Genomic DNA, 64,811 nt, shown 5'->3' on the forward strand with positions numbered 1-64,811 from the left:
CACATCTGTAAGTAGATTTGCTCTGCATTGGCTAAATAAATAACATCTGTGTTGCAAGAACCCCTAGATCTGTGTCCCATCCTACACCATTGCTCCAACAGCTAATCTGATATTTGTCTTGGAAGCAATACAAAATCCTCCAAGGAATTAATAGCCAGCAACTGCATGTCACCAGAACAATTTATTTCTCATTCTTTCCCCCAACAGACTGGAGAGATACGTGTCTCATTTCTTTCTGAAAGCTGGGTTTGAACAGCTTTGCCTTGCTGCATCTTCCCACCACGCTGCAGAACGACAACATCAGCACTGATGAGCAAAGCCCAGCAGCATCCCAGGACAAACTGTGGGGCAGATGGAAAGACCACCTGGGTGTAGGTGTCACCAGAAGCAGATAGCAAATGGTGCTTTCTTCTTAATAATTACAATGAGAGAAAGGGGAAATCCATCACTTCAGGGTTTTCTTTTGGTTTTGACATATACATACAATTTATTGCCCTAAGAAATAAGTGATACCAGAATCTATTTCAATAACTCTGAAAATAGAGACTTTGGGTGTTTGGTTTTCTTTCTGCCTAAGCCTCTCTTATCTGAGCTTATCTCAGCACAGAAGCAGCACATCAGTCCGAGAGGGGAAATGATAACGGTGTTAGAGGCTGACAAAAAATGTGGGAACAAGTCAAAGAAGAGTGAGGTGGGGGAATGAAATAAACCAATGTCCTGATTGCTGTGTGCTCAAGTCCAGCTAAGAGCAGGACTTCCTTCCAAAGCTGAGGCTGGTTTCAGCCTCTGACCTCCAAGTGATGGAGCAGCAACAATCAGGTAACAGCAAGGAGTTCTGATTCCAGCCAGCACTGAACCTTGTGTTCATGGCCAAATTACTTTTGGCTTGATTTTTCAGCAACCCATTTTGTTTTGAGTAGGACATGTTTCTGCTGAACTCTACAAAATCTACTCTTAATATCTTGACCTCCTATATGGGAAACACTTATTAGTCCCACAGGATGTGGGCAGGGTTGTTTAGTTATCATAGCATAGTGCCTAGAAGCTGTTTAGTGGTGATAAATTCAAGTCATGCTGCTTTTCACTGCCACGCTGCTCACATACCAACAGAAAATGGGTGTGCTGACTTCACCCAAACTGGGGAGTGAAAGGAAACCAACACTTACCTATGTAGATGAGATGTGTCTTCTGTGAGCTACTTAAACTAAGGCAGGCAGAGACTTTCAGATAGAACTGGCACCAAAACAGAAGCCTGAGATGTGGAGATAGATTATAAAAAGGCCTTCAAATACCACAGATGGCAATAGCTCAACACTTGGGATATCGAGCCAGAGGGTAAGTCAAAGAGTGCAGAGCTCCCAGGTCATGGCTCCCCAGATTTAGGCTGTTGAGGCTCATCGGGATGTGGCTTGGATCTGAAGGTGAGGTTTGAACTGAGGTTTTGAGCTGACTTATTGCTGATCAGAACTGCTTCCTGAGGCAAATGTCTTATGCTGAGTAACCTCTGTCAGTTTTCCAGTGCAACTTTGAGACTGGATTGGTGGCTGGAAGGAAAGTGAAGTATTCAGCAGCATGGATACTGCCTGCTTCCAGCAGGATGAGCTGCTGGCCTCGCTCCACAGGTTCCCTGGGGATGAGATGAGCTTTAACTGAAAGCTGCTGTAAGTTTTGCAGAGTGTTTTACAGCAAGACTGAACACCCTGGGATTACAGAACGTGCACATCAGAGCAGAGTCTTCCACTTCTTCAGGCAGAAAAACCAAACTGTTGACTCTGAAAGTGATGCTAAAGAAGCACCTCTCAGAGCCAGTTCTGGGCTCTCAGGAAGCAGGAAAGCCCCTCACGTTCCTGCCCTAACACAACCTCAGCAGGATTGTCTAGTGGGATGCATTTCAGCAATTTTTTCAAGCATCAATGCTTTTTGATTACCTCCCTACCTCTTGCATTACTACTGCTTTGCTTTCTTTCTAGTGCAACCACTGCTTCAGAGAGTCTGAACTGCTGCTCAGCCTGGATGGAGAACTGGCCACAGAGGAATACAATCTGTGGCAGGTAATTCTGGTTTATGCCATTTGGTGCTATCACATGGGATTTGAAAATGACATGCCCCGGTGCAGCCACACGGATTTTGCTGTCTGCTGTTCTGTGAAGCCTGTAATAGCTTCAGGCTTGGTATGTATCCTCCTCTGCTCAGAGCAGAGAGTATCCTACTATTGCTTAAAGACATTTCAACAACATACATAAAGTATTTGACCTCATTAATGTTTACAGATATGTGACGGGTGTCAGGAGGATGGAGCCAGGCTCTTCTCATTGATGGCCAGTGACAGGGCAAGGGGTAATGGGTATAAACTGGAACAAGAGTATGGGATGAAGTTTTATGGGATGAAGCTGGAACACAAAAAGTTCAATTTAAACATAAGGAAAAACTATTTCACTGTTCAGGTGAGGGAGCCCCGGCACAGGCTGCCCAGAGAGGTTGTGGAGTCTCCTTCCTTGGAGATCTTCAAGACCTGCCTGGACACATTCCTATGTAACCTGATCTAGGTGACCCTGCTTCTGCAGGGGGGTTGGACTAGATGATCTCTAAAGGTCCTTCCAACCCCTACCATTCTATGATTCTATGAAAAGAGGTTCCAAAGAAACACAAAGAAGAATTTCTTCACTGTTCAGGTGAGGGAGCACTGGCACAGGCTGCCCAGATGGGTTGTTGAATCTCCTTCTCTGGAGACACTCAAAACTCACCTGGACAAGTTCCTGTGTGACCTACTCTAGGTGGTCCTGCTCTGGCAGGGGGGTTGGACTAGATGATCTTCTGAGGTCCCTTCCAACCCTTGGGATTATGTAATTCTGTGATTCTGTATTACCCTTCCTGCAGGGGTTCTCAGGAGGGAGATGGTCCAAGTCACTGGCCCAGGCTGAGTAGACATAGCCACAGGCTGTGCTGCAGGAGTTTTAGTTTCCTACCTTTGCTGTTTGTGGTTTACTGGGTGAACTGGGAGCAGAGGTTACCCTTTCAGGTGGTGCCTGGAAGCAGCAACAGATCTGGAAGTGAAGGGTCTTAGGTATCACTTGCTGTTTCCTCAGCTTGAAGAACAGTAACTTGTTGCTTTGGTAAAGACACACAAATAACTCCCAGTTTTTGAATTGGCCTCAAGACTGTACAGCAGGAAACCCAGCAGTGTGATGGATCTGTCACTGCCCCTAGAAATGACCCAAGGATGATCCAAGGGAGTGGACTTTAGGCAGGGAAACCTCTGAAATGCATTTCCCTTGGGAGATTTCGGAATCACCTGAGGAAGTGTTTTGAAGAAAGCCTAGAAGAACAGAGGCAGTGGGAAATCTGCATGGGTGAGGTCCTGGGCTTGGGGCAAAGGGAGAGCAGCCCCAGCTTGGAGTTTCACCATGTTACCTATTTGTCTCTTTTTATGTTTTTATGGGGGTTTTGCACATATTTTTATCATGATGTGCTTTGCTAATGCAGTCACATGTAAAAAGCAGCCAGGATATACTGCATAAAAACAGGAAAGATCTTTAATCTTGAGGTCATGAGAATGACACTTGACTTAGCAAAGCTACTTGTCCAGTTGCTTTACTTGTAATGTACTTCTTTCTTTCTTCAGTATTGACAGTCCTATGGATTTCAGCAGTGTCTCCAGCTATAATGATTTAGACCAGTGACAGGCCAAGATAGGTCTTGAGAGGACAGCAGTGAAATAACAAATGACACCATCCCAGAAGAGCTCAGGTTTTGCTCTCTTTCCATACGTTTCTTCTTTTATTTTGAAATACATTAGAGCCCCTTAAACAAATTGGTGGGGTTTTAATCATTTTGATCCTTTTGATCAGTTTTCTTCAGCTAGTGAGTATTAATTCCCTTGCTGGGTGAAATAATTGGGATGATGCAAGTAGATCCAAATAACAGCTGCAAATTAAGTGACACTTTAAGTATGTACTTTATAATAAACAGAAAAAGGAAGATGCATTCATTTTAACACCTGAATTAATTCTATAAGCAGAATCAAGAGGCTGAACACCAGAAGGAGTGTTAAAAGTTGCTAACTTGGGTCATGCAATTTGAGCCTTGCCATTGGAAAACTATTGCGCATATATGCTGTGCTTTAAGAACGATACTGATGACCCTGCAAGAACACTCAATGGATCATCTTCCCAAAAACACATAGTAAAGTCTGTGACTAGAATATACCACTTGAGACCTTGGATACAAGGCACTGACACCATTTATGGGTTTCCAAACCTAGGCTGCAATAATGCCTAGACTTTATGAATGCATTCACTTATAATTTATGGGATGGGTTCACCTTTGCACAGGGTTGCTCCTCCCACTTTGGCAGTAGATCATTGAATCATAGTGTCATAGAATGATATGGGTTGGAAGGGACCTCTAGGGATCATCCAGACCAACCCCTTGCTAAAGCAGATTCTTCTCAATCAGTGGGCACAGGAACACGTCCAGGTGGGTTTGGAAACCTCCAGAGAAGGAGCCTCTACACCCCCCCTGGACAGCCTGAGCCAGGGCTCCCTCACCCTCACAAGAAAGAAGTTTTCCCTTGTGTTTAAGTGGAACTTTGTGTAGATCAAGCCAGCTTGCACTGGTCATGAGCAGGGAATGGATATGGGAGAGGAATAACATCTACACCCTGCTCTGCCACCTCCTAACTGTCTCACCAAGCCTCACACATACCGCTTTGCAGCATCCAATCACACGGAGCTCTTCTAAAGTTGCATTGCAGGGGAAGAGCAGAAACCCCTTGTTTCAAACGTCTGCCTTATCAGAAAACTTCTAGAATTTCTCAGGCATTCATCACAACCCCACAGTCTGTCTGAGTGAGAATGCCATGCAGTGGAATCAGGCTTTGCCCTGCGCCGGGTTTGCTGATAACCCTCCCTAATCAGCTGCCGATCTCTGCTCCCTGCAAGCACTCCCCATGGTATTCGTACTGAAGCTATTTTTAAATGACAGCGTGATATTTTGTTTTCTTTTGCTCATTTGTCAATGAAAGGACTGGCTGTGCTGCGTGTCTGCTCCAACAAGAAACTTCCAGTTATTTTTCAGCCCATTCCAGCTGGGATGGAGGCAGGGCTGGAGAAAGTGCTGGCTGCGGGCAGGGTGAGCCCTCCAGGGAACGCCGACCCGTGAGCCTCTGTCTGTCATGGTCCCCACGTGTCCGGCTCTGGGAAAAGCCTTCTGTGTATCTTCAGACTCTGGTGTTGATGCTGTTTTGGGCTGGTTTCCATAATTTGGGTTGGTTTATATTTAGCTGAGCTGCTACTTGCATGAATATCAGGTTTTGGGGATTGTTTAGTTTGTTTTTCCTTTCACTTGAATTGCACTAGATTTGCAAGGCTTAGGTTCTGAATGGCCTCAAAGCCTGAGCATCTACAACTGAAAATTAAAACCTAAAATGCAAATAGCAATGGTCACTGAGTGGGCAATTCACATTTCATCTCAACAAACAGCTTTCCCAAACAGACACATAACTGGTTCTACCTCCCCATCCAAGAACCTGGACACTGCTGCACGTTTCACAAGGAGCTTTGCATCTCATTTCTTTCACTAATGCATTACTGAGTGACACCAGCCACTTTCCTTACCCTGGGGGTTTCTGTTGAATGAAGGAAATATAAAATGCCTGCTAGACTTTTGCTGATTCCCAAGCCCTCCACCCTTAAGCACCATTGGAGGACGTTTTCCCACAGTTTAATACCAAGATTTTCTAGCCCATCAAATTCAAACACGAATGGCTCACAGTAGATAAAACCCTACTGAGAAATATGAATTGTCTCGGTGTGTGCAGCTATTGGATATAAACCATGCCTAATTAAATCCTTGAAAATTACATTCCTTGGTTTTAAGTCCTCTGTTTGTCCATGGGCCCAAGATTTCTGGGTTTACACCTTTGAGTAATCCCACGATTCATTCCACCACCTTCTCTTACACACAATATGAACACTACTGCCTCCCAACAGAGCTAATCTATTTAGCAAGATTACTGCTGACGTAGCTCAAATACCTTTCCATTTCAGAAATGGTGCTGGGCCCAGTCTCAGGAGTGGTGCCAGTATCTAGGGTCAGTCTTAGGAGCAGAACTAAACCTTTACTAATATTTTCTGCCCTGATCTAGCAGCTCCAGCAGCTGGAACAAGAGGGAGAATTACATCCCTGCTTAGCCCGAGCTCTGCCAATTCCCACCAGTCATCAGGGCTGGTTTTTTATATTGCAGAATCCAGTAGAACTGGACTGAAACCGACATGCTTATGTTCTCATTGAGAATCTGACTGATATCCTAAAATCTCTTAAATTTTCTAGTTTCTAATCCAAAAGCCATTGGGAAGGCCAGATAGAGTTTGTTAGGCTAGATTTTAAAGATTTGTTGGACCCTAATAATTTCTGCTGCTTTTGATTAAGATTCCCGAGGCAATAATAATGGAAGCTGTAAAAACATGTCCCTTATTCCTCATGGCCTTATGTCAGGAGTTTACTGCTCTAATCATTAACTAGCCCACTGCATTATCTATGAAAATTGCTCCGTAATATTTATGAAATGTGACCTTTGTTAATTCAGTGTTACAAAGTGTTGGGTTCATTCTGTCTGCGAGTGGAACAGATTTCCAACTCGCTCTGCAATTAGTACAGCTTGATCTAACCAACCTATCTCTGCATGGGGTAGCCTTCTCCTGGAACAGCAGGATCGCTGTCAGAAATGGAATGTATTTTCCATACGGCTGAAAGTAAGGCTGTAACACCTGCTTGCACTACCTCATCTTTGGCAAAGGTAATAGCTGGATGAATAATCCCAATAAGGGGAAACAGCAATCAGACCTCAAAAGCTTTTCTTTATGAGAAATACCTCAATTTAAAATAAATAAATACAAAAAATGTACATGGCCAAAAAAGTCAGCTGTGTTTCCTATCATAAGGGGAAACCAAAAGGACAATTTCAGGCTGAAAAGGGCACTATGAGCCATCCCACAACTGACACAGAAAAAGTAATTGCAAGTGACAAGAGGATTCAGGAGCTCAGTGGAGTCAAGATGGTACATGATTCTCCAAATCACTCCCAAGGCCACCATTAGGAGGGTAGGGTAAGGTCTCTCCCCGTCCAAAATGTCCATCTTCCTGAGTGAGCTAATGCTACCATGGATATCTGGTTCTCACAGTCACACAGGGCAACCTGTACCCTTTCAGCAAATGTGGTGTGTTGGAGGAGCAGAGTCTCACCGAAGCGACAAACATGCCAGGCGAGCCTCCCGCAGTGATGCCACGTGGCACCCTTCAGCAGCAGATCACTAGGGGTGTGCAGCATCCCCAGCACTCCCACCAGAGCTGGGACTGCCTCATGAGACATGCAACATTGTGAGCAAACAGAGTGTTTGGCCCTGTGTTTGTCTCCTGAGCTTGTCCTCTAGTGATGGACAAAATCAGAGCTTGGTTTGATGAGCCAGGTCAAGCTCTGATGAAATCTCTATGTAGAATTGTAAATCATACCCATTTGTCCCCTTGTAGATCTGTTTTTTTTGTCTTCTTCTAGTGTGACACCGGACTGTGCTTTCCTTTGCAGGAAACAAACATCCTCTCGGATAAAGCAGGGACTGGAAAGCCACAGAGACACCACCCACACGCTCTGCTCCCTGCGTGGGAACAGCAGGAGGCTGGGGCAGAGCTGGGATGGGACGGGACAGGCAGCAGGGCCCTCACTCAGGACAAGTTGGTGCAGTCTCTGCCAGACTTGGGGCTGCTCCAGCTCACTGGGCTTTCACAAGCCAACTACACTCCTGAGGAGGAGGGTGCTCGGGTCTTCACAAGGGTCCTGTCTTTCAAACTAGGACTTTAGCACAGTTTTCCCACAGATGGAATGGAAACAACATTGACCTGAGTGGATGTGAGTGCTTTGGTGTGAAGGCAGCAGCACAGGCTGCAAAGGGAAAGTCCTGGCTGTGCTCTGCTGCTAGAGTCAATCCCCCATGGTTCTAAACCACGGTCCTAAAATTCAAAGTTGCCTGCAAGCCTAGGCAGCAGTGCCTGATGAACCTCCCCTCTCCCTCTGACCTTGACCACATGCTGGTGAGCAAAGGAGTTGCTAAGGAAGCAAATGCAAGTTGCAGTTGTGAATGATACGAGTTCCTTGGCATCTGGTTAAAAACTGTAGCTCTCGTTCCTAGAACCTGTCAGAATCAGGGAATCCTCTTTCCTCCACATCACTTCAGTATTCCCCAAGGGAAAGGAAAAAAATAGAGACATCTAAGCATAGAGAGAGCAAGGGAGAAGCTAGAGACACGTACAAGCTGCTGGGGTATGGAGGTGGGAATAAAACGGGCTCTGTCAGTACTGTGCTATGAGCAGCAGCACAGCCTGCTAGTGGTAGTGAGGAGGGGGACCCTCCTGCCACCAGCCCACCCCACCCTGCAGGTGCATTTCCTTGGATCCCCTTCCCATCTCCCAGAATTGTTTCTGGACACAGGAACATTTGGAAGGAGTTAAACCACGCGCTGTGAACCAACTGGCAAGAAGATTTGAGAACAAACATGTGAAACCAGGGAGAAGGGGAAGGAGCAGCTGCTCTGAAGGGATGAGCTCAGCCTCTCCAGGTGTCCCAGGAGCAGGTGCCCTGCAGCCGTGGCCAAGGCAGCGGGGTGGCATCAGAACCGGGGCAGCAGCAGCACAGGCAGAGCTGCCCTTCAGCTTCATTCTGGGGCTCCACTGTATGCATTTATTGCAGCACCATAGAACCACAGAATGGTCAGGGTTGGAAGGGACCTTTAGAGATCATCCTGTCCACTCCCCTGCTAAAGCAGGTTCCCCTTGATCAGGTCACACAGGAACGTGTCCAGACAGGTTTGGAAACCTCCAGAGAAGGAGCCTCCACACCCTCCCTGGGCAGCCTGTGCCAGGGCTCCCTCACCTGAAGAAGTTTTTCCTTGTGTTTACATGAAGCTTTTTGTGTTCCTGCGTGTGCCTGTTACCCCTTGTCCTGTCACTGGACGCTATAGAAAAAAGTGTCACCCCATCCCCCTGACAAGGGAGGTTCTGCTCCCCCTCTGCTCTGCCCCGGTGAGGCCTCAGCTGGAGTCCTGTGTCCAGTTCTGGGCTCCTCAGCTCAAGAAAGACAGGGAACTGCTGGAGAGAGTCCAGCACAGGGCCACCAAGATGATCAGGGGACTGGATCATCTCCCTTATGAGGAAAGACTGTGGGAACTGGGGCTGTTTAGTCTGGGGGGTCTGGTTATCCCACAGCTCCGAGGCAGCCACAGATCTCAGGAATGCAGGAGGCTGAGGGAGAAGAAGCGATCTGGGTGGAAATGTGTCTAGAAATCCCCAGGCTTCCACTGGACAGCAGTGCTAGAGCCAGGTTCCTCCCCACCGAGCTGAGCCAGTTCCTCTCTGCAGCAAGTCAAGACAGTGTTTTCTCTTTTCGAGCTCATGCATCACTTTGTCAAACAAACATTTTTTCCTGCTACTGTGTCCTTCCTCAAAGATGGGGCTCTCTCTACCACACACTGCTTTCCTCTTCCAGCAAACACACGGCAGTAAGTGTGGTGTGAGACCACCACGTGTCTTTGGCATGTCTAGGAGATCCCAACGTCTGCAATGAGAAATCCCCATTTGGTTTCAGGTCTTCTCTGGCTTTTTTCCAACCACTTTGAGCTTCTGAGGGTTTAGGAGCTTCTACATTTTTTCATAAATGGCAAATTGAGAGTTGTAGTTTATCTACTTGTTTCCTGTGAAACACAAAGGGCCTGAGAGAGTGGGAGGGTGTGAGCCTTGTGCAAGGTGGCAGGGGAGTAGATAAGGCTGCCTAGAAAGGACAAGGGTGAGCATGCAGGATCCCAAGGAGAGATTTTCCCTGGGTCCCACTGGCATAAAGAAAAGATCACATCCACATTTATCTGTGGCTTCTGGAAAGTACCCCTCACAGCCAAGGTGACAGGCTGCAGCTTGCTGTCACTGGAGCTGTCAGGATGCGGTTCAAGGGCCAGGGCAGTCCTCCTCTCTTGCCAACAGGCACTGCAGAGCTCGCTGAACAACCTCTCTTCCTCACCAACATACTTCAGGCTATTCAAGCCCTTTCTTCCATTGCAGTGTTTGCCATGGAAGGGTTTTGTTGGCCAGGAGGTGTTTCAAACAGCTGTGACAAGGAAGGGGCAGGGTGGGTGTGGGGGTTTGGTCTGTCCATGAAGGTGATGGCAGCACTGCTGGAGAGCCTGGTGCTGCCATCCAAGCTGCCCTTTCCCATCGGCTTTGGCCCTGCCACAGTGCTGGGACTGACGAGTTGGGGAAATGGCAAGCAGGTGGCTGACATGCCAGGATTCAGCAGCACTCATTTTTGCAAGCAGCTTTCCAGCTGCCAGAAGAAAGAGACATTCCTGGATGAAAACGTTTTCAGTTGAACAGATCATAACAGGTAACAATAGATATTTCAAGACAGAAACAGTAGCTATTTTCCTCTGGCAAAACAAAAAAAAAGATCACAATTACAGCCTTTGCCTGTCACACAGCTGTTTACTAACATGTAACATTAACTCTAGGGATCAAAAGTGGGGGAAAGAAACTGGATTAAAGGAAATGTGGGTTTTTTTAACCTAAAGTGTTCTCCATAAAACTATTATGCTGAGAGGATGACTAATGTAACCAGTGTGTGTTTTGAAGCGTGTCATGAACCCTTTTTATGCTTTCTGAACACACAAAGAGAAACCCCAGGAGAGAATTCATTTACAAATCTGATTAAGCATCGTGCCTAAGTAGAAAAAAAAGCATCACGCAATAAAAAGTAGGCTCCACAGGTAAGCAAAGCTTAAAAAAATAAAACAAACATAATCTACAAAGAGCCCAAATGTGTGAATTTGGGGCACTTTAATGTGTCTGATTAGATGTCAAAGGTACAGATCATGAAAGCAGAGGTCACGCTGAGGTACCAATTCAGACCTCTTCATTAAGCCATCATACTGCTTGTCTAGTGTAAAGCAAGTATCTTCATTTGGGAAGCAAAGGCAAGCCTATAAACAGGGAAATGACTTACAAGATAGGGGGTTTCTACCTGATGTCAAGACAGACCTACAGTGTAGTCTTTGGCTAGTCACAGTGGAGTAAGTGGAGGTGAGCCCATCTCTCAGGGATTTTGTTCCCCACCAGGCACAACTTGTTCCCCCACTATTGACCCAAAGCATCCCAGGTCCACACTGCTCTGCACAAGGCCGTGACAATGTCCTGCCCCAGCCTCCTTGGGCATCAGTCTAAGCTACCTGAGGCTCAAGGAAAGCTGCCTTTTGTATGGGTTGTGTCAGCCTTTCCTCATCCGTATTTATAGAGTAGCTTATGACAGCATTTCAGAAGCGAGCAGTGCTATTGCTCAACAGTCAGAGTTTACCTGCCTTCAGGGACTTTCTGAGTTCATGGGACTTTGTATGTTAATTACAATCCCTTATGGCAGTAGATCAGGGGTGCCTTCAAACTCCAGATAGATGTTTATTAGAATGTAAAAGCTTTAAGTCTTAACGGTGCACCCCTGGATATTACAGCTATCATTATATACAGGAATATACTTCTGCTAATCACACCACCTGGGATAATTGCTAATACACACAACACTTGTAAACAGCCCTCATAATTTCATTCAAAAAGAGAGGTGACAGGGTGACCTGGCATGACTTAGACTTTCCTCTGTGAGTGAGTGAGTAGTGAAATGTCCTGTCCTAGTGCTGTAAAGGTATTGTCTGATACAGGTCAACCTTCTGCCACACTTAGCACATCTGAACAGCAGGCAAAAGTGAGAATTCATCACTGTGTTACACTGGTCTCAGTGAAGAGAAGCAAAACTACTTTGTAGTGAGAGCCCTGAACTGGACTCAAGGTATCCAAGTTACTACAGGTATCTTATTACCTCTAGCAATGAGATCCAGGAACTTCTCTGTGTGTTTACTTCCCTCTGACCTGATCTAGGCAGACCTGCTAGATGGCAGGGGGATTGGACTGGACGATCTTTAGATCCAACCCCTACCATTCTGTGATTCTGTGATGTGTTCATAACAACTTTCTCATACCTTTGTCTGTTTTCTTTGAGTTGACTGTAACATCTTCACATTAAAAAAGCTCTCTCACAGTGTGTAGATCATCTGGACTAGTGGAACCTTGGTCTCCTGTAAATACCAAGAGACCAGCAACAACAAAGCAGAAGTGAAGGGCTGCCAGTGTCCTAACAAGTTAGAAAAAGGAGAATTCATTAAGTAATGCTCCGAAAGTTCTTTTCTGTGGGCTGGTAAAACATACACTGGCTTGCACAATGCAGACACTGTCAGCAAAGGAGGAAGTCATGTCCTCGGCACTGAATCTCTGTGCTGCAACTGCAGGGAGTCCCACACCTTGGACGTGGCTCAGGGGGAGAATCTGTGTCACACTAAAGGAGAGGAATGGAAACAGCGTGAAGCCATTGGCAACAAAGGAAGGAGAACAAAAACAGGACAGACGGGATCAGAGACACGGAGCCAAGTACAAAGCAAAACAAAAAAACACAGACCTGTGGAAAGCTGGAAGGAAAAGAAATAAACCAACTAAGATTCTCCATCCTGCCCCCCAGTTTCTTCCACCTCACTTGCACCCAGTTACTGGAATTTTCTCCCAGTGCTAAAACTGGTGCATCAATACACAGGACGTGGCACCTCAAATGACACTTGCATGGTTCACATCTGGCTGAGGGTGGCTGATGCCCTTTGTGATTTTTGCATTTTGCAGACACTACATCTAGCAAAACCAGTGCTGTGTGTGTCCCACAGGCTGGGTCCTAACCACCATGTGCTACAGCATCTTAGGTTCTGGTCCCCAGATAGACAGAGCAGCCTAAGCAGCATGGTTTTTTGCAAGGTTGCTTTCAGCAAATTGTACCTTTTGGAGGGCATCCCTTTCCTCCTCCATGCCATTGCAGGAGTGTTTTGAGGTTGTTGAGCAAAGATCTTCCCTTTGCTGGAATTTAGTGCCTCGAGCAAATCAGCAAAGCCAACACTCATCTGGAAGGTTTAGCTGGGAAGCATTACAGGGGAGCACCACATAACCATCGTTGTTGGACAGATCTACACAGCCTCCCACCCACAACCCCTGAAAAAAGTATTCACTAAATCAATTCCATCCACACAGTGATAGAGTCTGCCAATACTTACATACTCATTAGCATGATTGATTTCCCATTATCTAATTAATTACTGCAGATTTCACACTTTCAGGTTACCTGCTTTACCGTTTGGTCAAGAACAGCAAATGGAATGGGTATGTCTTTGTCCTGCACCTTGCATTTTTTTCCCCAAACTGGTGCAAAACTCCAACAAGGCACCAGCAAGAGCAGCCCAGGAGGTGTCTGGGTGCTCCATCCCCTGCCTCAGGTTGCAGTCAAACCTCTCATAGGCTTCTCGTGCTGGAGGTGCCAAAGTCTCTTCAGGTAACCCAGTGCTTCAGTGTCCTCACCGTCAGAACACCTTGCTGGTATCTGACCTTCTTGTTGCAATTTCAATGCAATGCTTCCTCCTCTCCTGGATGCTTAAAGCCAATGACGTCCTGCTTGTAAGAGCTATTTTTTTTTCCCAAGGAAGGGAGATTGTTACAGTCACTCTGCCTGACTCTTCACTCAGCTCCCATACTCATACCAATAAAAGAGAGTGGGAAATTGTACTTGCTTTATGTGGGATAAAGGAATATGCTAGGCTGTGTGAAATCAAGCCCATAATTTTTTATTCTAAACCATAAGTTTCAGATACAGTTCCTACAGAGTGCTCATTTAACATTCTGTTTCATTTCTCCATAGGAGTAATTAGCCTTCAATGAGGAAAATCATTTAATTAGGCCCACAACTGATTAGAGCCTGGTGCATCGCCTATTGAAATAAAGAAGATACAAATTGATTTCAACATGTTTTAGGTCAGACCCAATCTTCCAAAGCAAATAGAGAGATAAGACAGCATCTGCTGACTATTCACCTGCCAAGAGTCTTTGTGCTGATCTCTAATTTTAGGTCCTGCAGGCAATTGTCCAGGTTATTTACCACCTGGGCTGTTTTGATCTTCTCTCAAACGGTGTGTATTGATGTATGAGCTCTCTTATCTCTACCATGATAATACTGGCCCAACTACACTAACAGTATGAGGTTCGGGATCAATACTGATTCCCCTCTCATTCTGCTGATCAGCATTTTATTTACCTAATTACTACTATCTGTTAAGGGCCTGAGCTGGCAAATCTTGACTAAGTAGTCTGAAATGAGTGAGTTTGATGTGCTACAGAAGTGCAGAGCAGTATCATTACCGTACAATGTGGGATGCACCTACAATCTTCCCATTACAATTCACTCGGATCCACCACAGCTACTACAAGGAAGTGACAGAATCCCATGGCTGGTAGTAAGTACATTTGCATCAGCCATATTAGGCATTATTTTTTCCCTAGTGGGAATAGAACTCAGCAATTTACTTACATACTTGCTGCAAGCCTACAGGCTGTAGAAATCTGTTCCTTGATAATCACAGAATCTTAAGGGTTCGAAGAGACCTTGAAGGATCATTCAGTCCAACCCCTCTGACAGAGCAGGGCCACCTAGGCAGGGTCACACAGGTGGGTTTTGAATGTCCCCAGAGAAGGAGACTCCACAATCCATCTGGGCAGCCTGTTCCAGTGCTCCCTCAAACTTCACAGTGAAGAATTTCTTCCTTGTATTTCTTTGGAACCTCTTATGTTCCAGCTTGTACACATTGCACCTTGTCCTATCACTGAACAATACTGAGAACAGCCTGGCTCCATCCTCCTGACACCCAAGCAGTGACCTCAGGCAGATACCCATGGCCCCCAAAGCATTATAGCACAGAGTGGCTTTGAGTCATAGTTTCTTTGCACCTCTTTGCACTACACTAGTCTACATATTTTGTGGAAGCTTAATGCCATACAAATGTTCACAAGGCCCCTTTTCTGTGCCAAGGGAAGGTAATAAGGCCATGATATAGGTCTGAGATTAAGATCCAGATTCACATAACAAACCCTTCCTCTGTAGTGTATCAATGATGCTGAACGTCAGACACCTCGTTGTCCTCCTAGCTCTTCCTCTGCCTTTGCTGGGTGACACTGGCCAGTTGTTACTCCTGTGCCTCATTTCTTGTTTGTCTTTTAAAATTAAAGCAGTGATACCACTGCCTTTTGTATAGTGCTTTGAGCGTGGCAGCATCAGTGATTTCTAGGATGAAGCTATCCAAAATTGCCAGGCACGGTTAAGGTGAAATAGAGTTGAGGCGCAGCAGGATGATGGAGTAAATCAGTATCTCTCGAGCTTTTCAATCTATGCCTCGCTTCAATCAGTTAAGAATAATTTCATGCCTGATCACAGAAATGGCTGGGGGGCCTGGAGACAGGGTACTGCATGTCTCGCTGCTCAGGGAGTGCTGGCGGAGAGGGGCATTCGAGGTGCCTGCAGCCAAACTCTCAAGGACGCTGAGACACAAATGTTGTCTTTCATAATACAGCAATTAACAAGAACTGAATGTTACAAGGGGCTGGCATTCAGTTTGAAGCACCCTTTTTTTCCAGATTTGACTTTCAAGCATGACTGTCCCATGGCATTTCACAAACCCTCACTCAACTCCAAACAAAATCAGGAGAAATTCAACTGTTTTGGGAAAGCCAGTGATTTAAGCAGTGCAGCAAACAAGTGGTCAAGAGCAGGCAGGAGGCTGGGCTAGTGAGCTTCATGTAGAGAGCCCACTAACCATGGGAGTTGCTGAGGTCCATAGGACCCCACAGTATCTATACTGTTTACTTGTTGCTGTGGTCTTTGGACCAAGCTACTTTCCAATTCTGGGTACAGTTCAAGGGGTATGACAGGTGAGGACCAGTCCGGAAGGCACATGGGATGAGATTGCACAGGCCTGACTCATAGAATCCTAGAATGGTAGGGGTTGGAAGGGACCTTTAGAGATCATCTAGTCCACCCCCACTGCAGAAGCAGCTCTGCCTAGACCAGATTGCACAGGAACATGTCCAGGCGGGTCTTGAAGACCTCCAAGGAAGGAGACTCCACAACCCCTCTGGGCAGCCTGGGCCAGGGCTCCCTCACCTCAACAGTGAAATAGTTTTTTCTTATGTTTAAGTGGAACTTTTTGTGTTCCAGCTTCATCCCATTACCCCTTGTCCTGTCGCTAGATACAACAGAAAAAAGGGATGCTCCAATCTCCTGATACCCACCATTTATATACTTGTTAATATTACTGATATCCCCCCTCAGTCTCCTCTTCTCCAGACTAAAGTCCCAGCCCCAGTTCCCGCAGCCTTTCCTCATAAGGAAGATACTCCTTATGAATTCCTTATGGAGGAAAACTTCTCCACACTACACAGTCCCTCAACATTGCAGCAGGAACTCACTAACCTTTATACCCCACATACCTTTGTGTCACATAACCTCAGCTTTAAGCCCTGAAAGCAGCTCTCTGATGGGCTACCACAGGCAGCAAGGTGCTTTGAACCTAAAAAAACCCACCCCAAACTAAAAGCAAACCACATATCAAATAAAAAGAGGACTAAAAGCCACATGAGCACCAGTTGCAACCCAGAGGAGGTGCAGGGCCAAGTGACTGCAGTGATATCTGTCATGTGAGATCAGGGATTGGAGAATGATCTCTGTCCCTGCTTTATTTGGAGAGGTAGATACAATCAGTGTCTCAAATTGGGCACTGTCAAAATACCTCCAAAACATCTTTCTGTTCAACTTTCAGGTGTTTTGCTTTTTGCACCTGGGAGACAGAGTAAGTGATCTGAATCGCAGGTGAGACAAGAAATGAAATGGGATTTGAGCTGCTGAGACAGGGAGCTGAAACTTGTCAATGCCAGCTCCGAGTGCAGATCCTCTCCTGTGTGGGAAGACAACTAACCCTTTGCTAATTACCTAAGCCTTGCAACACCCAAGGAAACAGGTGGATGGACTCCAAGGCACAGTGAAGGGGGTTATTTCTGGACATAGGGATAAGATGCAGGAAGGGATTTTAAAAGATGGAAGAAAGAAACACGCAGTAGCTGCAGTGAGAGAAATCTTAAAAGCATGGAAGGACTAATTGCTTCTTTAAGGCTGTATGTGGGGAGTAGTGGATGGAGTTGCCTTGGCTTCAGAGCTCGGCCCTCACCACAGCCCAGGGCAGCCAGCAGCTGTGATGTCACCAGTCCCACATGCCATGTCACGCCACGGGACGGATTTTAGAAACGAAAGGCGCTGTACCATTTAAAACCGTAAATACTAGCACTGCGATCACAAAGTGCAGGCAGCGAAGAAACCACAAACAGCTCAGGTTCTGGGGTGTGGCTGCTGATGGCTCTCCCTTCTGCTTCCAACCATGAAGTTTTTCAAACTTCACCATGAAGTGACAGCCCCCCCCTTATCACTGCAGGCCAGCTGTTTCTTCGGCACTCAGCTGTTCCTGCCGCTTGCTCCTAGAAAAGCTATTTAGAGACGCAAATCTGCAAAGCCTTTGAGCACATGTATATCTTAGAGCCTGCCCTTCAGTTCTTAAAGTAATTCGGTTGATCTCCTTTCACACCCATTTCACACCTCTGCACCCAAGCTGACACCATCAAAGCTTGTCCAGGTTCACTGGCACAAATGAAAACAGATCCAGAATGATTCCTTCTAGGTATTTCAAAAGTTTTTATGGTGCCTCCTGAGTAGGACTCGGTTGAATTCACCTGAGGAGGAATAATCCTGGTACTTGGCACTTTCTAACACACTGTTGCACACTGTATAGAAAGCTCCTACAGGTAAATGTATGTCAGTGCTTGCTTGGCATGTGCCAACCCACACACTGTCCTTCCTAAATACACATGGGTTTACTTGGGATTTCATCAGCAGGGGCTGTGTGTGTCTGTGTCACTGGGGGTGTGTGTGGTTACATGCATGCTTACGGTTCAAGCAGAATAACACAGTTTATGACTCCTGAGGCTGAGAGCCACCACGAACAGAAACCAGCTGCCTTTTGTGACTGCACTGGTCTCTGTTTCACAGCCCAGCACTGAACGACACTCACGCATACGGTCCAGCTGGCCTCATTGGACCCTCCCCTCCCAAAGCACCCCTGCCATGCAGGGAAGGGGGGAAGCACACAGCCCTGAAAAGTGCCAACATCAATATGAAATTGTGCTCAGTCACCTTAAAACAACTGTCTTCAAAACACTTCTGCCTTATCTGTACATTCTCTACAACATCGTCTATGCACATGGTCAGGCAACAGGAACTTTCTTTCCTGTGTGCCCAACACAGGCCTATGTATAAAGGGTTTCATGCCATTTCATAACAAAAAGCAATGTCAAATAGCGTCTAAACCTACTTCCAGTGAAGTCATCAAGACTGCCATGAACTGCAATGGGTTTACAATGAAAACTCTACTGCCTTACCCACATGCAGCAGAATTTCAACAGTTCAGGCAGCAAGTGGAAAACGTTACAGCAATTTCTTTTTACTGTCGCAATCCATCCACCCAATTCTCTTCTGCCTTGTAATTCTTGCAGTCAGGCTTCTTCCAAGCAGATGCAAAATTCTCTTAAATGACAATCACAATGCTGCTTTTTTTCACAGCCCTGTATTTTGTCTTATCCCCCATGCCTGGCAGTAGAATGTGACCTGTCTTTCAGCAATGTTCAAGAGCCATATTACACTTGTGTATCTGAGGCAACAAGACACAGGCTGACAAATTATCAGGTCTAATATATATGTAGCTTTACCCCAATCCTGTAAACTGAGTAAAGCATAGTCCTTCTTTTAATCTGAACTGCAATTATCCTCTCAAGAGAAAACTGTAGCTGACACCCAGGAATAAACAGGAGAGGATAATATTCTGCAACTCTCCTATATGCTGAATAGCTCTTACTCAATGGGGCCACTTGTGTGCCCGAGTGCTTTTCTGCAGGAGGACCGGTTACAGGCTTCAGCACTTTTGGCCTGAAGATGTACCAATGTGTGATCACAGCACAGCTTAAAATGCGCCTACTTTAAAACTACTTGCTGAGGTTAAAACCAACCAGTTTTAGGCAACAGCTGTGCAGCAGCTCTCTGAGATAAGGACGCAAAGTGAGAAGCGCAAATAGGATGGTGTGGACAGGAAAGGTGCTGAGCTCCTTCCTGCTCAGCCTGTGCGCCAGGAGCCAGGCTATTCTGGTAGATAGCTTCTGTGTATCCAGATGACGAAAGGCAGCTGAATATGCTGGCAAAGGCTGGGAAGCTGGCAGTAATTCTGACTGCATTTCTGAGAGCTTTCCACTGTTTCTTTTTTCAGCAGGTTGGACTATTGTGTAGAGTTTATTAATTCTTTAAAATCCCTGTGCATGTTTTTACATTACTGACATCATCCTCTCTTGCCTGTGCACTCTAAGGGGTCACAGATGTACGTGCCACACATTTTTACAGCATCCATGGCATCCCATTTGTAAGGTCTTTTTTATTCCAAGTTGTTTCTTGCCATACATTCCACTATGAGAGCAGGAGGCTTCTCCGTTGGTTGTAGTCATACACCAACATTGTTCTGACTTATAGTCCTGGTGGCAAGAAGAAACAGCACTGGAATCTGCTGGAAATGCCAGCTAGCTTTAGGAAACTCCCCATGCAGTGGTGCTGGTGAGAAATCCCACAGTAGGATCACCCAGATCCCCTCTCTTGCTCTAAGACCCACAGGGCCCCAACCCCACAGCCTGGTGATGCCCAGAGGCCCCCCTTTGCTGACACCTGAGGACACCGTGGCGTTTTCACCCTCAGTGCCTGCCAAGCTCTCCGGACACTGTCGTTAACACTGACATAACATGTAACACCTAACACGTGACATTGTCATTTTTTAGCCAGAACCTTTTCACCCAGAGGGTGAGAAGCACTGGCACAGGCTGCCCTGGGAGTCCCCATCCTCGGAGATAATGAAAACTCGTGCAGATGAGGTGCTGAGGGGCATGGTTTAATGGTGTTCAGGCAGTGTACGGTCAGTGGTTAGACTCAATGATCTTTAAAGTCTTTTCCAATTGAAGTGATTCTATGTTATGGAGGCATGGCCTCCTCATTGCCTGCTGCCTTGCTTCCCTCACCTTCGTTGCACGGGTCCCTGGGCTACCAAGGACCCTGCACCCCATCTCTCTCCCCATGGCCTGAGGCGAGCAGCCACGCTCGTTTTCACGGCGAAAGAACAGTCATTTTTGTGTGAAAACCGCCTGCCGCGGAAGGGACGAGAGGCGCCGCGACCCCCACCAGTGAGACGGCGGCGGTACACCGGCCCCGCAACCCCGCGCCCCACTGCCCACTGCTCTCCGCTGATGCGCGGCCGCGTGCCCTCGCCCCCTGCCGGCCCACCGCCCCCGCACGCATGCGCAGCTCGGCCGGGAGCCGGGACCCCATCGGCCCTCAGCGCCGCCGGCCCGAGCGCGGTCGCCCGGGGAGCGCTGGCAGAGGGCCGCGGCGGAGGCGGGCAACGCCGGAGGGAGCCGCTGCGAGCGCCGTGCCCCGAGGGGGTGGAGGCCTGCCCCAGGGGGCGGGCTCGCTAGGCCGGGCAGGGCCCCGGCGCAACCGTGGACGGGCGCCCGCATCCGCGCCGAGCAGCCGCAGTTATGGCGGCAGCGGGTCTCGTGCAGAGCAGCCGGCGCTCCCTAGACAACGGGCGGAGGGGCGCCCGGGCTCCTCCGCGCCCCGCACCCGCCGTTGCTGGGTTCTTTTCCCTTTATTCCCTTTCTGTGCCGTGCCACCGCTCCGGCGCCGGCCCATGCGCCGCGGGGCCCGGCGGCCGTGTGAGGAGCCGCGGCCGCCCCGCCCCTCTGCCCGCCTCCGCCCGCCCATTGGCTGCCGCTTCCCCGCCTCCCCGCCTCCGGCCGCGCGGCACGCGCCTCCCGCCCCATTGGCCCCTTCCTCGCCCTCATTTGCATGGCGCCCCGCGGACCAATCGGCGGCCGCTACCTGCTTAACATGCAAGAAGCCGGCCACTCAGCGAGCGCGGGGGCCGGGCCACCACGTGCTGTTGCTAAGCTTCGGCTTCTAAATTGTTACTATAGTGGCCAGCCAATGGGAGCGGGGGACGGGGATCTGTCAACATTCCCTGCCCCGGCCAGCGGAAAAGGAGGGGGTGCTCCGGCTGCCGATTGGCTGGGCCGCCTCCCTGCGTCCCGCCCCCGCGGCCAGTCGCGGCTGCCCATTGGCGGCGGGGGCTGCCCGTCGCCTGTGTGTCAAATGTAGGTTGAGAGAGGTGCCTTATAACCGGGGGCTTGGAAGTCCCCCGCGCGTGAACTCGGCGCGGTGCGGGACACGGGGCGACGGGGGGCTCGGGGTTCGGCACGGCACAGGCAGCCATGGAATTGAACTCTCTGTTAATTCTCCTGGAAGCGGCCGAGTACTTGGAGAGACGAGACCGAGGTACTGGGCGCAGGCGGGCAGTCCCTCAGTCACCCGCAGGCGCTCTCAGCCGCTCTCGGCCTTTGTTGTGTGGCGGCAGCGGCGGGCGGCCCGGGCCGGGGGAACCAGCCCCGGGCCCTCACCTGCCCGGGCGCCACGGGATTGACCCGGGCTTCGCCAGAGCCACGGCGCTGGGGGAGGAACGCTGCCCTTTCTCCTTGCTTGTTTTGGTTTTGGGGTGTTTTTTTGGTAAAAGCAGTCGGTTATTTTTGTGCCAAGCTCCGGATGGGGATGGTGTGTGTGTTGCAGCGCTCAGGACACCTCACACTTCTCTGTGTGTGGCAGTCGGTAATTGTATGGCAGTGCTCCTCTCCCCTCCCCCCCCAGCGCAGCGTGACAAGGGTTTGCATGATCCGCCTCGTTTTTAATGTGCACTCAAATAATCCTCCTAATTTCGGCACTTTTTTTTCCCCTTGAGGGTTTTTGGGTTGGTTTTTTTTTGGTTTACCCAGTTGTTTTGGGGTGCTTTTTTTTTTTTGTCTTGCTTCTTTAAGAGATGCCAGAATAAAATCCAAACAAATCAACCGGAAAAAATTCTGTTCTTTACCCTAGCGTTCCTGCAAAGGAGGAAAAAAATGCATGGAAAAAATATATTGCCACTAATGCTGACTTTGTCCCTAGAAGCAGAACATGGCTATGCATCAGTGTTACCCTTCGATAGTGACTATTCCAGAAAGAAAACAAAGGCAGGCACCATGGCCAGAAAATCCCAGAATAACAGGTAATAGCCGCACGGCTTTTTCAGAATGAATCGGCAGCTTTTCCAGTGTGTCTAGCTTATTTGCAGTGCATACATTTATGAAAAATAATCACTAATCCAGTGTCTTAGTTTCCCCCATCCCGGTAGTCGCCATTTTTTTCCTTGGATGGGCTTGGCTCTGTTTTGATCTCTCATATAAACACTGCCACGCGTACACCATCTCCTTAGTACTCACTGCACTTCTAAACCATCCGCCCTCATCGCTCCTTCTGCTCCGCGCTCACCGACAGCGAGCTTTTACTGCACATCTTAACACCGTAATCACCACCCAGACCTCTCTTTGCATGGCACTAATTTCCCCACCCCCCCACAGCCCCCCCCAGCATTTATTTATAAACCGCAGGCAGCGCTCGGGCCGCCTGCCCCCCGGCAGCCCGAGCACGGGCAGCCCCAGCACAGGCAACCCGGGGCTGCGGCGCTGCGCCGGCCGCTCGCAGGGGAGCGTGTGCGGGGCGGCGCGGCGCGGCGCGGGGACACCCACCCGCGCGCTTCAACTTCTCCTCTCGCTGTTAAGCAAGAAGGTGCCGGAGCGAACTTGACCTCTCCAGGGCTTCTGCCAGCTCGGCCGCCCGCCCCGCCGCATGCGGATCCGTCCAAGTGCATGCCTCGGTGGTTGTTTATCGCGATTATCGTCCGCCTCGTTGTCGCGGTAGCGGTGGTATCGTTGTTTTCCCCGCAGCCGCTACCTGTGCTGCGATGGCATGAGCGGAGGGGCTGCTGTGCGCAGGCTCTCTGCAGCTTTGTTTGCCGCTCGGGCAGCGGCTGTGTACGTGCAGGAGGCTGTCTTACAGGGACAGTGCCGGCCCCTGCCTGGGAGCTCCTCCAGCCCTCTGCTCTGCCTGCTCCGCTTTGCTCTAACAGGGCTGCTCGGAGAGGACCGAGGGCCGTGCCCAGCTGGGCCTGCTTCGCCCCTGAGAGGTGATGCTCTCCCAAACTCAGGCTGCGTTCTGCACGGTCGTGCTGGATGGTGGTTCCTGTAGAATAGCCTAAAATGAACTCGGCTTGCACGTGACTTGTTTTCCAAACGAGCCGTGAGTGTCGGCGGGCCCGCTCTGCTCTCGCCCCTCGGGCGGGCATCCCGCACGGCAGCGGGCAGCTGGGGCTGGGTGAGGGGCAGAGGGCCAGCACCTGCTCGTGGGGCACCTGAAGGTTGCAAAGCGAAATCAAAAGCTGGCGAGAGAAAAACACGAGCTGGTGAGCGCCCTGCTCATGCCCACTGCGACTGGGCAATGTGGCTTGGAGGTAACTGAGGGGGAGCGAATCGCTCCCCTACGCCCCTGCTCTGAGCAAGGCAACCATTTTGGGGGGTGTTACTTGCAGCACTCCTACATTTTTTGTTGTTTCAGTTGAATTCTTTGTCTCATGTTGGAGCACAGAGAAGACGTCAGTTCATTTTAAAAAAGAAAGTCAGCAGGAGTGGGAGGCGTGTCTTGTTTCCTGAGACACTTTGCCCCTGAAGATTTGTCATTATTTTCTGATAAAGTGTGCTTGCTGCCTTCCAAAAAAACTGAAACAGGTCCTATAGCAGTTTACAGCTGGAAATCCTCCTTCAGTTGTAGCGATTTCGTCCGTCCTGTCTCTGGCGTTCAAGAAATCTGTATTGCTTACAGAGCTATTATTCCATCGTTTCTGTTCTTAGGTCTCTTGTCATCCCCTGCAAAATAGTTATTTGTCTGAACTGTAAGCTGCTTTCAGGAGTTTTTAGGAGAGGATTTGTAATCTATCAAATACAGCAGAATTAAAAGATTTCTGGCTGTAGGTTTGCTAGCGTTATTAAAGCTGAGGCCACACACGTCTGCCGCTGTTACCTTCCTGATTTTCCTCTGCCTGTGGGTTTATATTTACCTGTTCAGTCTCTTGCTCAGATTCTCACTCTGTAGCAGTGGCAGCCTCAGAAATGCCCTCCTGCGGCATGCAGTGTGTGTTGTTTACTTACACTTTCTTTTCTTCTAGCTGCAGTGATTAGGGATGAGTTGTTTGTTTTACAGGACAGCAGAATGCTTGCTGAGAAAGGCTTTTGAGGGTGACCACCCTTGAAGGGGATGGTGGCTCACCTGATTCGGCTCCGGTGCCGGGCTGGGAATCGGAGATGCGTTGCTTTATGCAGCACCCTGCTCTTTCAGGGATGGAGGTGCAGCAGCAGGGCCCTGTGGGTACCTCTGCATGGTGTTTACTGACTTTGTACCCACATCTGCTCACGTCTGCCTGTGAGCTTAGATCTGAGGGGCAGAAGTTATCCTTGTGTTTGAACATCCAGCCTAACATGCGTGAGCTACGTTAGCATTGCTTGTTTATTATTATTGGGACCTTCCAGGCTTATTATTGGGTAGGAGCCCCAGACTACAGTCTGAATTTTTGGTAATACAGTTAAATCTTCCTAAGCAACTCAAAGATTAACAGAGGGAGACGACTGGCCAAAGTTCAGAGGATCTGGAGTGGTCGTTGGGCGATGTGAACCACCGGGCAAAGTGTTTGTCCACGTTGTTCCGCTTTAACCATTTTCCAAACGTGCGGGGTTTGGAGCATCAGACGTGGGCAGGCACGATTGCCTGCCTGTCCGAAATCTCTGCCTCCTTACTGTGTTGTTAAATGTGAAAATAGATACTTAAGATTGGAGGGGTAGGAAAGGAGCAGATAGCTGCATGTTTCAAAGCTGCAGGGGCTTTGTTGTTGTTTTCATTGTCTGTTTTTGTGTCTTGCTGCTTGCAGCATCCGATCAGGTTAAAAAGTGAGATGGAGATATACATACACGTTCAGCTTTTCGTACTTTGTGAGCTGTACATATATAAAAGCATGAAAAACATCTTCCTCCTCATTCTTGGGAAATCAGAAAAGATGGGAGGAGGGGAAAAACTGTCAGATGTGAGGAAGCCTGGTGTGCTGTACCCTTCTTCTTTGTTCTGTATTTTCTCCCCCATGTTGCCTGCCTGTGCGGGAGGAAGAGCGTACCCCAGGCAGTCCAGGTGTGCCAAGCGGCCGCTGCAGGCTCGAGGACGGGGCAGGGATGGCCTACAGCTGCCCCATAGTTCAGCGAGGGCACTGATGGACGTCCTCTGCCGAGGTGGTGGTGATGTTCGTGGAAGAAATCCTATCTTGAGACCTCCATCCTCTCGTCAAAGGTCTGGCCAGGCCCAGACCCTCAGGAGAAGGGGGAGGAAGGCTGCGTGCCCTTTGGACAGGATGCTCAGGTCTGGGCTGAAAGCTTACTGGCCTCTGGACTGTGACTAAGTGAGAAGTAATTTTGACAAGTTTGGATTCATGCAGGGAAAAATACTAGCAGAATTGCATTTAATTAACCAAAACCTGCAAGCCTTCTGTCCACTGCAGGAGCGTAACGTTTTTGCTTTGTCCACTGATAGCTTCGGGTCAAAACTGGAAGCGGTCATTAGCGGTTTGTTGCTAAACAATATTCTTTGGATTATTGGTAGAAGTCAGACACAATTTTTAGCCGTTTCTTTTTCACTTCTACATTACAATTCCTTGATTTCATATGTTTCTTCCTCACTCAGTTTCCTATGATGTGCCCTTTCCCATGTCACACAAACCAAACTGCGTTGTTTTCTCTCTCTTTCCGGTTTGCCGGTCGTACCGTATCCTCGGCTGAGATTCAGACTTGTTCCTCTCTGCTAGCTTTGACCAAAATCCTCTGGCAAGTGAAACTGGACTCTTGTTTTGCAAAGAGGCCAGGAGCTTGGAGAAAGGCATGAGATTGTCTTTTGGAGGGAGGTAAACCCAGGTCACATCTTCCTGTTACACTCGTGCTTATCATGTATTTGACCACAGTATAACAAATATCTCCTCTTCACAGAGCAGTGGCTGTAGTTCCTAAAGCAGTGCCGTGCAGCCTAATAATGTGAAGTTGGAATTAAAGAAAAGGCATCGAACAAACAGCTGGATTTAGTGCTTTGGAAATATTAATAACAAATACTCAAAAGTCTCCCCCCCCTCCCCAGGCTTGCTGTTTGATCCAAGGAAATGGGGAGGTAACACGTGCTCAATGTGCCGAGGAGGAACGTGACACACATCTGAAATTCGGTGACGTTTGCTCACAAGGGAAGGCACTTGGATAGAAAACCACACCAGCCTGCAGAGAACTGGGCTTGCTTCTGCCCTGGCTCTAACGACACTCGGCAGGTGTGGGGTGGTGTGAGCAGTGTGTGGGTGTGAGGTGCGTGTCCGTCTGTGCACGGGGGAGCTCAGGCAGATGATTTGCCACGGAAGGGTCAGAAATAAGGTAAAATGAAAACTAAAATCTCAGTGCTAGATGCCAGTCTACTGAGGTCACAGTTAAATTTACTTGCAGAGAAAGGAACTGGACGTTGGTGGTGCAGTGTGGTTGGCCTGTAAATTTAGGAGCTGATTTAGTGAAGGAGGGGGAGAAAAAGAAATGCTGGTTTATAAATATATCTTCTATATCTATTAATTAATATTTTTGCTCATGTGTTACATAAATAGACTTGTACTTTGTGCTGTGTTCTGGAAAAGGGTTATATCTAGAAAAAAAAAGATGAAAGCTACATTTAGTGTTTCAAATAAAAACAGAGCTTAATGTCCGAACTCCTCTGTTAATGTTGGCTCACAGTGAAGATCAACCTGTGGCTCGCTGAGTGAGCCCCTTGCTCTCTGCAGATGTTGTTCTGTGCCCACACAAAGCAGCTTAGGGATCAGAGCCTGATTTTTATGGGTTTTTTTTCCTTTTTTTCCCCCTTCTTTCTTTTTTTTTTGTGGAAGGCCAAGAATAAAACATTGCAAACCAGACTGTGCAGACACAGCTCCTTCGCTTTTTTGCCTGGCTTTCTGAATACGATAGATGTCTTTGGGTTTGCTTTCCTAAAGCTGGTGGCAGAGGGACAGCAATTGATAATCACCATGTTTGTTTTTAAAACTGATGCGTTTTAGTCATAATGTAATCCATCTCCCCAACTGGTCTGTCACCCCTAAAGAACTGCAGTGGGTCTGCCTTGCCTGGGAGTTGGAGTGCTTTGTGCAACTGAGGAAGACAAATGGCCACCGTGTTAGAAGTGTGTTTGGAGCTTGCTGCTGCAAACATGTGGCAGTGCAAACTTGAAGGAGCCAGAGCTCTGCAACAAGGCTGTGCCAGTGTGCCTGGTTCCCAGATCCCAGCTGAGTCTGCAGGGACAGTTACATTTTGCTATGAGGAGAATGCAAAAGTAATTTCTAGTGGATTAATTCCATACAAGCTGTTTCTTTGACAGGCTGTAAGCAACGTGTCTAGTTTAAAACAAAAAAAAACCCCTCAACCCAAACCCAGGAGTGACGAATACTGGACAGGACATGTGCTTATGCTCAGGTTTAGCATTGCACCACTCCTCATCTCTGGTGATTCAGGTGGTGAGCCGTAATGCTTTTGGATATATCCCATGGCAAGTTATAGATGTTGCCAGGGAATTCCCTAGAAGCAAATCAGGATCCTTCCAGTGCAAAGCTGTGTAGAAGTTACATCCAGACAAGGCTGTGGGTGTATGAGCTGCATGCTCATATACACCAGCCCACTTGGGAGTGGGAACTGGATGCAGACACATAACCTGTAGCACCTTGTCAAACTTCTTGCTCTGTTTGTTCTTACTCTTTTGGCCTGGACAGAAAGTGAAGTGCAGGCAGTGTAGTTCACATGTAGCTCTCCAAGTGCCATGCCATGTTAGATGGAGTTGTGCCCTTTGCACAGGGGTTGTAGAGCATCCTGCCAGCACCAGAAAGCCCTAGCACAGGCCAAGTGTTTGCCACTGCTTTAAACACTTTGTTAACTAGCCTGTTTTGCTCCCTGTAGTGCTTTAAAATTTGTTGGCAACTGGCAGCTGGGGTTAAACCACCACAGCAGTCCTGGCATCCATTATCATTGAGGAAGACATTTCAGCAGCGTTGCTGGTACGTCCCAGCTTTGGGCAGGAGCTGTGCTGGTTTCCTGCTGCCAAGGTGCACTGGCTGATGGGGCAGAGAGGTGGAGGAGGAGGTGAAAGTGTCTTAATAATGAAACAGGCAGCACACTGTGCATACAGTGAAACTGGAACCTAGTATGCATGTGGGCAGGTCCTGCTGGCTCACTGTAAACTGGTAGAAAGTGGACTTTGGGAAGGACTTGTCTGTGTTAGGCTTATCCATCACAGTTAGCACCCTGATTAAACAAACCAAATGCTCAAATGTAATACCTACAATTCTTGTTTGGATGAGGGTGGTGGAAGAGGACAGCTCTGGAGATACGCTGTTGGAAGTTGCAGAGCATCTTGCAGACAAACATCTGCATTTACTTGGCTCCTCCCCCTTCTTTCAAATCTTCCTTTGACAATTTATTAACAAAGAAAATTTAACTGCTGCTTCATAGCCTGTGATCTGTTTGGCATTTGCAAATGGAATATTAGGGCTGTCTCAGGTCTACAATGCAATCTAAGCATCAGCATTCCTTCTGAATCTGTGATTTTGCCGAGGATTTTATTTATTGTTGGCTTTTTCCATTTCTTTTTCTCTGAACCTTTTTATTGACACCATTCCTTCATTGCTGTCACCCAGGTTTTGCCTGGAGATAGAGAACTCAGTATAGTGAACTTAAGCTAAACATCAGAAATCTTCCATCTCTTGCAGTTTCTTTTGAAGGGCTTTACAGACCATTTGTCTGAAACACAGGCATATTATCTGTCTCTTCTATATAAATGTGTATATATCCATCTCCTTAGTCTTGACTTACATCTGCCTTGTACTGAAGTATTAAAAGACTCAATTTAGAAACAGAAGTAGTGCTTGGGGTACTGGTTTGTATGCAAACCAGTTATTGTGGGTTTTTTTCCTCACTTCAGGTTGCATGAAGAGCAGTAGGACGTGGATATACCTGTAATATGCTGTTCTGTAGACAGTGAAAGTGAGAACAAACAGTATTTAGATAGAGGTTCATCTCTTCTGAAAAGAAACCCAACAAAACCCCATTGTGCTTGTAATAGGGTATTTAACTTGCTCTGTAGATGGAGCAACTGTCAGGTAAATGTCAAAGCTCTTGCTTTTGATTCCTGGATGCCAAAAGGGTATCTGCAGAGGCACATGTTCGCTGCTGCTCTGTTTTGTTGGTGGCATGACCAGGGGTCAGCTGTGCCCCTCCAGAGCTGGTCTGGCAGGACATGTGCCAGGCTGACACCAAGGTCACTCCTCACAAACCAGAGGTGCCTCCTAGGTGTGCTGCATGCAGGAGGGCTTCCAGCTGCTCACTGCATCCTCTCTTAGCCCAGCAAAATACTCCATGCAGATGTTTCTCCCACTGGCGCACGCTCACCAGAGCTGGGCCTGAGCTCTGCCACAGCAGGCAGCTCGGAAGGTGCCAGTTACAGTGGTTGTGTTCATCTTCCTGCATCATTGCCGAAAGTGGCCAAGAGGTCATGCCATAGGGATGAATCTAGACCAGCCTGAATTTCCTCTCTCTTCCAGAGTTCCCTGCAAACGGTGTCTTTGTGCTTTGGACAGGCCTGTTGGGAGTGTTTGGGGAGAATGGTTCTCTCCTGAAGGTGTCATTTTCTGTGTATTTTCATAAATGTTGGTGGATTTGGCAGAGTGTTTGTCACTTTCCATGACGAGATTCGTAGAGAAAAAGTTTTATCTCTTTTCTGCATGTGTAGGAGTGGAAAATAAAAGCAATATCCTCTTATTATGGTGAAAGGGCAAAGGCAGTAAATCACAGCAAACCCAACGCACCTTGACCGGTTTATGTAGCACAGAATGTGTAAGGAAACTTTCAGTGTTGCTGCATTGGTCAGGAGCAGTTACACGACACTGTGGGAATGCACACAGTACCTGGTTGTGGCTCACTTGATGCCACAAGCTTAAAAAAGTAATGAAAGCATTCATATGGTCTTCAGAAAAAAGATACAAAGTTGATATAGCTGGTGTCTTGGTTGCAGCACTGAGATGCTTCCCAGTGAAAGTGGATTAACGGCAGTGCTGAACCTTGTGAGCTGTGGAGTTTTCCTGCAGAGGGGCAGTTTGCCTCATTCCATGCAGGATCAGGAGCTGCACCAGCCTGAAATAAATTGCTAGTTGGTTTGTTCACTGGGTATTTCTTTGTATGAGCTTTGCTTTCTTTTTCCCCTCTCTATGGCTGGAGAGATGCCTGTGTCATCAGTAACTCCCAGCCAGTCGGCAGCATCCAGCTGCATGCGTGTGTGTGCTGGCGGAGAGGCAGAGCAGCCTGCTGCAGGGCAGATCCTGCATTCCTGCAGGAAGACTTTCTCACCCTGTGATGCCCCTGCTCACTTGACAGCTGCCACTGCCTTTCTGTCTTTTGATCCTTTGGTACTGGGCATGTTTTCAGTGGGACAAAACCAAAAGTCCGGGAAGTTGCTGGTTTTGAAGTTGCGACAAGAACTTCGTTTTATTGGGGAGTGTTTTTAGTCTGAGCTGTATAAACAAATACAATCACTATTTTCAGGTGGAGCAATTAAAAAAAAAACCCAAACCTTAATCCTCCAAGAAGTTAGGGCTGCCTTCTAATAGCAAAAACCCCTGAGATATTGGTTGTGAAAAGCAGCCATCTCAAATCTAGCACATTGGAAGAGAGCAACATACTGATGTGGTCGCTTCAGAGACTGTGATTTCTTTCTCTTTTTTGCCTGTTTTTAGACCCAGAAGAAGTAAGAGGATTCCTCCTTTTTTTTTTTGTCTCATTAAGATGACAACAGCACCAGGGGTGGTTAGCTGCTGGTTTTTCTTTCAGCTTCTCTGTGGGCTTGAAAGCTGTCTTTCTGGGTGCTTTTTCCTCTTACCCATTTACCATTTAGATCTTCTAACACCTTCTGCCCCCTCATAATTTTTCTTCACAGCTGAAAGTCTTGTGGGCTGTTTTTATTACTAACCTGCTCATTTTTTTTTTAATGTCCAATTCTGGCTCTGAATCTATTGAATGTTAATAAATGCAGATTTATTATAATTCCCCACCCCAAACCCACGGTTTACTCATGAAAATCAAGTTGATACCTTGAAGAATCTAAAGGATGTAAAAGTGAACCAATTTAACAGCAAAACTGTTTCATAATCTGTATAAGTACATCTTTTAGAGAGCTCTTTTACAGCTTGTGCAGATGTTGGCTTTTAAATATTCTAAACTCTGGTTTATTTATCATTTTGTCTAATATTTCTTTTCTCTTTTTAATAGGTCATCACACAACGAACTAGAAAAACATAGGTAAGTCTTGAGAAAAAGCAAATTAAGAGATGTGTGTTTGAGTTCAGAATTACCATGCTTATTGAGGAATATTTTGTTGAAATCGTTTTGATTCTGCACTGAATAGTTTATTAAGCTGGATTTCTTAAAATCAACTGAAGCCTGACAGGTATAATATTGTCTGGCTTTTTTTCCTCTTGTTTGGGATGTTATTTTTTGAGACGTCCCTGATAATGAGCTTTGGGCTGATTGATGGTGTCACTGGTTAACTGTAATGTTACTAATAAAGAATTTGATTGCAGCAACTGTTTGCTAGAGGTGTTAAACACTCTAAGTACAATAAAAGTCGGATTGTGATGAGGGTGGACGATTTTTCAGGGAACAATGTGTCACACGGGGTTATTCTATGTTGGTTTTTTCTGAAGTATGCCTAAAGTGCAGTTAATATTCATCTTGCATGTAAGTACCTACAGCTGTGTTTTGCCCCTCTGTCTGCTTCCTTGCTGGTACACATCCTGTCCAAAGAGCTGTGTGTGGGCCAGACATCAGCAAGTGCAGAGCTGCAGCCCTGGCTGTGTGTCCCCAGTGCTGTGAAAAGCTCTGCTTACTTACCGAGGACGTTCATTAGGCCCCGGGGACCTGGTTTTTAAAGAACTCATGTTTGCTCGGTTTTAGAGGCAGTGTTTACCATCTATTGTATCTTGTCAGAGTTTGTTTGCAGAAGGGCTTTTTTAGCTGTAGAAATCTCCCAGGGTATGGTGCCCTGCAGGTGCCCACAGAGAGCTGCTGAGTGCAGAAGGTGCCTGTCTTTTCACCATCTCTGGGCTCACCTGTCTTTTACTTACCACCCAGGCACCAGGACAAACTCTCTTTTGGGTAGTTTTTTTTGTTGTTTTTCATGTAGTTTCTGGTCTTTCAGGTTTCATGCATCCCAAGAGAGCAAGCAGTGTGTGTATGTGTGTATGTATGAATCTGAGTTAACCCTATTTGCATGCTTCTAAATACGGGCAACGTGGTTGGTGGCACGAGATTGAACTCACAGGGGGGTTTTGTGTGTTGTTCTGTGGCTGCAGTTAGGTAGCAGCTAGACCATCACTTCCCTTGCATGCCTACATGCTTTCCTTGTTTAATTGTAATATGAGTAAACTACAGCTCTGCCTAATAGCCACGTGGTCATCCTAGAGATGAGAGGAACTGGGGAAGGCTCAGGCTCACAAATGCAGGCCTGGGCTGCAGAATGCCGTGCATTGGCTAAGGCAGTGAAGTCAGCTGGCATAACTTCTGCTGACAGAATCTTCAGGAAAATAACTTCATGAAAAACTCTGTCCTTCAGTCACACTTCTTGAAAAGAGAAGAAAATCTTTGGCCCCAACTGTGCTTTTTTCTCACTTTCATTTTTATCCCCATCTCCTTTCTAGATACTCTGTTCCATCTCTTCCTTTTCCCCTGCCTCATCATTACTGACTTCTTGTCATCCAAACTACAGATTCCCTTTTTTTTTTCCCCTTCCAGTCATTTTTATAACCCAAGCATGGAGTTGCCTCTTCTTCCCTCTGCTCTGCCTTAACATGTTTAAGCAACAGAGTAAATGAGGCACAGCAGCATTTGCAGCGAGATGCAGGAGCATCTATTCATTATTCACCCTCTGCTCTCGCTTTCAGTTCTGTGTCGTATCTTTGTCATAGCTGCACCATATACTATTTGCTTTGCCACCTTCTTGTTCTCTGCCATGTCTAGGTCAAAATAGGTAAACTGCAAGGTATGTCTTGTGATTATACAACTAATATTTGTAGCCGCTGCTGCTTGCTGTACCTCCTACAGTTAGGCTATACTTGAAGCCAGCTTTTTACTGCTCCTGGTGAGACCCTGCAGGTTAGTGCAAGAGCCCTGTGTGTGCAAATGGGTGCTCACAGAAGCAGATGAGGTGTGGACAATCCCAGTTACCTCATCTCTTGCTGTGAAGGCCTCTTGTAATTTTAATTTTTTCGTTAACACCCTCCTCCTCCAGCACTGTGGGTGTACGTGCTGATCATACCAACCCTACTGTTTTTCACTCTCTTTTACTAAAAATTGCATTGAATCTTGTAAAGTTTAATGGAAGATTCCCAGCTATAGTGTAGCAGCTGGTCCTTGGAGCAGAACCCATCCTCTTCCCCCAGCACAGCCCTGCCCTGCCAGCTCAGAAGCACTGGATGTTGATTTTGGAAGGGAATCCTTTCCAGGACCAGCGCCCTTGAGTCACCACTGCCATGATGCTGCTGCTTGAGACACACTTGGTTATCTCACAGGAACCTGACAAGAGGAGATGGCTACTCATGTCCTCCTCCTCGTCCAGTCCCTTATGTGGTGTCTGTGGGAAGGACTGACGCTGGAGGTCAGGGAAACAGCTTCCTCATTTACAGGGCTGTTGTGTCCTGGGTGAGGGTGGCCAGTGCTGCCATGGTAGTCACATACTGGTCCATGGTGCTGTTCAGGTTCTGCACTGGTGTTGCACACAAGAGGTTTTATCTCTGGTGGTGATGTCAAGGGGAATGATAGGCACTGGTCTCTCCATGTGTGCAGACTGGGCCTTTTGGCACCATTACTTTAATTTGCATTTTCTGCTGTTGGCTCTCTTCTGTATGCTCTGGAGGAAGACAAATGGAAGCAGGGACATAATTCCAACAAAAACTCTGATTATATGATAGAATTCAGACTACAGTTATGATAAAGCATTTGTCAGCAATTCACACTGAAATCCCTTTTTCTCTGCTCTAAGTCTCCCTAGAACACTCTGCTCAGAACTTCAGTGCCTCTTCCTTACAGTGAAATTTTGTAAGGACTCATCCCTCAAATGGCAGTCCTGGTTTGATCTTGTGTGATTAAAGTTTGCATCTCCGAGACGTGAAGCAGGAAACCCCCTCAATAAAAAAGCTGGAAATCTTCGATCCTGAAGGACAGATGAGCTTCTAGAAGATATTTTAACACTTACAGACAGGTTTATCAGAATGACAGTCCAATGCAACTGGTTCCTGATGACAGATAGGTACATGTATATTCATGTACAAATTTTTCTTACTGCTTCCAGCCAGACCATTGTACCAGTAGGCTTTCACAGAGCAGTGTAAATACCAAGTGCATTGGTGATCGTGACTTTTTGCAAGGCTGATTTTTAAAGCAACCTAACTGATTGCTCTACAGAGGAATTCAGCTTTTCTAGGGTAAAAGGAAGAACCAAGAATCCACGAGAGACTCAGCATTCTTTAAAAGACAAAGCATAATCTTGTCTATTTGCATCAATGTATACTAGTTCTAGATTACAATGTGAAATCCAGGGTACTGAAGATTGTACTGAGATCTTCACGCTGCTCTGTGAGGGCAGTGAGTTGTCTTCCTCTGCTACTCCTGTGGGGACGTGTCCCCAGGGCTGGTGCAGGACTGAGGAGGAAGCCACAGCTCCCTGGCACGCTCTGGCCTTCCTTCTCAAAGTAGATGGAGCTCTGAGGAGGGACACTGGCACCCACCCATCGGGGCTCCATTGCTGACAAACTTGTTTCACTCCTGCCTGGCTGCTCTGCTGGAGGAGAAGTTCAAGATCTTGTCCTGTCTGTGGCAAAGTCTTTGGAAATAGCTTGTGGAACGTAATGATTTTGAAGAGCAGCTTTTAAGAGTTAGTGAAGAAATTAATCAGCCAGCCACGTGCTGCTGTCCCAGAACTGGCACTGGATGAGCTGGCCAAGTGCCTTGGTGACAGTGGTACAGCTTGATGTAGATGGACAGTTACCTCTTGCCTCTGTCAAACCATTTGTAGTATTCTCTGTGTGGTTTTCCTGGTTCTTTTTTTGATCGAGAAGGGTCAGATCAACAGTGGTAAAAGTTGTCCTGCCTGCATTCCACAAAATAGTAAACTCCTGGCAAGCAGTGGGAGTATAATTAAAAGAGGGAGCTGAGTAATGTCTTTGGGCAGGATGGCACTGCTCAGCACTGCAGCATCTGACTTACAAGTGCTCTCCTGCTTAGAGGAATCGGCAGATCCCGTCCAGGTCCCCAGGCGTAGGTTTGACAAAAGCTGGTGAGCTGTGCCAGGTGGAGGCAAAAACCAGGCCTTGCTGTTGGGAGAGATGTGCTCTAGAGGCATTTCCTTGTTTTTCTGTGGAAGCTTCTCCAAGAAGTGCCCAAGTACTTTTCTCAGTCACTGGGTATTGATGGGACAGGGATCAGTTCTCTCTTGTTCAGGGCTCACTAAGTTGTATTGCCATGAGCTGAGACTCATTGGAGATCATCTCATTGGAGATGGCCTGGATCAGTTGAGTGGGACAGCTCTGGATTTTTACAAGTGCAAGACCAGGATAGGGAATAGTAACAGGACAAGGGGTAATGGGATGAAGCTGGAACACAAAAAGTTCCACTTAAACATAAGAAAAATCTACTTTACTGTTAAGGTGAGGGAGCCCTGGCACAGGCTGCCCAGAGGGGTTGTGGAGTCTCCTTCCTTGGAGGTCTTCAAGACCTGCCTGGACATGTTCCTATGTGACCTGATCTAGGTGGAGCTGCTTCTGCAGGGGGGTTGGACTAGATGATCTCTAAAGGTCCCTTCCAACCCTACCATTCTATGAGTACATGAGGCATAGTGACTTGCAAAACCTTTTAGAATAAGAAAACAAACCTTTCCCTCTTCCCAAATACGTTGCTTACAGTGCTGATTGGGGGTGACTGAAAGTGTTGCCTCGTGTGTGGCAGGTAATGCTGTCCTAAGCTTTGGGTAGTGCTTTGAGTGATCCCTAAACCTGAAATCTTGTCAGAAAAAACAAGTAGTTCTATTATAGCATCATCTGAAGTAGGTACCTGTACATAAACACAGGTTTTCATGAAAGATGTATCTTTTGATGGGAGCATTATGACATAGATTAGCTGATAGAGTAGGTGCCTCTGAAGTTAAGTTCTAATGCTCAGTTTTCTCATGAAGGAGATGGAGATGCCAGGAGCATAGTTACAGTCATTGGTACATTAATTTCACCCACCAGAGTTACCTGGAGTTTAAAGTTTGTATAAGCTGAGAGCAGAGACAGATGCCTTGAAATTCTCTCTGTGGTTCTTCACGTTGCTAAAGTGCAGGGTTAATGGCAAGCACGTAACTGCCAGTTGCTGATAAACTTGGAGGTTTTGAAACAGAACTGAAAGGTCATTGAAGTAAGAGCATACCAAAACAATGCTTTGTGTTTGTTTTTATTATGGGCTGCCTTTCCAAAATTGCAAGTTGCCGCTGCAGTTAGGGGTGCTCTGCAGCAGAGAGATAGTACTGCACTGACCCGCCATGCTGAAAGGCCACTAGCTGAGGAAACCCCCTGACTGCTGCTGGAGGTAAAGTACTTCCAGGGAAGCTTCACTCGGCATGTGTCTCGCTGCTCTGTTTCCATCATGAGTTTAGCCCAGCTGGGTTGCACACTGCTGCTGAGTCCTGTTTCTAGGCAGCACAGAGGGAGGGGAGAAGTCTGGAGGGAGGCAGTTGCTTTTGCTGACCCAGCTCACTGTCACAGCCACACCCTAAAAGAGCACGGGGAGAGGGTGGGATCGCTCCTCTGAGTGACAGTATGAATTTCCAGTACAGAGCACTACAGTTCATTTCTTTGTCAGTTGAGTATTTTTCCCAAGCATCCAGTTTTGGCCACTATTGTCTAGAGAGTGCTGTGCTGGATGGGTCTTACTGACCTGGTACAGATCCCATTGTTATAATGGGTCTGTAAAAACTGCTGCCATTTCTAGGACACGTCCAGCTTATACCTAAACCATCCAGATAACGTAGCTGCTGCATTAGTGGTGGGGATCACTATCTTACTAGCAGAACTTAAGCTCTGTATTATGTCTGTTTCTTTGAGTTTTCTTGTGAAGGAAGAACTTTCTACACCATCTGGTTTCTGCAAAGTGGTTTATTGCAATTGAAGTGAATTGCAGTAAACATACCTTTGCACTGCTTAAGCAATGCAATGTCCTAAGAGTCTGACTTGCCTTTTGTGAGCTGACAGCCACCATGGTTTAGGGATCTGCTCCTCCCCAGCTATGACTCCCTCTCTGAGGATGCCAGCTGTAGTGGTCAGCTAAGTGCAAGGCTGGGTTTCAGCTCAACCCCCCTTTTACCTGTAATTTAACCTCAGGTTTCCTACAGAGGAGCAAAGTACATGGTGGCATTTGTGTCTTAAATTGCTGTAATAGTAATTTTGTGTGTGTGTGGAGCTTGTTTAGTGAAGTCTATAAAGAACTGGACCCACAGAACTGAAAATTTGGTCCTTTAGTTCAAATGCCCCATGTTTCTGAGTCTGATAAATCCATGTAATTAAAGAAATAGAAGGTTTAAAGCTTTGTGCTGAAATCCTATTCTCTCCTCACCTTTTCCCCACCTCTAAGCAGTAAGCAAGTGTCTAGACCTGTGGCTTGTCCTATACTATGTGCTGCAACAGCTACTGTAAATACCCATGCACTGAACTGCTGTCTTTTCAGTGCATACAGCAACTCACCTGATTAGGCACTTCCAGCAAAAAATGTCTTCTTGCCTCCACTGCTGGTTCAGAAAGGAGGGGAGTATTAAGCAGATGAAGCTGGGAAGTTAATCTGCTCAGGAAGTTATAGTCCAGTTGTCAGTTATATGCACATCTTCATGCTTTGGACAAAGATTTTATTCAGCAGTGAAGAATGGTCTAAAATAGAGTCTTGACCAGATTGTAATGTCCTTTCTCTTGCTGAAGTTGGCTTTGAACTGTGGAGCCTAATGGAGTTCTGGATCTGGGCTCCAGAAACCCATGTGCTTCCTGGCCAGCCAGCAGAAAGCAGGTGGGTGAGAAACCAAGTGCATGTGGTTTTTTTCTACTTGAATTTGTTCATCCTTCTCTGCAAACATAAGTTGTGTGTCGGCCTCTGATGGACTGTGTGAAAGGTGGTTTGTGTTCTCAGCATCTGCTAATTGACCTGGCCAATTCTTACCCACCGTGGTAAAGAAAGTGGACTGGTCTGGTTCAAAAGGAGATAGATGGGCCTGACTTCCAGGTACCTGCAGGACCACACAGGGAAAACGTGCCTGGTGGTGACTGCTGTCTTGATGGGAGGAGAAAAGATTTGTTGAATTAGATATTAAGACAAAAAAGCTTTCCTTTTAAGCTCCCTTAGCTACGTTTGGGCAAGTGAGCTGGAACTTGCTTTTCCTATTTTGCTAAAGGTATTTAGGCAGCTAATAGGCTTTAAGAAGCTGGCCTCTGAAATGAGTCTTACGTAACATGATGGGAATCCTCAGCTGAATCCCAACCAGTCAAGTCTGTGGAAGCCTACAGATGAAGACTGGGCATACACAAGTGGTACCTGTCCTGGCTTGAAGAGGTGGCAAATGCACCTGAAAGCCAGCAGTGTGGCTGCAGCTGCTTAAGGTAAGGTTGGCTCTGCACTCAGGACTCACAGCAGGATTCACTCATTTTCTTCTGAGTATGTCATGAGCACAAAATTTCGATGTCTCTGATTAGAGTAGACACTCAGGGATCAGCCCAGGCTGGAGGAGGTAGCTCTTATCTGTGAGTTGCTTGTCCTGCCCCCTCCTCACTGGGCTTCCAGGCTGTACTGGCACCTCTGGCTCTGTTTTCAGTGCTCCTTTCCATGGGCTCCTTACCCTGTTGCAGTATTGGATATACCACGACCTGGTCCCAAATTCAAAATGTGCCTTTCTGGATGGAACAATGTTTACTTTCCTGTTACAGCTCATGCTGCTTTCCCCTCCTGGGCTCCGCAGGCGGACACTTGTGCTTAAACTTACTACACAGAATTCCTTCGCAGGTCAAGTCATGTGTGGTGGTTTTTCCCCTGAGCACACATGGTGGTTTAGCATGTGGCAGGCTGTGGCCCCGATCCTGCACCCCACTCCAGGGAGTGCAGTAGGAGCTGTGCAGGCCTCCCTGCAAGCTACACCCCACATCACATCCAGGCAGCTACAGAGGATGCAGTTAAGGGTCCAGCAACTGCACTGAGCATAAACATTTAGCCAGCAGATCATAAATGTGAAAAAGCACAATGCTGTTCCTTCACAGCAGTTTAATTTGGGCCCCTTCTGGAAAACAAAAAACAAAAGACCAAAAAAGGGCCATGCGTGTCATCCAGTTAAATCTGGCTGTTTCTGGCCTAAAGAGCTGTGCAATTCACAAGAATGGATAAGACATGCTTTCTCCCCCCCTCTATCCCTCCCTATTTTGGGAAGGAGAAGGTTGGTTTGGGGCTTCATAGAGTGCTGTGTTTTGAGATGAAAACTGAAATGCATACACTGAGCTACACAGACATCCTGTTAGAACAGAGCAGAGCAAGGGGACTTGTCAAAGGATGTCAAGGGGCCAGCGTTATTGTTTAATTCTAGTTTGTTACATGTTTCTTTTTCTGTACAAATGAGTGTAACTAATCCTGTAGTGTGTGGAGATGAGCACAGCTTACACAGAAAGGTGTGGGCTTGGATGTAGGTATATTAAGTCATCTCTTGCCATGCTTCTAACTTGAAAACTAGTAACTCTAGTTATAGGCTTTGCCCTACATCTAGAAAGCATGTGTTAGATTCTACCTTACAGCAAGGAAGCAGAAGATTGGGAGAGAACAGTCAAAGGCTACCTCTGAATGTGGTAAACCATCTTTAAAAGGTTGGAGAACTACTTGCAAGTCCTCCCAACTGCAACCATGTGATTGATGCCCGACAAATGTATCTGCTTTTCTTTCCTTGATGTTCCAATTTAGGTAACTAGGTGAAGATACAAGGTGCTAAATAAGGGGCCTGCCTGGCATGTAATTGCTGCCAGAACTCAAAAGCTCCTCTTGAAGTTAGGAGTACCATCAGTGTTTGCAAATACTGGCTGCACAGGCACTCAGTGTCTTAGGTACCACATTAGCTGGTATTTACACAACATAAAGGTAGCAAACCCTGTAATTCCCTCAAGAAAGCTGACTTAATCCCGATTGGTAAGTGCTGTTGTGTTGACTGCTGAAGTGAATAGCATGGGTGGAGCAAATAATTTGTGCTAGGGAAATTTGGGAGCTTGTTGTGTGTGTTTGGCTGGAAGCAGTTATTGGGTCTATGTGCTAACAGGTATTTGAAACAGGCTGTCAGGTGCCTTGGTTCCCACTGCCTGACTTTACATACTCACATGGCAAGTGGATCCAAACTTCTGTCTCTTCCTTCCATTGCCAGATAACCTCAGGACAATGCACCTAAGAAATGTGGGCTGAGTTTTGTGGGGAAGAAAGAAGAAGAGGGAAAGGAGAGAGTGTTTTTAAAAAGCTGTTCCATACCTTTATCATCCCCAAATGAATCATTTTTGGATTCTGCTTGACTGCACCCCGTCTGGCACGGAGACAACCAGCTTTGTAGTGTTCAATGGAAAGGGAAATAGGACGGAAATGAAATTATAAACAAGGCACTATCTGTGCTGTGGCAAGCTACATTTAAACTATGAGGCAGGACTGTCAGATATCTGCAACTCTCCACTGTCCCATGATGTCAGATTTTGTCACTGTTGGGGGGGAAGATATTACATAAGTGTTGCTCAGCGTTTGATTCATATGAAAGTAAGAGTATCCACTCTAGCTTTGGAAGAGATCATCTTTAATTACAGTCACTGCATTTAATCCTTCCCCTAAATTTGTTTATGTATACACCTCACTCTGCTTTTTCTGTCAACCTCTAATTACAAGGTTTCAATGACAGAGTTGGAGACGTACAGCAAGAAATTTTGGACTGTGTATTCTTAATTACTTCAGAGTGGTTTATTTTCTTTTCTTTTGGTGTTCTCACTTGGTGTCTGAACCAGAACAGGCACCCTGCTGTCATCCCTGGGCACCCCAACTGGAGGACATCTCTAAGTATCTACAGTGGTATAAGACAGCAACATCCCACCACCTCCTTCCCCACAAAAGCCAAATAACTTCATTTGTGCATGCTTTAGCTGCAACTGTTAGCTACTCCCTCTAAGAGCTTTGGTAGGTACAGGTGCTGAGGAAGTATTAACCAAAGCAAAAGCAGATCTAAGTCATAGCACTGAACATCCCTTTCTGATACTTAATTTCACAGTCAGAGCTTACAACTTCCCACCTGTGTAAGAATGAGAACATGACTGTTTGGGTGCTGAACTGAGGACAAGCTGATCAGGCTTTAAAAGCGAGCTGTGAATTGCTGGTGTTTCTTTTGGTACCTCACATGTGTGGGAACGTGGAGTCCCCACAGCCATTGTCAGGTCAGTTAAATTGGACTCTTGGTATTTACTTGGCATTTGGATGTACAGGTACAATAGACAATAAAACCACAGGCACACGTCTCCAGGGTTGCAGATATTGATGTCTCACACTCTTGATTTAACTTGGTGCGGGGAAAGGCTGCTTAATTCCGGCTGTGTGCCGGCCCAGGGCCTCGTGCTGTGTGACAGCAATGCATGGTTTGGATTTGGTAAAAATAATTCAGCTTGACTTGCCTCTCCTTTCCTTTGGCATCATACAGTGGTGTAAAAAAAAAATCAGAAAACCCCTTGAACACATTTCTCCCCTCGCTTGACATATGTATAAAATAACTAGGTCTGTAGGGAGGATTAAAATTAGGCAGCAGCTGCCTAGGCCTCGTAGGCTCTCTTCACTTAGCACAGCGCTACAGCTCAACTTCTTTAGGCTTCTCTAAGCATTGTAGTCCCCCCTCCCCCCCTGCTTTTTTTTAAGATCCTTCCTGTTGGCAGCTGTCCTGAGACACGATGTTCTTGCTTAGCATTTTGATGTGGGGAAACAGTCTGATAATTAAAGCCGGTTTCAAGCCATGGGCTGATTTGTAAGCAGTGACTTGCTCTGGGGTGTTGTCAGTCGATAAACGTGTAGCTTGTGTGTGCAGAGCCCTGCTGCACCTTGTGCCTTTAGCACCACGTGAGAGGGACGTGCGTGCTCCCCGGAGCCACATGTGGGGGAGACTGACTACATCCTCTTCAACCACCTTTTGGTGAATGGTTAAGTTATCATCCTGTTCACTTCTGCATGTAAACCCAGTGCAAACCTGTTGTTGTTGTGCAGCTTTTCCTTGTTTAAATACACATAGTTCTCTTCTAAGAGTTCTCCAGAGTCCTCAACAAATTACTTACAAGAGTTGTGTGGAAGGTGGCGAATGAAAACTCACTTGTTGCAGAACTGCAGAGCCACGTCGTGGGTTTGGATTTGCTGTGCAAATTTGCTTTGTGGTGTTCCACCGCCAGCAAGGACCAAAGAGTTACCACTCATGTAAATCTTGGAGAGTCCTAATCCCCTCGTGGGCTTTCAATGGGCAGCATGTGTACATCCCTGTAACTTCAAGTGGGAATTAAAACCACTTGATACTGCAATGGCACGATCTTGCAGTGGCACTTTCCTTATCTAATTGGGTCTGACACTCTTCTGAGGTAACAGACAAAATCTTAAGTCTCCCTGCAGTGTAATCTAAGAAACTTGAGTGCCAGTAAGACAGATGGGTTTGAGAGGCCTAATTTAGGAGGACTACGAAGATGCAATGTGTGCATTTTAATGTGCGAAACAAATGGGTGGAAGGCTGGATGAATGAGGCATTAAATACACTTATTAAAAGCATAGCTGATTATTTTTTTTGAGGACTCTGTTTTCAAGTGTGTGCAATGGTATTTCCATCACTCGTGCGTTTCCCCATGAGGCAATGTTGCTCGTCTGCCTGTGTTCTGTAGGCACTGTGTGATCTGAGCTCGTGGAACTAGGTGATACCTCCCTTGCTATTGTTTAAAAGCGTTTGAGAGGTAAATGTTGAAAGACAATCAGCAGGCAACAGGGTTAAAAATAGAAGACACTTGAAACAGAAATTCCTTTTCTATAGGTGTAAGGGTTGTTCACATTTGTCTGACATTGACTGTGAAGGTTTAACAAAATAGGAAATTGTTCTTTATAGATGAGCACAACCTGAAGGCTGAAATGCTGAAGTATAGGTTGGAATCCTCCTTTTTTTTCCAGAGGAAAAGAAATCTATACAAAGATAAAAGCATACTGCATGGGATTTCAACTGTTTCCTCATGTTTGATTTCTGTTGCTTCAGATTGTTGCAAGGTTTGATATTTTATTGTCTCTGGTGAAAGGATGGTGAATCCTATAGGTGTAAATTTGAGATGGTCACCAGCCAGGAAAGACAAATGGTATCCAGCTGCCATTATGTTTGCTTGTGATACTTATGGGCATCCCTGTATAGCTTGTAAATTCCTGTTGACATCTCCTCTGAAGCACACCTCAGATTCCTGCACAGGCTGCCCAGATGGGTTGTTGAGTCTCCTTCTCTGGAGACATTCAAAACCCACCTGGAAGAGTTCCTGTGTGACCTACTCTAGGTGGTCCTGCTCTGGCAGGGGAGGTTGGACTGGATCATCTTTCAAGGTCCCTTCCAGCCCTTGAGATTGTGTGTGTGTGTGTGAGTGTGTGACTTATCACCAAGACATGAGACAATGAAGGGCTGTTGAACCTTTCAAGGCTGCTCTTCAAGTAAGAGCAGCTTAAGGCAACAGGATGGCTGAAGCCTGGGGAAAGGTGTGAGGAAAGCCTGGATGCAGGGAGGAGCCTGGAAAAAAAAACAAGGGGAGGAGATGAGGGTGGACAGATGTCTGTCCTGCAGCTCTTAATACTACAGAGCCTGCAGGCTATGAGTCCCCAGCAGTTAAAACAGGCCCCAGTCAGAACTACTGGGTCCCACATGCCCTGGAGTCCCTGCTGACATGGTGCTGCCTCTGCTGCCTTGCACAAGCTGTCAGATGTGCTCCTGAAGGGACAGCTTGTGGGTGGTCTGACCAGCCAGCAGCCGGTGAAGCTCCAGCTAGGTCTTATGCTACCATTGTCAGGTTGCTTTACAGTCTCATTCCAACCCAAAGGGAGCCTCAGAAGTTGCTGTTGTTTGTCCCTCTCAGCTGCTGCCCCTGGCTTATAGCAGTACAGAGGCCACCACAGCTCACCCTCTGGGGGAACCACAGTGCAAGGAGCCTCAAAGTTGGCTTGTGGGCGTTTTGAGAGATAAAGCAGTGTTGATGTAGCCCAGTGCTAGTGATTTAGGACAGGGAGCTGTCATTGTACTTAGCAGGGGAGCTGCTGGATAGATAGAGAAAGGAGGGAGAGGGGAAGAGGGCAATATGGGCAGCAAGGTCTTTCTCACGTGTGAGCATCATCAGTCTCACAGAGCAGCCAATATTCACCTGTCCCTACTCACATGCCTGCTGGCTTTCAGCACACAGCTGCCAGAGGCTTAGCTGGCCAAAAATGCCTACATTGGTGGCACTGCAGACACTCCCCTTAATTTATGTTTGCTGAAAGATACAGGAATAAGTTCTGGTTTCATGCATATGTTCTAAAACGTGACTAAACCATAACTTTTGGAAGGTAAAAAGGCAAAGTTGAAGTGTGGAGACTCAGCTCAGCAAGTGGGCTGAGGTGAAAGCAAATAAAACACAGGGTGAATGCTGCAGTGTGCATTTATATGTAGTGAAGTAGAGAACTTCAGATATTTTCCAGAGTGATAAAATACACAAAACAGTGAAATGCTAAGCTGTATAACGGGCAGCAGAGGTTTCCTTCTGCCTCCTGTAGCATTAGGAGCAGCACCAGATATTTCTGAGCAGTATTCACATGAAAACTTGCAGGTGACTCAGTTTACAGCAGCACTGACTCTTTGAACGCTAATGATAGTGACATCTACTTGCAGACATTGGCTTCATAGGCAGCTGGTGTCTTGTGTCTGGCTGCTTCTAAAGTACCTCAAGACCACCAGCTACCTGGCTGCTAAAGCTATCTGGCTGCTTTCAGTTTAGCAAAACAGATGCACAAAAATACACAGCACACTGAAAAAATGCATACAGGTGATGAACCTCCTAGTTAATACTAATGTATATAAAGCAGGTGGTTGCTCTGATTGTAGGGCTGTTGCATTTAATTCACTAACAATCACTGCAATTAGACACTTACAGCTTTTTGTGCCTGTTAGTTGCCACAGTGCCTTGCTAGGCCCCGCTGCTGGATTTAGTTGTGGAGGCCCCTGTGAGGTGTTAGATACGGTCCAAAGGAAACACCAGGTGGAACAAACTTTGGGTGAGTCTTCACCTGCAGCACAAACTTCGGGATTTTATTCTTAATATGGAACAACAGAAAAAGCAGCATCTGTTGCAGAAGGCTGATGTTTGGCTCCTCGTTTCTTGGATATTAAAAATCCAAGAGGTTTGCTGAAAGGGTGCTGCTGAATTTTCTGGTTCTGACTGTGAGGCGCTGAGCTGTGAGCAAGCATTTCACACACCTCGGGGCAGCCAGCACACTGGGTGCCTCGCTGTGGTACAGTGCTTTTGTACTAAGAGGTTTTCTTTCCTTTTCATGGAAGTGAATTTGTTGTGTAGTTGAAATAAGATTGTGCAGCTCGAGCCTCTCTTGAGAAAAAGAAAAAAAACCTATTTGAGTGTTCTTTGTAGAGTAGAAAGTATTGAAAGGGTTTCTTACTAAAGTAAATATGGAAGAGAGAGGATTTTGTATTTCAGTGTAGGGTTGTTGTCTTCTATTGTTAGTTCATGTTTTGCCAGAGACATGCTAAATTCTTTCTGGACCATTAATAAATAGCTTTCTTCAGAACCATTTTTAGAGGACTGAATTTCTGGGATTTCTTCAGATGAGAGTTTATATATAATCTCTTGACATATCCTTGTAAACAAATGTGTTTTAATTAGTGCAGAGTCATCTTTGGCAGCTTATAAAAAGGATTGTAGAGCTGTAAATATCTTATTCCTGACACTTTAAAAAAAGTGTTATCTTATGGAGGAGTGAGGCAAGTGTGCTTGGGTACCAACTCCTAGGAGCAGAGTGAGGGATGTAGTGCTATGTTTACCTACATTACATGCATGGGCATGATATCCAAGAATATACAATATAATATCAACCTGTTTCATTTTCAGTAGCATTAAAGCCATTTCCAGCAAAGTTCTGTCATCACTCAAGAGTGTGGCTGTGCAAAATCAACACAGCTGAAGCCCTTAAAAGATCCTGACATGCTGTGTCGAGCTCTAGTGAGAAAGAGTTGATGGCTGGAGTGGGAAGGCAGGCAGGCAGAGTTCCTCTCTCTGGTTTTACCTCTGGGCAGGTGAATCCTGAAGTCAGAATGGGGAAGGTTTTACTGCTGGTCTGCATGTCTGAAAAACTTTGCAATGGGAGTGAATGATGCTGCCTGTGTTCATCCTGACCAGTGTGTGTCTCAAAGGATCCTGAGCTGCTGCGTTTGCTGATTCTCTCTAGCTAAAACTTGAATGCTCCCTGTGTGCTGGCATTTGCATTTCATGCATAAAACTGTGAAGGGTCTTCCTGTAAAAACACGAGTGTCTTATGACTGCAGTTAACTCACTTCTGTATTTTATGCCTGGTAGGAAGATAGAATCACCTTTCTTCAGGGAGAAAACAGAACCGTTCATTCACCACAGGGGTCTCTGACCCAGAGTGAAGGGCTTGGCCCAGGCTGCTTTGGCTCACAGTGTACCTGGAGAATGTGTGACCCCAGAAGTGATTTTTTTGGTGCAGAGATTCTTCTCTGACTTTACCCTTTGCATGTTGTTAAGCCAGCTTAAATAGTCATTATGCAACAATGAAAAAATTAGTAACTGCTCTATATTTAAACCTTTGTGTATTGACTTCATTGCACAGCATCAGGACCAGGATAGGCTTGAATGGGGAAAAAAATGTGAAGCATGAGGGAAGGAACCTGAAATGCTTTGGTATCGCTGTCCAGTTTGTAATAATGTGTTTTCCTCAGGATTAATTTCAGATAGGTTTATATTCTTTGAGGAGGGAGGGAGTTGTATTGGATTTCTGCTGAATTTGCCTGAGGGTGAGGCCTGAAGCTGTCTGGGTTTTGGGTTGAAATGGTTAATGTACAGAAATGAGCCATTTTAAATTTTTGCATCTCCTTCAAATGTATCTGTTGTTCTCACTGCTGCAGCTTGTAACGACTGCATTTGCAGTGTCATTTGAGTGTTTCATCTATAGTGTCCTTTTCTTTTCAGAATATCACCAAGCAAGTATATTTAGCAGTTGATTCGAGGGTATGTCAACCTCCTGTACACAGAGCTAGTTTAGTAGACTAAATTTGGGACATCTGAAATACAGACACATGTTCAGCCTCCCAAGCATTTTTAGGATTAAAGCATATTGCAGAAAGCACAGTTAAGGCCTCCTTGTGAGGTGATGTTTCAAGCTTCAGTGATGCACTATGGTGTGAGAGGTACATTGGGGCCTGGATGTTGAAGCAACAACACCCTGTCTAACCCAGACACCTTCTGCTGGAGACAGCAAGAAGGGAAATTCAGAGCCACCAGTATGGGAATGTGACGTCTAGTGGCATTTTGTCCATTTCTTAGCCTTCCAAATCCTTGCTGCCCATCAGCTAGAGGTGCTGCAGCTCTTAAGATTGTCTTGACTGGGCAATCTTCTCCTGGGAGGGAGTGGGTGTGGACCAGACAGAGCTGTTCTGGGACTTCACATGAGATGACAGACTTTGCTGACAGAGTTGCTCCTTCCCTTCTCTGGCCAGCTTTGGGTCAACAGAGAATGGGTACATGTGGGAGAGAGGCATTCTTCTGATTTGGGGAGACTGTGGACTGGGACCTTGAGGATGTGCAAAATGAACACTTGCCACAAATTGAATTTTCTTTAGTGGGGAAGAGCATAAAGCTCACGATAGTTGATTGTTGAGAAACAGATGAGCATGGCCCTTTTGACACTTTCTGCAAGTAATCTTGGGCAGTCAGCAGCACAATGCCAATGGGAGGAACTGTCTATGTCTTTGGGTGCAGCTTGGAGGAAATGCTCACCCCATGGAAGGAGGAGGCAGCTTTATCTGCATGGGTTGCTCAACCAGGAGCCAGAACTGACAGGTACACGTTTTGCATCAACACGAGGCTGTCACCCTGTATCAGAAATGTCCATGACCATTTAATGTTGCCAAGGCCTGGCTGAGGCATTCTGTGCTGAGGACTAAGCTTGTTTTGGAAGTGGGCTTTGCCTTTCCAGCTGGCTTGGTGCAGATCAGTGGCCTCCAATTAAAGTCTTTAGATTTATACTTGAATGGTTTCACACCATTTCAGTTCATTCACACCATTTCATTTCATTCACAGCATCATACACACCTTTGCTGCTGTCAAAGAAACTGCCAACACTGCGTGAACAGCTGTCTGACTAGCTGCAGACCATTTCTATCAGCTGTGCTGGACCTAAAAAAGCTCTGGAGGGCCCCTGTGGGAAGACTACATGTGGATCTAGTCACTCCACAAACCTACCAGTACTCTGAATCAGGCTGGCACAGGTTTATGTAATACATTTAGGGGTGTTTTGCTGTTATGTGAATGGGAGTAATCTTGTGAGTCGAATGCTACAGTTTTACAAGCAATCCTTGATTCAGATGTTGATTAGAGGGACCTCTGAATGTCTATGGCTTTGTCTGGGCAAATCTTGAAAAACCTCTGAGAACTGCACTTCTTCAACCTTTCTGGGCTGTGCACCACTGCCCTAGTAAAAAAATTGTTTCCTAATGTCCATCCTGAACCTCATAATTTACAGCCATTGCCTCTTTTTTATATTATTTGGCCCTGCTGAGAAGTGTTTTGTTCCTGTTGCGACCACTCATCAAGTACTTGTAGGGATTTCATGGAATTGTGGCAGTTTCTTTGGGATGAAGATTATCCAGTGTGAACAATAGGTTTTTTTGGGTTGCTTTTTTTCTCTGCATCTTAATATTCCATGTCTTGGTGTAAAAATGGATTTACATCTGTGATTTCATATGTATGGGGAAGCTTATTGGCCATTACTGAATAGACTCATTTACACACTCTGCAAATTGGTTAGGGTCAAAGATCTTCATTTACTTCTGCATGGCAGCCGTTTTTGGAGAAGTAGTGAACTGTAGTTCCTCTGGCCACCATTGCTCCTGCCTTTTCATAGCCAAGCACTGGAGCAAACTGGAGTCTCCAAGGAGTAGAGTCAGTGAGTGGCTTTCCCATGAATTTCTGATGGAGATCTGTGTACGACAGAGAAATTCTTCATGCTGTTTTGCTGCTCTGTCCCTCCAAGTTGTAGGGCTCCAGGGTTCATTCTGCTATCAGCTCTGAAATACCTGACCATGTTGCCCATCGTGGCTTACATGGATTCAAAACCAGTTCATGGCAATTGCAGGTGGGAGCTGTTGTGTTAGTTGTCAACAAGTGTCTTTGTCCTGCATGTGAAGGTGGTGAACCACCTGATTACTCTTACACTTGGCCACTGCTGCGGAACACTGACTAAATCTGTAGGCTTAGTAATTCATTTGTATTAGGCATTAGAAGAGCTATAATGCAGATTTATAGGACCATATTGTGAGCTTGACTGTGGAGAAACACCAAAGTCTCAAACATCTGACTCAAAGGAAAAAATCAGCCATGCCCCTCTCGCCATGCCTAGGGCTGTACCCAAACTGGAGAGCTCCAGGCCCAAGGATTCACATTTGGGATGGCTTTTTCTTTTTTTTGATTCTTACCTTCCCTGATAAATTCAGCACCAGTGAGATATTTCTGTGCATCCACATGAGGTTAGAAAAGTGCTCACTTCTGTAGGCAGCGGTGTCCGGGCCTGACACCGTGCTTTGTGTGGGTGAGGGTGTAACAGTCAGGTTTCAAAGCTGGAGCAGAGCAGAATTACCCAAGTTGAACCACATTTCATGTGTAAGATATCCTTACCTCATTGCTCTGAAATCAGGCTGGTTTGGGGCTTCGTTGCTTGTTTTCTAGGTGGAATTTAAGGCCTGCTGTGAGGGCCTTTCCCTCCTCCAGCAGCTGCCGAGGAAAAGCGAAAGCTGTCAGATCCCTGCAGAAAAAGAGAGAAATTAGTGCTGGCAGAGTCCATACCTGACAACTTATCTGCTGCAAAGTTTGAGTTTCTTGTTCCTGCTGGTGTGATCTGTTAGCATAACATGCCTGAAATGTTTTCTTACATTCTTACAGTTTTTTCTAGGATGAGCAAAACAAAAAACCTGGGGGTATTTACTCCAGTGCCACAGGAATTGGCACTGACCCGGTTTCCTTTTTGTGTGTTCACAATCTATGCCATCGATTCTGCTGTTGTGCTGTAATGTATGAATGAGGCACATAAACAAGCCTGCATTTATGCAGAGATCTATATAGAGCCTATGCTTTATACCTTCAATTGATTCATAGGTGCAAAGTAATGAAATGAAAGAAAGAGACCCTTTAAAAAAAAAGATGAAGTTGGAGCATGTTTTCTAGCAAGTGTGTTTATCAGACTTGGTGCTGTCACTTGTCACTACTGAGAATGCCTTAAAGTTTGTGTTTATTTTTAACATTTAGCTCTTTTATTAATTCTTCTCATTGGTCAGTTAAAATATTCTTCTTAGCATCAGTCCCATGTTCTTCATGGCACTTCTGTGAAGTCCTGCTTTACCTGGCTGGCAGCTAGCGTGAAAGATTTAGTGCTCTAAAAAGATACAGGGCCATGCCCTCTGAATCTTAGTCATATTTCTGTTAACTCCCCAGCTGATGGTAAGGGAGTGCACTGAATCCTTACTTTTTCCCTCTGGTAAGAAGCCTTTCTTCAAATAATAATAAAGGCAGGTAAGTTGGGTACATAGTCTGGTTTCATTAACGTTTTCCAGGATTAATAGGGAGTAGATCTCAGATCAACAGTTCTGTATGTTCCTTATCAGACTTTTAATTGCTCCAAGTATATCGATTGTTCCTTTTCAAGGTGTTTAACTCTCTGTTTACTAGTCTGATACTATTTTTACCCTCTTGCTTTCCACATCCTCTTTTATTGTCGGTCTCCACTTTCTTGACAGCTGTCTAAATACAGTTGCATCCAAGTTGTGCTGAGTGACGCAGATGACTGTGCGTGTCATAGAGGCCAGTTGAAAAGCCCAAAACAGTGTTTGAATTTAGTCCCTGAAACAAGTATATTTTGTTTAAATTTGGAACACAAAACCAGCCAAGTAGTTGTTAGAGGTTACAGACACAGAAATAAAAACTTGCCTGATTAGGATTATCTGTATAAATACCAGTAAGTCTCTGATTCTGGTATTTGACTGAAGATCGGTGTCCCAGTTTAAGTTAGCAGCCACAGGGGTGGGTGCTCTACAGTCTGCTGTTTTTGTGACTACTGACCCCAGTCTTTGTTGCTGTTGATTAAATAAAAGCATTTAGGTGGTTTAGAGCCTTGTATATAAAAATGAACCCCAGGCTTAAACAACAAATCTCATATTGGTTTTCTCTCGAGAATCACATTTTCACCAATATTCCTGTTTCTCTAAGTGGCTTGAAGAAAGAAAGAATTAACAATTTTATAGAATGCTCTTTGATTTCCTCCCTAATACATTTCTGATTTACAGGCAAACAGAACTAAATGTGTGAGTGTGTAGTCATTACTCTGTTTTAATTAGATTTTCCTTTGCTTTGGGTTTTTTTTCCTCATTAATTCTCAGGTTGTCTTCACATTACAGTAATCACTCCAGTTCCACATGTGTAATTTGTCACGTGGTGCATATTAAATCATCTTGAGCTGCACTTCAAACACTGATGCTGAATTCTGGTTTTGAACTGTTTTAAAAGAAAGTTCATTCTTGACCAGAAGCATTAAAATTCCTGCAAAGGTTGTTTCCTTCATGCAGCATCGAGCAGATTTGAAAAAGATTATTCACCTCACACTTGTGATCCACTTCACTTCTCATTGCTCCTTTGTGGGGGATGCTGGCATGCTCCAGGTCATTGCTGTGTGTGCTCCCTAACAGGCTGGCAGAAAGGGAAATCTTAGAGATGTTGCTCACAGAAGTGCTTCTGTATCCATTTCTGCCTCACTGCAGAACTGTATGGGTTCCTGTTCAGGAATTGTGCGTTAAAGCCAGGAGAGATTTTCTTTGACTTTTAATCGTAGAAACGCACTCGCACACTGCTCTGTGGTTTGCCACTGCCTTGTCTTGGACAGTTGAAGCAACTGTTTCATGGACTATTGTATTGCCAGCTGCTTTCTCAAAGAGACAGAAATCAAGTATCTTGGAAATACAAAAGTATACTTGGAAATCAAGTATCTGTAGAAATACCACTTTCTTTATCCTCTTTTTATTGGTAGATTTAATGTCGCTGGTTTAGGAGAGATTGTGGAGAGCAGCAGTTGTCATACTTGGAGGGAGTAACAGAGAAAGCAGGACCTAATGTGGCTGGAAGTATTTTTCTCTTGTCTGTTTATAACAAAGGCTATCCTGGCTGTACAATGGGATGAGGAGTGGCTCCTTCTCAAGAGGAGTGGGGGTCAGTATCTCCCCGTTCCAAGAGATTGATAAACCACGGCCGAAGCAACTCTGAGCTGTGCAGAGCTGCAAGGATGCCTTTGCCTTGTATAGCAGGAGTGTCCTGTGGCATCAGGCAGGGCTAATTGAGTAGTGAGAGTTGGGGCCTGTAGCCTCTCTGCACCCTCCCACAGCTCTGTGTCTGCCTGCCTGCAAAAAATCACAGGGTTGGAGAGACGTCCCAGTTTTTCCTCCTCACCCAGCCACAGTTTCAGTGTGCAGCCTTGCCTGGATTTCTCAGATCTCTGAGGGTACTCCCCTTTCGTTAAGATGGGACTAACCAGACTCAGCAAACTGCTTTGAAATATAGGTATGAAAGGGCTGTCTGAATGTGCCAAGCAGCACGACTGCATTTCAAGTGACCTTTTGGTCTGAAACTTTGCCAAAGGGAGGGGAAAGGAAGCCACCATTGAATCGAGTTCTGCACAGAGATCCTGCAAGCAGATGGTGTTTGCATATAGGATATGCTGTTTGGGTGCAACTTTACTACAACGCTCTTCATTTTTCCTAATTTCAGGCGGGCCAAACTCCGGCTATATTTGGAACAGCTAAAACAGCTCGTGCCCCTCGGGCCGGACAGCACCAGACACACCACTCTAAGCCTGTTGAAAAGAGCTAAGATGCATATCAAGGTAAAAACATTCATCCATGGCTTTATTTCTTTTAAAGCAGAGTCTTCCAGAGTGTCTGTCTATAGAGAGGAAACTAATTTTCACACAAAATCCACATCCATATGTCTGATCTGGGTATATTGGCCTGTGTTCGTCGCAAGGATTTCAGTCCCAGTATCATGTTTTGCAATTGTTTTGTAATTTACCCTGCAGTCTCACGTATATAAAATGGTGATTTTGTGATTTCTGCTTAGTTACTACTAGTTTACATGGCATTTAAAAAAAACCAAACCACCATATGTATCAAAGCTGGTTTGTGAGTAATGTTTCTTTTTAAAGGACTGAGCAAAGTAACATTGTACTGCATTGATTTCCTTGTAAAAAGCCAGATCCATTCATAATTGAAAATACTAATGGAGTCAAAGGGATTAGAGCTACTAGTAAGCCTTATCCCCATCCCACATCTTGATGACCAGGTCCTGGGGCATTTGGCAGTCATTTTAAATAAGCCAAAAATTAAATGCACGTTTCACGGGTGTAACAGGTTCAAAACAAAAACCAACCCAAAATCTCCCCAGTGATCACAGAATCTTAAGGGTTGGAAGGGACCTTGAAAGATCATCTAGTCTAACTCCCCTGCCAGAGCAGGGCCACCTAGAGTAGGTCACACAGGAATCTTGCAGCAGTGCAGGTTACACATTTGCACAGGTGATTCAAAGAGAATTATTCCTCAGGCCTCGCCTCTCCAAAGGCACCTTCAGTCCTGTTTTCACTGTCGTCGCTTTCAGGGGAGTGGGGTTTTATGCAGAGATGAAAGGCCAAACAGGTATTCTAGTGTAAAAGTTACAAGAACAGGTTTCTGCTGCTGTGTCCAGGGCTGTAATTACTCATCTGGCTTTTTTTCAGTGTTATAGAGAAGCGGGTCAAGAAAAGTGTCAGGAGAGGTTGAGCGCTGCCAGGAGTCTTGGAATACGTTGGAGAACAGCCTGCTGTTGTACAGCATTAAGGTTCACTGCGGCTGCAGAAATGGCTGTAATTCATATGAAGAGTTAAAGATTGATTTAAGCAAAACCATTCTTGTGAACAAGTTTACTGAGCTATTTCCTCAGCTCTTATAAGCACATTTACTCCAGCTGGGCAACCCCTGTTTTTACCATTTGAGATGTTGGCCTCTTGTTTATAATTCGGGCTAACACGAGTGAAAGGCACCGCATGTGGGTTTTGTCTTGGACTGCCCCCCTATCATGGGCTTCTGCATACAAATTGAAAACCTGTTTTTACAAGTGGCAAGTGTGAGAGATTAGCCATGTAGTTACCATTTCAGCTGCTGGGGAAAAAAAGGCTGGGGGCTGGTTCTTTCCAAATCTGTCGGTCCTATACAGTACCAAGTACTTGTCTTCTCAAAAACTGAAACAGAAGTTTAAGTCTCTTCTAAAGATTTTAACTGAACCTACCCTCACTGGATTGCCATTTAATTGCTGCCCTTTGTCAGATCAGCTACCTCCCCACTGCACTGCCAGAGCATGCTGATGCCTGTCTGCCGTGTCTAACGCAGCCGTTAGTTTTGAGCTTTTCACACACATGCACGTCCCTGTATATTGCAACTCGCCCTGAGACAGTGGATAGTTTTGAGACTCCTGGATATGAATCACTGGAGTTCATTCCTAAAATAGTTGTCAGAGTTTGGGATTGCAGCCAGGAAAATACAGGAAAAGGAAATGTGATCAATTGGGCACATTTGCTTTGTTGTGGACGTTGATGTACCAACCCCTTTTCTTATCATAACATTGTGTATCCACATACGGTGCATGTGGGCCTGGTGTGTTGCCTGGGAGGGGGCTTCACGCCAGCCTGCAGGAGTTAGGTCTCCAACAGCATCAGGTAGCTTTTGCAAAGGTAAATACTCTTGCTTTCAGGCTTGCATCAGAACAGCAAAATCTCTGCAGTGGTTTTGCTTGGGATTTGCCCCGAACTCTCCCACCCTGCTCTCCTCAGAAGACTCAGCGTAGGTTCATGTGGGCAGCAGTGAGAAAGTGCTGGGGATGTTGTCATCACCCCCTGCACGTCCCCTGAGCCGTGGTGGGCTACAACCTGTAACTTGCTTCAGCAATTAGATACTTTTTAACAACATAATATAGGGGGATAGGATTTATGTGTCCTTCCTGCTTTTGATCGCACTGTGCTGATGACACTTCCTTCCCTAATTACACGGTTAGGTTTTTTGAAATGGCTATCAGGCTTTTGGAAGGTTCAGTTGGAATCATAAAAGACATTATTTCTCTTATTGCCCTTGGAGCAACAGTGCAGCACATTTTTCCAGGTGTGAAGGATTTTTTAATTTCTTAATACCTTATTTTCTTCAAGCAGAGTGGAGATTTTTAGGTAGATGTGTGGAAGGATCCTTTCACAGGTTGTTTGCTGAGAAGTTCTGGATTGTACCACTGATTTTTCAGGAGGTTATCACAGAATTCTTGTATTTGCTCTGCAGAAGCTCAAGGGGAACAAGAAATTTGTTAGTAAATTCCTCCTACTATAGAAAATTAATAGTGCTTATTGTTAATGGAGCTTTTTAAATGCTAAAAAATTCCGTGGCCTGAGGTAGTAGAGAGAGCATTCAGGAGGCTTGCAGTGGTTCCTTGGTGGTGACAAGTCTCTTATTTCACCTCTCGTTCCGACTGAAACCTGAGCTGCCCTCTGGTTATCAAAGATGATACCAGCTTTGCCCGACTAAATGATGTAAATATTCCCCACAGTCAAGGCAACAATAATTCAGCCTTAGCTGAGGATCACAGAGTCTGAGGGACTTTTTTTCATTTCCCCCCTCTATCCATGTGTCTTATTGTGAAACAAATTGAGCCCTTGCCTAGCCTGCTTAAATGGTGCCGACCTCTGAGAAAGGCAACAAAAACATTACCATTTAAAATTTGTTTTCATTTAAAAGTAATTAACTCAAACATTTAACTTGCTTTTAAATTACCTTTTATGAGAAGATCTTAAGTTACTGTGTTGTTTTAACAAGAATAAAACCCGTCTCCTTCCTGTCTTTCTCTCCCTTCAAGAAATTGGAAGAACAGGACCGAAAAGCTCTAAATATTAAAGAACAATTGCAGCGGGAGCACCGCTACCTCAAGCGCCGGTTGGAGCAGCTATCCGTGCAGGGCATGGAGCGCATCCGCACTGACAGCATGGGATCAACCATCTCCACTGACTCTGAACAAGGTAATGGCAGGAGGGCTTCCCAAAGGGACTTGCAGGAGGGAGAATAGGGAAGTGAGAAAAGAGTGCTTAGAATGAAAGCCAAGCTTTCAGCAAAGCCCATTATGAGGTTTGCAGAGTACAAAACTACTGGGTCTTTCTTGAGTGATTTGAAAGAGTTCTCTTTTTCCAATCAGTTTGAAGCTATTAATACCGCAGGTATTTTCAAAGCTGTTTATACCACGTGTTTTTGCCAGCTTTTTAAACCATTACCATTTAATGCTGTGAATCTGCAGTGTAATTATTGGTAAGGCTGGCACAATATTTTCGTCTAGGGAAAAAAAAAATCTAATTGGTCCTAATTTGTGTGAATAAATTAATTGCACATCATTTATTGTGACATTTTAAGATATTGTCTGTGTAATGCTCACCAAGTGCTCTGGACATTTGGTTCTCATTGAAGGCATTTAAACATAAGAAAAATTAAAACATAAAATTAAAACATACCATAAACATTTAAACATAAAAACTATTTCACTGTTGAGGTGAGGGAGCCCTGGCACAGGCTGCACAGGGACGGTGTGGAGTCTCCTTCCTTGGAGGTCTTCAAGACCCACCTGGATGTGTTCCTGTGCAACCTGATCTAGGTGAACCTGCTTCTGCAGGGGGGTTGGACTAGATGATCTCTAAAGGTCCCTTCCAACCCCTACCACTCTACGATTCTAAGGTGAGGCTTTTCAAGCTGCCTGCCACCATTTCTGAGTTCCCCTTGCAGTTTTTCAGTGCCCTGTCCTCGGCCAGGCTGCCTATCCCAGGGCCGCTGTGGGGGAGGCGTGGGTCTCGCTGCAGTTACCAGTGGACAGATGGGCGCACCGCGGTGGCTGCCAGACGGCACTTGAATGGGTTGGGGTTGCCGTGAATGGTGCAGCAGTCTTGCAGCCTCTGAGGCTTGGAGGGTTTTAAAAGAAATCAGTGCTGGGACAGCATTTGGTACTGATGTCATGCGGTATATTTATGTGGATGAGGTCAGAAGGGATTTGAATTCTCAGGTGGACAAGATGATCCTCTCCTTGGGAATTACTGTTCCAGTTCTTGGTTATTTTAATTACAGAAGATGAAGTAGGATTCAGGTTTCACGGGAACGTTGGTTGCCACTGGCCCACGATTACTTGCCACAAGTGCTGCCTTTCTGAAAACGTGCCTTCTTATGTTTTCTTTAGAAGTAGACATTGAAGGAATGGAGTTCACTCCAGGTGAAATGGACAGTATTGGAAGTGCCAGTGATGCTGAAGACCACTACAGTTTGCAAAGTGGTTCGAGCGACGGAGGTTACACACATTCCCGCAGACTGAATGCCAGGCTCTCATAGTGCCTGAGTTACCCCTTTGACTCAGGACCATCTGACTGAAGCACTTATATATGAATATTCCAGAGGTGTCAACTGCCACTCTTCCGGGAAACCCCAACCACAGTCCTCTGACATGGAGGTTTCTTACCCACCGTTCCCTGCACTGTAACCACAATATTCGATATTGTAAATCCTGGGTTTGCTGCAGAGAACTGTGGTTAGGTACAGTTGTGACTTAAAGCTAGCTTGATGTAGCCATACTGCAAATTAAAGAAAATAAAAGATGTCATTCCATTCAAGAAGTATTAAATTCAAACTGTTGGAAGCATGGCATAAGGGAGTTCGACAGTTATTTTGACTTTTGCAGAAACCATTTTCAAACCTGGAAGAATAAATGGAATCCACGATGTGTTAGTGATTCAGAGATAACAAAACCCCTAAAACTACTTTTTGTGGTATTTTTTTTCATGACAGAAAAAAAAAACCCAAACCCCCAAGCCCTTTTGAACGCTGTATAGCAGGCTCTATAGAGTCAGTTCTTTCAGCAGTTGTTGTTTGGGTGAAGCAGGCAGATCCATCTCCAAATCTCAGACGATCTTTAGAAAAGGTCATATTTACAAGTCACTACTGTACTTCGAAACGGGGGAAAAGCCAGCTCTAATAATGACTTCATGTGGGATGATCTCAACTTTCTTTTGCTTTATTTGTATTCAGTATCCAACCAGCAGCAAATCATTCTGTCCACGTTAACGGGAGTAGCAGAAGGCGACGCTGCAAATTTAAGCCTGTTGCTGTGGAGGGGATGACACTTGAAGCATTTCAGTGGTTTTTTTGGGTTGTTTTTTGTTTCCATTTCTTTGTCTGAAGAACACACAACTTGGACGATCCAGTTGGCGATAGTTAATCTTTCCTTGCAAGGAAATGAAATCTCTGTTTGCTTGTATTTCTTTTTTCCTTTCCTTCTATTTACACATGTCAATACATTTTTTTTATGGAAGGCATGGCTTAAGATTACAGTATTCAGCTAGAAGATAATTTTTTTTCTTTTGCACACTATAATTGCATTTTCTATTCTTAAAAAAGTGCAAAAAAATTAAAATGTATGCTGTAAAACAGCAAAGATTATTTAGTACTCATCAAGCTGTTCAGAACATATTTACCCAAATTGTAGCAATACTATGAAGATGTATTTAAATACAACTTCTGCTTAGTGAAGTCATTAGAGCTTGGCTTGCCGGGTAAGAAAAAAGCAAATGGACCAGTCTTTGCATTATCTGTTTAAAGAAGGTCTTTTAAAAAAAGAAACACAACAACAAAAAAAAAAAACCAGAAGAAAAAAAAAAGAAAAAGGGAAAAAAAAAAAGAAAAAAGCTATAAACACTTTTAGGGAAGTGATTTTAGCAAGTGTAGTCTATATTTCCTGTAAGAGATTTTGTATTATATTTTCCTAAATGTTCTCATTTACTTGTATAGGGAGGGGAATGGTACAGACCCAGACCAGAGTCTCAGGGACTCTTCACCTTTGTCATATTGTGCCTTGGTGACCATTTATGTATGCCTCTCCTTTCCATTGTTCAAAGGACAACTAAGCTTTGTTTCAAGACCCTCTGTTGGCATGGTCAGTTGTCCACCTTCTTTCGGAAGAAGCAGAGGGCTGTATTTCTACCTTCACCCTCTCACATCCGATCCAGCGTGGCTTTAAGTCAAATCAGAAACCCATTTTTGGTGTGAGGGTTAATTGGCTTTGTGTAAGCCCTCCCCTGGATTCGTCAGCACCCGAATCTGTACTTTGTGTGCTTCTCGAGGCGAGGTCTCTGTGAGACCAGTGCGGAGTGGCTGAGGAAACACTGACGGGCTGTGTAAGGCTTTGGCGGGGCCGAGCGCGGTGCCATTTTTAGCATTCGGATCCGAGACCTCATGACAGACTGACCATAACGATCACAAAACAAAGATTCAGTTGTTCTTTCAACATCTGACATACGTGTCCTCCCTTTGGCTCTTACAACACGGAGTAAAAATATGAATACATTTTGTGGCAGCTTACAGATCCTTGTTTGCACTCTCGCTTACCGCTCGGAACTTGCCAACAAGGAAAACGTATACATTTAATTTACATAACCTAATGGATGGCCACCCCTGCTTTGGCTCTGGGGGGAGGCCTAAGGTTATAAACTCTGGCAGCTGAATAAGAAAACAATTAACCTTTTCTGTGATGCAGGTTTTGGTATTCCGTTCTCTACACCTTGCATATTACTAAAATCCTCATTGTTGGGGAAAGCACACAGCAATATACTCATTGTGTGTAGCTGACAAGCAGCAGAAATTACTAGCTCCTTTGGTGCATATGTAACTAATTTCCAAATCGTGGAAAAACAAAAGAAAAAAAAAGAGTTTACTTTAACACACGACTGTTAACAGGGAAAAAAAAAGGCTAGTATATTGTTGCTGTTCATTTATTATATAATGAACACATTCATGAGTTGTAAAGTGTTTCCTTTCATGACAAGCAGCTCTTGCACAGAACCTCCTAATGAAAAGAGATTTGAAACTTACAGAAGGAAAGCCGAGATTTTAAATTGAACATTATTGTACCTTAGGTCGACCTGAAAATTTTCCTTTTAAAGATGAATGTGCTAACTTAATGAGTTCTTCCACGCTGGGTATCCATGGCTTTGTAGATCTTATATTTTCAATAAAAATTACTCGAATAATCTTGAGTGGAAATAAAAAGGGTTTATTTGTTTTTCCTTTTTCAGTTATTACAGCTGAGGGCTATTATGCTGGCAAAGCGAAGTGACAGCGTGCTGCCCGTGCCATTCCGCCTCGGGTGCGGCCCGGTTTAGGCGGTGTTTGCCTCACAGGCACAGCCCCCTTTCCTCACCTGGGACGGGAGCAGCCCACCAGTTGCTGAAGGCAACGGCACCACCCTGCCCAGGGCTGGCTTTGGTGGCGAGTGGAGCTGCAGACGGGGCTCCGACATGCCCTCAGCGAGGCTTAAGCTGCTGGCACAGCACAACCTGTGGCCAAAGCACCTTGGGATGCAAATAGTCATCTATTTTTTATGCTTTTCTCTGTTTTTTTTTAAGCTGGCTATGTGTGTGTGTGTGCGTGCATGCACGTGGCTGTGTGCACACAGCTCTCTGTAACCAGCCCTCCAAACTAACCGGCACCACTGCCTGGGCAGCTCTGCGGCTTGTGGGGACTCTGCTTTTAGCAGGTGAGGAGACACCAGCGCTCGGTTAATCTATTTTCTCTACAACCGTCACGTAGGAGAAGAAGGAGCAGGGACAAGATTACAGGGCTGCTAGGTCTCTTCCTCTGTGGAAAAGGCTCAGGAGAGATGAAGTCATCGAGAAGTTCTTTTTATGGACATGTATTGGTTTGGCCTGTCTCCTGGTGGGACAAGAAAGGAAGGGCTTTCCCTTGCAGCAGGCAGGTGCCAGCAGGATACACGCCTCTTCGTGGCTCCTGGGCCAGCCTTTCCTCCTGCTCCGAGTGTGTGCTTTGTCACCACAGGAGAGATGCACAAAAATCCAGCCTAAAATTGTTGGCTTTTTCTGCAGATCCTCAACTACAGTTTGGAGGATGAATCCTCCTTCACACCCATCCTCTCTCCACCCAACCTGTGCCTCCCACCCAGAGCAGCTGACTTATTTATCCTCTGAAAAGAGCAGGGTTTGGCCATTAGAAGCCACAACCTGTTGCTACCCAGAGACCAGATCCTGTATTGTCTTGTGGAAAAAAATCAAACTTGGTTCAGAGTGAGTTTTGTCAATTAAAGCACGAATAAAAAGGCCCCTAAAAACCACGAGGAGGATAGTTTTTCATCTGGTGCTTATAGAGGAGTTTCTACCACAATTTCTTAGTGTAGGATTTGGGGTGGGAAAATCCAAATTAAAATCCAATACAACTTGCATCTAACTTAAAGCATTAAGACTTTTATTTTCTGATCTTAACTGGTGTTATTTTTCTGGACATGGATGAGTATGGGCTTAGCTAGACCACAGGCAGCCCAATGTTATTCTGTCTGAAAAAGTTATTTCTGTTATCTACAAAGAGCTTCCTGTGATAAATACCCACATTCTGCACACACACACGCTGCAGAGCCCATGCAAGGGGATAAATTGAGCTGCCTGGAGCAGAGAAGAGGGAAAGGGGAAGAGGTGAAATTGCTGTGCCTGAGCCCTGCCTGCAGACCTGCTCCCATCCCAGCCCTGCAGCATGTTTAGCTGCAGGATGTGCTTCTGCTTCCCTTGCAGGGATTCACAGCAGTCACGGCTACTGTGACAAGTGACTCACCATTCTCCCACCCTTACAGCAGACCAGTAGTTAGTGGTGAAATGTTTCATCCTTGCAGATCAGCCCTGTGGAAAGGAAACACAATTTTGAAAAGAACCACATCATCACATCTTTTAATCGACTATGATTCATTCTCTACACTTCTTCTATGATGGTGTTGATACAGGAGCGTCTGAAAACCAGATTAGACTTTCAGAACTCTGTTGATTTTGTTTTAACTATTAGAGGCCACTGGTTGTGTGTGGTAAGAGCCAGTAATGATGTTGACATTTCATCCACTAACTTGCACTCCCCAAAATTGGTGGCAGGGGAATTGGATCCCTTTAGGTATTCTTTAAGAAAGAGCTGTGCTCCCTACAAATACTCATGGAGCAAACATGTCAGAAATTCATTTCACTGCGATACAATGAGCCAGTTTGCTTAAGCGACTGATGAAATGCACTGGTGGTAATTGGTGGCTGCCAAAGAAATGCCTGAGTGTGTTGCCTACCTACCTAGAGTGAAAATGGAAGAGACATATGAAATAGAGATGGCCAGAAACATTTGGTTCCCCTTGGTTGTTCCCTCTACCTGAGGTATTGTAAATGAAGCCCAGCAAAGGAGCCCTGGGGAGGCACGTCCGGGCCAAGGCTGGCCTGTTGGCAGAGCAGAGTATTTTGTTGTATCATTACCTCATCATCACAGAAATACAAGGTTTTGGGTTTTTTTAACCTTTTTTTGGTTGTGGTTTTCAGTTTTTTAAATTTTTCACATTTGGGTTTTGCGTGTAGCATTTCTTCTCTTTGCAAATCTGTAGGTACAGGCCTAATGACTATTTCATAAGGAGCTCACTGAGTTTTAGCAATTCAAAGGAATAGTGTGGTGTGAAGGCTGGAATGCTGTTTAAAGTTCTGTTATGTATGTTGGCCCAGTGCAACCCAAATAGTCATTAACGTTGCCTGTCCCTAACCACGACTGCTGTACACATTTCCACTGTTACATTTCTGAAGACAGACCAACCTGTAAAACAAAGCACAAATTGAAATGCATCAGACTGTTGTAAGTAATTACACTTGAAATCATTCCAGCTCTGTACAAGTACGATGGGAAGGGGGGGAAAAAAAAGCATTAAAAGGCAGCCTACGAGTTCTGCCTGTGTCCTTTGTCAAATGAGAGTCACATCACAAGACAAAAACGAGCATTTTGGTTTGTTACCAGGAGAGTAGGCACAGAACTGAAATGCTTTTGCAAATTGCATCGTTATACTCTCAAGTGTAGTGCGTGACATCCACTGAGGTTTGTTTCTGTTTGCCACACACGTCGCACTTAAACACAGCGATGTCTTAAAAACCGAAACGGCAGTTTGGAGTTAAATCATGGCAAGTAGCTTGGTGAAGTGTTTATGTTTGATTCACAGAAGCTGAGCTGCTGAATCCGTAAAAATATTCACACGCAAAGCTAGTAAACTATTTTTTTTTATCACAGCTTTCTTTGAAGTTACTGCAATCACATATAAATACCATCCAGCACATTACTGACTTACTATACAGGAAAAAAGCCACAATAAACTTGTAGCAGTGCTGTATTTTGGGACGGCAGCTTTTTTTCTCAGAGCGAGGAGCAATCGCCGGGGGGTGCACAGAATTATGACAAATGTGGTGGCACTGTTTTTGGAAATCCTGTCCAGTTTATCACCTGACCAGCTTCTGACATTTGTAATGTCTCCTGGTTTGTTTATAAGAAAAGTAAGTTTCTTTATTTTGCTAATGATGGATGTTTCCAATTAAAAGTTCAGAAGCTTGCCTTGCTTATCAAGATAAAAATGGTTTATCACAGCTTATTTAAATGGAAGAGAATCTTAACTTGTAATTAATGAAGATATAACCATTGGCTTCCTCTAAAAGAGGCAGTTTAAAGTAGTTTTGATGGCAAAGTTCTCAGTTATTATTATTCTAGGCGCTACCAGAAGAGCTGGGTTTGGGAGAGCCTAGCTTGCTGCTGACAGGAGGCTGGTTTTCTTTTGCCAGCTATGATTTCATGCTCCCTAAGGTCAGGACAGAGCTCTGCTGAAGCCCCCTTAACGCTCTCGCTCTCCGGTGACACTGCTGGGCAGAGGAACCGCTGCTGCCTGGAGTTGGATGGGAGAGGCGGAGCAGAGCAGGGAAGCGGGAGGGATTAGGCTGGTCCCTTACAGTCCCGCCCAGGCCCCAGTCGAGTCTTGCTGTATGTTCCCACACAACATTTCAGCGTCTTACGACCAAAACCCTTCTGTAGACAGCCTGGCTGATCAGCCCCTGTCGGTGTTTTAGTCCTAAACAGGATCAGAAGAGAAAACAAACAATTTTAGAGAAAAACAAATAACCTTGTGTATTGAGTGTGTTAATACATTAGTAGTTAGCCCAAATGTGTAGGTGCTTCTTTTATATTTATGGCATTCAAACACAGCTGAAGAAAACTAATCACTTTGGCCTGTTTTTCTGGGAATACAAAGTCTCAGAATGAAATCTACTGTTCCTCTAGAGAGAAGATGCATGTGCTTGTGAGAGAAAGTAAGCCAGAGACAAATTCCTGTCTTCTGACTTCGTTATAATAAAAGTTCACATGGCACTTCAAAAGCTGTGCTTAACTCAGAATGTAAATTTGCTTAAAGCAATTAATTACCTTTTAGGAGAGG

General features: G+C 45.7%; 1 protein-coding gene and 1 long non-coding RNA gene across 4 annotated transcripts; both read left to right on the forward strand.

The window, feature by feature from the left end:
• Positions 1-1,097: 1,097 nt before the first annotated feature.
• Positions 1,098-5,824, forward strand: LOC133625165 (uncharacterized). Of its 2 annotated transcripts, none has more exons than XR_009818475.1 (3): positions 1,098-1,661; positions 1,971-2,171; positions 5,024-5,824. It is a non-coding gene; the product is annotated as an uncharacterized LOC133625165 (long non-coding RNA). The 2 variants fall into 2 exon arrangements; XR_009818474.1 differs by having other exon boundaries at positions 1,098-1,335.
• Positions 5,825-21,228: 15,404 nt separating this feature from the next.
• MXD4 (MAX dimerization protein 4) lies at positions 21,229-60,570 on the forward strand. Of its 2 annotated transcripts, none has more exons than XM_061993098.1 (6): positions 21,229-21,403; positions 21,995-22,163; positions 31,351-31,380; positions 53,223-53,337; positions 56,376-56,535; positions 57,732-60,570. In XM_061993098.1, exons 1-6 carry the CDS (start codon positions 21,340-21,342, stop codon positions 57,878-57,880), a joined length of 687 nt encoding a protein of 228 aa, XP_061849082.1. In that variant the 5' UTR covers positions 21,229-21,339; the 3' UTR covers positions 57,881-60,570. The 2 variants fall into 2 exon arrangements, with proteins under 2 accessions (XP_061849082.1, XP_061849084.1); XM_061993100.1 differs by having other exon boundaries at positions 22,064-22,163.
• Positions 60,571-64,811: the final 4,241 nt, after the last annotated feature.

This window comes from Colius striatus, chromosome 3 (genome assembly GCF_028858725.1).
Source record: "Colius striatus isolate bColStr4 chromosome 3, bColStr4.1.hap1, whole genome shotgun sequence".
Taxonomy (NCBI): domain Eukaryota; kingdom Metazoa; phylum Chordata; class Aves; order Coliiformes; family Coliidae; genus Colius; species Colius striatus.

Coding starts and splice junctions, on each gene's coding strand:
- MXD4 (XM_061993098.1), top strand. CDS start 21,340: ATGGAATTGAACTCTCTGTTAATTCTCCTGGAAGCGGCCGAGTACTTG. Junction 21,404..21,994: donor CTTGGAGAGACGAGACCGAG/GTACTGGGCGCA, acceptor TCTTTACCCTAG/CGTTCCTGCAAAGGAGGAAA. Junction 56,536..57,731: donor CTCCACTGACTCTGAACAAG/GTAATGGCAGGA, acceptor TGTTTTCTTTAG/AAGTAGACATTGAAGGAATG.